Raw genomic sequence first — 71,129 nt, forward strand, 5'->3', positions numbered from 1 at the left:
ATTACATTATTCTGTCCATAAGTGCTTCGGATGCAAGAGTCTGAATCTTGGGGTTCATGGTTCGCGACAGGACTTTTTTGGGTGACTGTACATCTCCAGTGCAAGCATTTTATATAGATGTATTCAAGCTTCCTTGTGACCTAAATGCTGAAAATAAGAATCGAGTCACTGACAAAAACATCAAAAATAAAAAAAAAATAAATCACATTTTCCTTTGACATCGGTAAAGTAAGGTAAGCCTTTTGGAGCTACTATAGAGTGCGGTCTACAAGATGTTTAGGTTAAGTTAGGTTATGTTAGATTAGGTTAGACTAGATATATCGTTGTAGACTGCACACTATAGCAGCACCAGCTTGTTATAGTAGTATTAGTCCAGGGAAATTAGACAATTTTTATGCCAAATGTTGTAATAATTCATAATGAAATGATACTTGGTAGAAGTAGTCAGAATATGTTCCTAAGCAACGTACTAAACATCCTGGCTGATCCGAGGTGAGCTTTTGCCGCCATCTTGAAAAAATGGAAACGTTTGTGGTTTTCAAGTTTTACCCATTAACTGTTGATCTTAGGGAGATAACACTTAATAACAAAATAACAGCGTAAAATTCTGCACATTTTGGTATATTCAGCTTTTATGTACGATTAAGAGTTCCCGAGAAAATAAACATTTTGTTTCCACAATAGCTACGACCCACCTCTAATTGACACTGTTTAATGTTACAGTTGGAAAAAAACAAGAATATAATGTCTGTTTGGCTTTTCTATTTTTCAGGTACTAATGTGAAATGAACAACCTCACTTAAATGATATATAAAGGCAATTACAAAATGAAATATTACATATACAAAGTGAAACATATAGACAACTTGAAATATACAGTACTGAAAATGGTAGAACTGTCCTTATGTGATGAAAGCCTCTCCATAGGCTGCGTAGTCTCTGTCAAGAGAGGTCTTCCTACAATAACTAGAACCAGTGAAATGTTAGAAGATGGGAAATGGACTCTGGAAAGACAGGCAAACAGTAAGAGTACATGAAAACTGTAGGAAGGAATACACAAGGGAAGATACAATTAATGCAGTAGTACAGAAGCGATTGGAAGGCACTACAGAGTTTGACAGCTTCTCCACTTAAAGGAAAATTGAGATCTGCAATTATTGCATTTGATTTCAGGAGATGGTGTCTTTTTTGTTCAGAAGTATGTAACAGAAACTCAGAAAAGAAGAAACCTGTACATAGGCAACAGAAAATTTGGAGTGTTTGGACTTTAGGCTTCAAAGAAAAGGTTCTAAAGAAAGCGAATGAACGGGGTGATTCTTGGGGCAAAGAAGTAAGCAGTGGAATATGTGGTGTATCTTGCTTGGTAGCTGAAGAAGCTGTGTATCATGAAAACTATGTGTCATCCTTTATGTAAAGCGTGCCAGCAAATGAGAAGAGGTCGACCACCGATGAAAGACCTTGCATCAGCATTTGCCTGAGTGTGTTCTTTCATTGGGGACAGCAATGGCTGCCAATTTTCATTACGGGAATTAATGCAGTTAATGGACGAATATATGCCGGCAGAAGTGACATTAAAGAAGAAATTAATAGAGAACTATGGTGACAATAGAATTATTTCTGATGTTACATATGAACTTACTGCAGTCTGTTTTAGTGACACAGGTTTATCTGATTCCTGTTACGCTTCAAAGGAAAGAAATGAAAATGAAGGACGTCTGAGAGCAGCAGCCATTATGAAGGAAGATAAACAACGATAAGTGCCACCCCCAGCAGACCTTCTGAATGATGTAAGAAAAGTGATCCCTCTGTCCCTTCAAACATTTCTGAAAGATGTCATCATACAAGGGAAAGAGAGTAGGGATATAGAACAACTGATGGCATAAGATGTCTCAGATATATGCAGTTACTGTCAAGGAACAGCATGTACCAACAGTATGTCCTACAACATGACTTTCCAAGACGATGATCTTGATGAACATGACATAGATGATGATCTCTATTCTTGACACTGACAGTGACAATGATGAGACCCGTCACAGTTTGGTTGTGGAACATTCTGTGATACTCCTGAGAATGAAGGCACATTTGATACTGACCTTAATTATCACAACGGCACTGAATTTGCCTCACAAATGTCATGTGTAGCTATACCAGTACTGAACAAGTTGCAAAGAGAATGAAACTGCCATAAAACACTAATCCTGGGATAAACCAACAGGGGATACTTCACTAATAAAATGTGCCACATACTGTACCTCATGGGTGGAGTGAAAAACAGTACCAGACGAAGTAAATATAGCGAGGGGTGTGGCCAGTAGTGAACATTTGTATTTTCTTGGAGTCTTAATTGGAAACAATAGCTGAATATACCAAAAGGTGCAGAATTTTATGCTCTTTTATTTTGTTATAAAGTGTCATCTCTCAAAATGAACGGTCAATGAGTAAAACATTAAAAACTGCAACTGGCCGCCATTTTCTTCAGGATGGCAACAAATGCTCACCTCGGGATGTTTGGCATGTTGTTTATAAACGTATTCTCACTATTTCTACCAAGTATCATTTCATTATGAATTAGTTCAGCTTTTTTCCTAATTTCCCCGGACTGTATTATGACTGCTCGGTTAAGTAAGGTTTGTTGGTGTTTTAACCCCACATTTTCCCTCATCTTCAAACCCTGCCCAGTCAGTGTCCACTTTGGAAGAAATCACTGTTGTTGCTAGTGTACCATAGATGTTGGCAGACAACTAACACCAGAAGGAGTTGTTTGAGTTAGTTCATTGTTTCCACAGATGTTCTTTGGATGATAAGTATGATACAACAATGTATAGAACCTAACCTAACCAACCTTACCTAACTTCCTAGCTGGGGCAGAGAAAGAATTAACTTGACATCTGCTACCATGAAAGCAACTATCTTGAAGTGGCACATGAGAGTACGATTGGTTGTTGCAGTGAAACACAGTGTACAGTATTTCTTCTTCACTGTCTTGCCAACTTTTCCTACACAAGCAATAGATAACTTGTGATATGGTACTGAACACAACACGGTAAGGGCGGCATTGAAAAACAGGGGATTCTTAGGAATTTTATTTTTCCAATCAATAATTTAGACAAACCTAAGACGCTTCTCTTCTACGACGTTTCCCTCACAAACGTCTTATAAAATTATGACGTCTTAGGCTTGTCTAACTATTGACCGCAAAGATAAACTCCTAAGATCCCCTGTTGTCTGAAAGCAATAATTTACCAATTAAACTCTACCTTATAATGTGATGGACAACTGAAATAAATGAATCTCTACCTTATAATGTGATGGACAACTGAAATAAATGAAACTCTACCTTATAATGTGATGGACAACTGAAATAAATGAATCTCTACCTTATAATGTGATGGACAACTGAAATAAATGAAACTCTACCTTATAATGTGATGGACAACTGAAATAAATGAAACTCTACCTTATAATGTGATGGACAACTGAAATAAATGAAACTCTACCTTATAATGTGATGGACAACTGAAATAAATGAATCTCTACCTTATAATGTGATGGACAACTGAAATAAATGAAACTCTACCTTATAATGTGATGGACAACTGAAATAAATGAATCTACCTTACCTTATGAATGTGACTGCAGCTTATCATTAAGTTTTGATATAAAAGATACCTGTGCCTGGCGACCCAACACAATAGACTAAATTAACCATTAATTACACTTTAGCTCAGGTTAATAATATACCAACAACTACTCGGTATTATTAACGTTATTTATATGACAATAATAATATTAATAAATGTCTTACCGACGGCTCAGGAGGTTATTTCCTGGACTGTCAAGTCGTAGCAGCCACCTCACACGTCCGCCATTTTGGTTCCCTGTTCCAACCCTCGCAGCAACTCAAACATATTCTTCATCCACAACCTGGATCATTTACATGTACAGTATTTTATATCTATAAAGACAAAAATATAATCGTGAGAAAATACATTTTTTTATTTAATAGTATAGTTTTATACCTGCAATATTATTGTTATTGTTTGACAACGAAGTCATACCTGTCCGAACACCTTCACCCACGACCAACATTGCAATATTATTTTTTTTAAGTTACCGCTTTGACTACCAAGTAAAGATGCCTTATAAACACTGTCCACGCATCTCTACACGCGTCCAACCAGATGTATGAACGAGATTAATGACAGACACAGTACACTGTAACTGTGGTTATGTAGAAACACTGATGCCAGGGGTCCTTTGGAACCAATGGCCCTTAGGGGCACTTCCAGGGCTAGGGGCCCACATGGGTCCTACTAAGGCCAGGGGCCTCTTGGGACTAAGAGGGTGTCCCCAAGAAGCATATCAGGGTCAGCGGCCCCATGGGACTAACAGGTGGTCCCCCCAGAGCCAGGGGCTCATGGGACTCAGAGGTCCCACTGGGTCTTCTGGGGACCACCAGAGGCCAGCAGGGAATGTACCAGGGCCCCATGGCACTTCCAGTCCCAGGGGCTTCATAGGACTACCAGGGGACTCCAAGGGGTCATACCAGGGTGACCCAGGAAGCCTAACAATACCAGGGGTCTCATGGGACTACCAAGGGTTCCCAGGGGCCTACCAGAGCCATAGGCCCAATAAGACAACGAGGGACCCCATGAGACTACTAGAGGGCCCCAAGGGTCACATATACCTGCTAATGGGTCCCAGAGGCTGCACAAGATTACCATGGGCCCCAATGTCCTACAAGGGTCCTGTAGGAGTATCATATGGTCCCCAGGGACCCTAACAAGTCCAGTGGCCTCATGGGACTACCAGGGGCCCCATTGGTACACAAAAAGTATGCTTTCAGTATTTCCAGAATAAAAAAAAACCTAAATCACACCTTGGAAACCCATAGTTGATGAGTAATTAGCATTGAAAAATGTCATTAAAATCTTCCAAGTGTCATTACGGCCACTAATTACTCTGCAATCAAATCGTGGACCATATATTCAGAATCTGCACATACATGCCTAAGTCACACCTTGGACAGGAGTGTCTAGCAGTGTACACACACGGTGCTGAAGAATAACTACCTACATTACCAGAGTATACTGTAAACTTACTGCAAATTCACCCTAAACGTTTTGTGAGTTATTGTGATCAGAGGCAGGTGTTGGCTGTCACGTTATACCAAGATTATTTACAGCATTTCAAGTATTTAAGTAAAAAATCATTGGCAGGATAGTGTGCTAGCCAATAGATTCACCTGATGCACCTGTATATTAATGGTTCAAGACATTAATAATAATAACTGATATTCAGTCAGTTTAAGCAAGGACAGCTGACAAAGCCATGAATGGTTTGTTTCCAGTAGTGTCCTTAAGACAGCATTACTGTAGGTGGTCTCAGGGCTCACCCAGCAGCAGAGCGTGCAATACGGTACGGTACGGTTATGAAGGTGATAAAAGTTCAGTTTGATATTACAGTTTGATGTTTTTTCTCAAAGTTTGGTACGTTACGAACGTATGTTTATTTTTTTGTACTTTCATTGTACCATTTCGAACCAAGCCACTCTCTTGAAATGTTGGCTCGCCACATGGCCAAGACAATAGCTTGGGGCAGTGCAGTTGTGCTCCAGCCTTCAGGTCAGGTCAGATGAAGTCATAAGGTCAGGTCAGGTCAGATCTGGCCACACTCAATGAGCCAGTGAGACCCACAAAATTACATTGTCCCAGGGGGAGTTGCCCCTGCCAGCGCACGTATGCACACACAAATGCTTAAGTTAATACTACTGTATAATTATTCTTGTATTGCTACACCTTAAATTGGGCTACATTTTGTTTGGGGGATACAAAATCAGGTACGAAATTTTTCCTTTGGTACGAATTACGATAAATCAATTGTACCGAACCAAACTGCATACTCTGCCCAGGAGCCCCAATGTTGCCTAACTTCACTGACTGGACAAGAAGCGGTGTTTCCAACGTGGTACTACAGTAGTTGGTGCTTAATGATATGAGTGTTGCTTAATTTTTTTGCATTTATTTAATTAATGTTGGAGAGCCTTTACTGTGTTGGACAGGTCAGGAACGTATCCCACTGAAACCCAAGGTAAAAGGCTGCCGGTTTATGTTAATTTGATATACGTCGGTGGTATCCAGGAACACAACCCTATCATAAATAAAGGGCAACACCTGTAATGTAATCAGAACACAGTATAATAATAACAGCTTAAAATGGGCAGAGTCTTGTAATGCCATACAATCACAGTAATAACAATAGCAGAAAGACCAACTACCCACTACCATCAAACACTTGCATAAAGGTGAAACAGTTTTAATATACAGTATAAAAATAATCACCACACAACATTGTACTTTCTTCAATGTACAAAATCTTAACACATAATATACTAGAACCTAATAAATCAATGTATGTTAAACAAGGAAGTAAACAATCATATTAATTTATGCATTTAATAAAAGTGTTTTTGGCAAGTTTATGAATATTTATACAGGGTGCCTCATAAGTCATGGAACAAAATGATCACCCTCTGTACAGTATGGTGTTCGACAAATGCCACACCCTGCATAGTATGTTGAGAAACCACAGCCATAGCAACTAACTAACTAACTAACACTGATCAATAGAATGGCTGACTATCACAGAATGTTCGTATAAATATGACCTAAAACCCAAATTCTTATGACAATGAAGTACAAATTCCTGAGTTAGTCACTACAGAAGAGAAGTGATATACTGTACAACCAACACTATCAAGGAAGACCATTTTGCAATATTAACCTCTGCAGATCACCTCACCCCGACTTAAGTGATCATCCGACGCCTAGCATAACCAGATTGTAGTTTAACCACCCTTAAACAATCTAAGGGAATTGGGGGGGCTATTCTCCAGGTGGTTCATTAAGGTATATATTATAAATGGTCTCGTTCCTAGTGTATATTATGACATGGATAGGAAATGAAGATCGGAATGAGCCGGTAACCTGACACACTGGATTATTTACGGCAGATGGTGATAAATTTTTTTCAACTGTTCAATGATTGGTTGAGTTGCCTCGAAGAAGAGAAGAGTGAGAGAGAGAGAGATAGAGACATAAGAGAATAGATAGAGAGAAACAAGAAGAGGAGAGTGAGATAGAGTGATAAGAGAAGAGAGAGAAAGAGACTTGAAAAACACCACCACAAACTATACTGTACAACATACACATCAGTTCATACTCAGAGAGGTTAACCCAATAGTACATTATGTGAGAACAATTCTAATATTACACAGACATTATACTGAAAAACCCTTTATAAAAATAACCTCTCTTGGTGTTTCTGTAATTGTTAAGGAGTTATATTAATTAAATGATATCGTGGTTGTTTATAAAGTTGTGAATGGTTGTATACAGTAAACCCTTGTTATTCATGGAGGTTAGATTCCAAGGAATGGCACAAAATAGGCAAAACCGTGAATAGCAACTTATACAACCTTAGTGCACTACTGTATACCTATACCAAAGAACCAACCAGCCACGGCAGCACTCATCCCCTCCCTTAACTTGTCCAATAATTCAATTTTCTTTGTCAGGGTCATCACTGACTTCTGCCTTTAACGTTTCACTCCACAAGAATCACTAGCACTGACACTAGGCAGTCTTTTAGGGATCATTTCACATAGAAACACTAAAAGTTTTGAGAGAACAACACAAGATGGTGCGTCACAGGCAATGGTTGGGTGCGAACAGAGGGAGAGGGGACGCTGTGGGGTGACTCGTTGCGCTGTGGGAAAAGGCTTGCAATCTAGCCACCATAGTTACCATCTGCTTACCGCAAATCGTTGAAATCGTGAATCGCAAACCTGCAAATGGCAAGGGTCTACTGTTCGGTATACTAAGTGATGCTTGTTGTTGTTAGCTGAGCAAAACACATCTATGAATTTCGGTGAATGAAGTGAGAACGTGGTGTAGTGTGTGCGTGTCTACTTGTCTGACTCTGGCCATCTTACATTAGCCAGCAAAAGGCATTTATTATTAGAGAAAATAACCATTATTTTTCAACCATATCCATTTTTAAACTTGACAACTAACATTGGACTTTACATCAAGTTAAGATTAATTCTGCTTTATCTTTAACCCTGAACTGGTGGCGAAGGATCCCTTACTCTGCCTTATATGTGTAGAAATGTTATGCAAGAAATATGAAATTTTCAGTGACAATGGCCACCGTCCCTACAGCTAACTACCACTGATGATGGCTGTGATTTAAGAGTTAGTGAACAATAAGTCATCATAATCATTCTTGGTCAGTTCTCAATAAGCGACTCATTATAATAATACATAAAACAACATAACTCTATTATATAATGGCAGTACAGGAGATTATTTCCCTAAGTGATGATTTTTCCTGTCTAAGTACTGTTATAATTCCATACTACCATACAACTATACACTATCATAACTAATACATACTGTACTACCATAATTAATACATACTACCATTTACAACTACATACTCAGGGTCAATAAGGCACACACAGAAAAAAACAAATGAATCACACTGCTTCTAAGATGACCTCATTATAATCTAGGTAATAAAGGCAGGAGAGGTGATGAGCAGTAACAAGACTGTACTTCACTTAATAATCCCTCATCAATGCTGTTCCAAAAAGTAGTATACTATGTTAAAACTTCTTATATAAACCCTTCAAGATTCGGATCCGGTAAATCCGGATTTTGGATAATATGTAATGTATTTTTGGTGTTTTTTATATAATTATTTGCCGATTTTATACATTTAGTACAGTCACCGGAAGATTCGGACAATCTGCTTTTCCCAACAGGTGGTCTCCCCCCTTAAGTCTGGATCTTTGAGGGTTCACTGTAATTTTCTCACCATCACCGTCAGTAATGAAAGATTGCATATGAGATTATTGCATATTACAATAAGGGATTGATATACAGGTTGGCAGTCGAGCTTAAGTTAAGTTAGGTTAGGTTAGGTTGACCACAGGCACCACAGATGACCGAGGAAATAAACATTGGAATAAGGGTGTCGCTCGATTAACATAAATTCCATTCTAGACAACTATACGTAAATAAATCCCTCGTAAATCAGTCTTGTAAATGAATCTCTCGTAAATCAGTCTTGTAAATAAATCCCTCGTAAATCAGTCTTGTAAACAAATCCCTCGTAAATCAGTCTTGTAAATAAATCCCTCGTAAATCAGTCTTGTAAATAAATCCCTCATAAATCAGTCTTGTAAATAAATCCCTCGTAAATCAGTCTTGTAAATAAATCCCTCATAAATCAGTCTTGTAAATAAATCCCTCGTAAATTGAGCCTTCGTAAATTTATCCATAAATTAAGGGACTCTGTAAGTACAGTATACTACCCCATAACCTTAATCTTTGGACAACGCGGAGACTAACTATACTACGTATATTACTATCATTACCCACACGACAGGACACCTTCTCCGACTCGAAAATATTCTTTACATGGGAAAGACGCCGGCATCACGTGTCTACCCAAACAAACTCCCTCTACCGGTCCTCTACCCAAACAAACTCCCTCTATCGGTCCTCTACCCAAACAAACTCCCTCTATCGGTCCTCTACCCAAACAAACTCCCTCTATCGGTCCTCTACACAAACAAACTCCCTCTACCGGTCCTCTACACAACAAACACATACCGCTACAATACACACTACTGTAACTGTATTTATCACTTAGAACAGATAGGTAGTTACAGTGAGAGTAAATAGTAAATAAACACAATAAGAGTTATAACAGATGCTCGTTAGATGTTCACCAAGCAGCAGTACAGGAGGTGGTGAGTGTTGTGCAAGTGCTGTTACATATGGCCATTTTACAACACACAAAATATAGAGTTTTATATAACAAGAAAATTATTATGTTCTGAATTATTTAAAGGTTATCAATATATATATATTTTTTTTTAGGGAAAATTTCTATATATATAATGTGTGGCTTATATGTAATAATATAAACTATAAAACAAAGACCATGTGATAGCAATATATATAGCAATTCTTCACATGTGTACCGTAGTTCAAAAATATTATCTGGTATCTACTCTCACAAATTATGTCAATAACTCACAATAGACAGAAAACAAAACAAGATAATCAACCCAAATATCCTATGAAACAGTAATTTGTTATACTATACATAAACTGTCACTAAAACAATCACTTGTTTGTTTGCATCACATTATTCACTTGTGTAGAAAAAGTAGCACCAGTTTATTTCAGGTTACTTATTCCAGAGTTTCATGGAAGACCCATTCTTGACATGTATTCGGCGGTGAGTTGTTTGACGTGTTCGCCGATGTGGTCAGGGTCGTAACTGGGCCAGAAGTCGGAATAGTCCCGTGCGCTGTCCAGGCCAAAAGGAACTAAGAGATGGCGATTGTATGTATTCATTCTGGAAATATATGAATGGAATATAAATAACTGGGATGACTCAGGTGGGCAGTATGTGCTGTTTAATCATTCTTTGACAGACATGAAGCTTCTATTGTTGATGGCTGCCATCCCTACAGCTGACTCCCACTGTTGATGGCTGCCATCCCTACAGCTGACTTCCACTGTTGATGGCTGCCAACCCTACAGCTGACTACCACTGTTGATGGCTGCCATCCCTACAGCTGACTTCCACTGTTGATGGCTGCCATCCCTACAGCTGACTCCCACTGTTGATGGCTGCCATCCCTACAGCTGACTTCCACTGTTGATGGCTGCCAACCCTACAGCTGACTACCACTGTTGATGGCTGCCATCCCTACAGCTGACTCCCACTGTTGATGGCTGCCATCCCTACAGCTGACTCCACTGTTGATGGCTGCCATCCCTACAGCTGACTCCCACTGTGATGGCTGCCATCCCTACAGCTGACTCCCACTGTTGATGGCTGCCATCCCTACAGCTGACTCCCACTGTTGATGGCTGCCATCCCTACAGCTGACTACCACTGTTGATGGCTGCCATCCCTACAGCTGACTCCCACTGTTGATGGCTGCCATCCCTACAGCTGACTCCCACTGTTGATGGCTGCCATCCCTACAGCTGACTCCCACTGTTGATGGCTGCCATCCCTACAGCTGACTCCCACTGTTGATGGCCACCTCCTACACCAACCAGTTACAAAAGAATTCCAATAATAGACAACACCAATATGCCCGGGTGCTGTCAGCCAAACCAACAACAGGGAGAGTTATGGTGAAGTTACCTGCCCCAAGTGAGCCGCTTCAAGAACCTCCAATAGGACAGCTTCATGTAGTGCTTCTCCATCACCCCCAAGTGGAAGAGGAAGCCCACGGAGACAGCGTACAGGAGTTCTACCGAGCCCGGGATGCGAGGCAAGTATCCGTCATCGCAGCCTTTCTCGTACGCACTCTGGAAGGAGATTGTCACGTGTAATACAGAGCGATTGTGAATGTATAATGTACTGTTCTATATAATGAAAAGTCTTAATATAGTGTTAATATTTGTATAGCGAAACAAACCCCTATTTAACGAACTATATGCGAAAGTTTGGTCTGGGAATTTAAAGTTCGTTATATGGAGGTTTCACCGCATTCTTAAATAAAATGGCTTCTACAATGACGACCAAATTTTACCTCGACGACTTTCCACATAACGTAGAGTGCTAGAGACGGAGCAGAGTAGAAGTACATTGAGAGAGCCGAGAGGACACCAGCCACGGCTCCATGTGATGGCTCGTCTCTCCCGTGCCACCACCGCCCGGCACAACACGTTCCCTGGACCCACAAACACGCCGGTCTCAGAACACGTTATAGTTTATTAAGTTGATGAATCTCTTAAATAATAACTATCGCTTTATATATATTCATAATATTTGGTATTTTTTTTTTTTTTTTACAGTCAACAATATCAATACCTACCTTAAACACAGATGCTAACCAAGCGAGGAAGATTCCAGCTTTGATGTTGTTTCTATTCAGCAGTAAGTTGTAAAGCTTCCGGGGGGATCTGACTAACTGTGGCAGGGAAGGTAAGAGCTTGATGGCCAACTGGATGATGAACCCCTGACTGAAGCCTCGTACGCCCGTCTGACAGAAAGAGAAGAAAATCATTAATTCTAACAAATATTTGGGTTAACCTGAAGATTAATTAGTCATCTGAGCTTATATCATCCATTCACTAAAACACCCTTATGCTACCACCAATACCCTGCTGAAACACACACACACACAAACCTTATGATATACTAATATTAAAAAAACAAACAAAAAAACATGAGAACCGACAAAGTGTCTAACTGACCCAGAGAAAGTGAGGCACACAGCCACCTTTATGAGGGCACATGGAGTGACGACTTGTAAACACCGACAGGAGACGACGTACCTGACGGGAGGAAAAATAAATTGTACCTGCATATCCGTTAATGCAGATGAACTGTTATGATGCTAGATGTATAATAACTATATCAATCAAGGGTTGACTTTCAGGTGTGTCAAAGATTGTAAGTAACACAAAACTAAATGGAAATGAGTGTGAATTTATATGGATTGTTTTTTAACTAATTCTTCAGGAAATGTTCAACTAAATATTGTAGAGAGAGAGAGAGAGAGAGAAAATTTCCAGTGATCCATATAATCTCTTCAGTTTGTTTAATCCTTCAGTAACTTCCTAACACAGGTCTTCTATGTGTAACAGAGACTGACAAGGTAACCAACCCACGATTGTTGCTTTGGTGTGAGTTGTGTGGAAGCGTCGGGTTTAGTCGCTTGTCGTTGTGAGATCATTGCTCCAGATTCCTCAGGACCAATAATCTTCCTGTAAATATTAAGACAAAATTACTTTCTTGGTGTTGTTTGGCTATGGTGTGAGTGTGTCTGATAGGTCAGCCACCATCATGACACACTCATACAATATCTGATCTAACTGTACAAATATACAAGATCCAATCCTAATAGGGCCCAGAGTAAATTATTTGGTTAGGTTAAAGACCATTAAGAGAGAGGTTCAAATACCCTTTAAACCCGTCTATAGGATAAGTATTCCCCCATTCTCCCTCCTTTATATACATAAAAATAGAATGCAAAGGAAGACAAAGCCTCCACTCATGATGGCCGCTGTTTAATAGTTCCATAAATCCTACCCAACTGTGTCGAGAAATTGATATAATACTAAAACAACTTTGTATCACCACTTACTGAAGAATGGAATTGATTAATCTGCTGAAAGGCTTCGAAGAGGAGCGGTATTTGTACCCTAAAACTGCCATGGTTCCGGCGAATATTAGTATCTCACCTCGTGGGATGCGTCTCACATAGCCATGACCCACTGCCAGGTTCCACAAACACTCTGATGCCTGTAAACCAAAGAGCCTTAATAAATTACTCTTATATCTAATAAAAAAAATGCCTGAAATATACATTGTATTTTTGTGGGGAAGACTTGAACAACTTGTAAGATTCCTGAAAAGAACGTCGCATGGCACAGGTCGCTCTATCCAGGGTGCTTGATGGTCCAATGCTATAGTCCTTTAGTTCAGCATCACTTACTGTATAACAACTAATGAACCAGAATTATAGAAGCACAGATTCAATTCTGTCAAAGATACAGTCGCCTGAATTCACATCTGGTACAGAGGCTGGTGCGTTCAGTGAAATGTGGCAATTGTGTGTTTGGTGGCATTGTATTAAAACTCCCAGAATGACTAAGGATGATAGATAAGTATTCCACAGAGTTGCCACATCTCACATAATGCACTAGCCACTGTGTTGGGTATAAGTACATTAATTCCTATATATATGACTTAATGAACTGAAAGCTGAAAGATCTGAAGTATCATAGAATAACATTAATATCAATCAAATACTCTAATGAACAATAAAATAATAGAAAAATATGAATAATACTCAACCACATTTGTGACGTAGATGGCCAGTAGTTGTCTGCGTTCGGGTCGTTCAACGTTTATGGCCATTAGACTCGCAATGAACCCCGGCAGGAACGAAGCAGTCAGGAAGTTGATGTGTCGGAAAATGCGCCTGAGGAAAAGTGACATTTCTCGAGTTATATATCAAGTACGATTATATAAAGTATACATATAATGGCCTCTATATATAATCCATTAATTGGTGGTTTCACATCTAATAAACCCTTGATATAACAGACGTCCTCTCCATGTAGTCCATTAAGTAGAGATACCATATATAAAATTTGTTTACAGTGCAGTGATTAGTGGGTGTTTTTACAGTATAGTATTCCCCAATATGTAAATACTATGGAGGATTTATTGTATATATACCATACAAGATATACAACAACACAGATTTCTAAACACTGTGCACAATAATCTTCCACAACTGCCTGATACATTGGAAACATCTCATGAAGTTTAGGAACACTTCACTTATTTTATCTGAGGATGATACACACTAATGCTACCTTAACCAAACATAAACTAATCTAACCTAACCTAACACTTCCCCCTCCCTCTCCCTAGTCAGCATTATGGTGTATGATCATCAGGTGAAATAACCTGGGGTGCCTAAACTTCATGAGATCTGTATGAAAGATTAACAGGATAAAATATTAAAAGTGGCATCCCTGTAGTGAAGGTGATAGTGTAAATAGTCCATTAACTCCTTGTGTATGGGGTATCCTCTTGGCTCAATCATCTACTATTGGCCAAACAAAATATATAATGGTGGTGTACCCATAGTGAAGGAGTAAAGTACATCAAACCCTCTCAATAAGGGATTCTGTACTGCCAATAAGGGACATCTTTTTGTCCGGGATAATTAGTGGACTCATCCGGTAAGATCTGGTAATGGGAACACTGTCCACTATTAACTAGGTACTATATACTCTCTCATTAACGAAATCCTCTCAATAAGGGACTGAGTTTGTATGAATTAGTCTAGCAATAGGATGGGTGACTGTCTTAACTCCAAAATACCAACAACAGATATCAATTACCGTCACAGATGCTACGGGTATCTTAAACCAGGACCTGAACACCTGTATAAACCAGGACCTGAACACCTGTATAAACAAAGGACCTAAACACCTGTACACACTCAAGATTCTGCTAAATTTAAAGTACATAGACAATAATTTAACGTTAATCCCTTCACTTCAGGGACGCCACTTTTAACATCTTATTTGGCTAACAGCAGATGGTTTTATTCAGCAGAGAGAGGAGCCTATACAAGGAGTTTACAGTTCTAGGTCAGGTTAGGTTAGGTTTACTCACCTGAGCACGCAGAAGGACCCAATATACCCGAAGGCGTTGACTGTCAAGAAGCACACAGACGTCATGTAATCTTTTAACAGCTTCCGTCCGTACTCAAAACTCATTTTCCGAGACTTTATTAACCCGGTGAGCTTGAGGAGAAAACAAACACAGGGATAATATGTGTCTTAATGTTTTATAGAGGAGATGTTATCCGAAATAACAAGGGGAGGTACAGTAGAAGTAGAGGTGTGGTACAGGTGTGGTTCAGGTATGGTTCAGGTGTAGAGACATCAGCTAATGCACCAAATACTGATCAATCAACATGCAGAAAAACTTGAATGGATTTTCGATATTCTAACTGCATCTTAAACACAGATATAACTCAGAAGAAATAAAAGAAATCTGTGACTTGGTAAATGGTTGAACCAAAACTAACATAACATTGTGAACTAAACTAACATAACATTGTGAACTAAAACTAACATAACACTACCATTAACTAAATATTATCATAATTAATTTAGTGTTATTAGATGTAATTAACTAGTGGTACGTAAGGCACAAATCACCATAGTAACTGAGTACTAAGTGTATTGAGTACCTACATAATTACAAAGTACATAAAGAAGTTATGGAGGAAAATATTTCATTGAGTAAATTTCAAAGGTATTTTTATTATTATTTATAGTCCTAAAATATATAGTGATCTTTTAGGGTTCTCGAATATATAAAAACGACGGCATATAAGAACGAAATACAGAATAAAAATCAACTCACCAGATACACCAATCCGTATATCTTGCAGCTCTCGATAAACCCAATTATACATATCTGAAACGAGCAGTAGGAGCACGATTGTTCCCAGCAGTGTCCCACCTCATAGCACGTGTAAGGCAGTATCTTGCTGAGGTTCGCCATATTTGCCGCTCGGTCTCGTTAGCTCATTAGTATCAGTCGTAATCGCTGGTGCAAATTCTAACACCACCTGAAATGATGAAAATGGTTATAGTAAGAAGAATTAATGGTATACTGATCCCTAACGATGATTCAATTGTCAAAATCGTAACCCCAGCGTCTAAGTAAATATTAGAGGTAGATTCTATGGCTATTCCTCCAACATTTAACAGATATTCGAGGTATTACAAACAAATATTCCTCTACAGATATTTCTCCTATGTAGTTCCTTATCAAGAGTCAACCATCTAGAATATTACTTAACATTCTAAGGATATTTATAATTAGGTTCTCCTACATCTGAAATAATAGATATAAATTTAATTAATACATATTTACACTAAAATACATATACAAACACTTATCTCGGATGACATAACTAATATAAACATGTATATATAAATTAAGTATTCAACTCACCCCTAAAGAAACGCCACAGCCACCACACACCGCAGCCAGAGGCCCCACCTACCATAAGACCTTCTGATCTGTACCCTGGAGATAATAAACCCTTCAAAGATGTCAGGGGGATAAGATTAATATACCAACACAGGTAGATAGAACACCTGCTGATTCAATTACCACCTGTCATCACCTGAGTAATTATTTGTATATTTATTTATCACAATTATGGATCTTTTTAAGTACGTTCATTAAGTTATTTTGTATAATTATGTTCAGGTAATTAATCTATATTATGATGTATGATGTTGTAGTTGATATTTAAGTTTTAAATTGGGTTAAATTCACTAAAATATGGGTCAGCCTTTGAGGTAAACATTGTGATCACGGGACCAATGAGTTCTCAACGTCTTTATTTTATGTATATTTTGTTTTTATAAATAACTTCTAATTATTATAACAATTATATATTATTTAAAATATAACTAATTTATTAAACTATGAATTATATTATTATTATATTATTTATTGTTAAAAGTAAATAAAGTTCTTATGAAAGCAATGTGTTGGAATTAGTTCATCAGGGGTTAATGTTTGTAAATAACTAATAATTACTACAACAACTATGTATAATTTAGAGAATAATTACCAAATAAACAATAATTATTTAATGTTTATTGTTGTAAGTGTACAGAGAAGTTATGGGTCATATGATTCATAAGGATTCAGTAGTAAGGTTCATACAGTGGGGTTCAAGAGCAAGATTCAAACAATAGGGTTCAATAATAAAATTCATACAGGTTTATTAGTGATATTAATACACATTAACTTTCAGTAATGGGATTTATAGACATTAGGTTTAACAAAAGGATTAATATACAAAAGGGATTCGGGTATTAGAGTTCACACGGGTTCGAAACTTGGATTCAAACAATGCCAGAAGACTCGTATAATAACCGACCATAAACAAAGCACAGGATGAAGGTTAATATTCTTCTTATGGGGGAAAATAAATGTGATTTTTCTCCATTTAATATAAGAAAAAGAAGATATTAGAAGACATTGTGAAGGTAATTGAAGGTTGGATGTTATTTATTATTCATCTATTGATTATATTTGTGATTTAATAGTGGATTTTATGCTTTATTGTAAGTGTTTGTGGGTATAGATAATTATTGACTCGTTTGCTATTATAGAGGATATGTTTTGTTTTATTTATATCAATGAATATTATATTAGATTGAGGGGTATTTGGGCTATTAAATGGTTAATGTTGGGATAAGTGTAAGTGTGTAGGCTTTCATCTTCAACACAACTGATAAATACTGAACTACATTTGATTTTAGTAATATATGTAATAACCATTAATTATTATATTATTTGTATGTCATTCAGTATTTAGACTGATTTTAATGATGGCTTTTATGAATTTATTGAAGCGGTGAAGCCATTATCTACTTATTATTTCCTAAGTTAATTTTAAGTTTTCTTCTCTATTTTATTTTTAGTCTGTGCATCAAAATAAGTTACAGTAAAAGTCAATGAGAGATGCCTAAGTTAACCAACTACCCAACGAAGAATCACTAAAGCTGAAAACTTATTTTTTACTTTAAGAATACTCCAAATCAGGCGAAGGAATTTTACGTTTTGTATTTTATTCTGTAAATAACAACGCTTAAGTTCATCACCTGTTTTAATTAGCGGCAACGTTTTGGGGACATTCACACGAGGGATCTCTCCCTGTGCTGACTAAAATCATCTGGCATTACCGTTATCCAATAAAAAAAGACGACACTGATTTGCCAATTTCTTGTTTGGTGATAAACATGAACCATTCCCAGTGTCCTTTTCACACACACACATAAATACTTCCAAGTTATATTAGATTAGGTTTGGTTAGTTTAGTTTAGATTAGATTTATATTAGTTTATATTAAGTCAGTTTGATAGGAAATATATACTAGGAAATAGTTCAAAATAGGAAAAACGAAAAAAAAATATTTATCCGACACAAAATTATCATTACTTCTTCATTTCAGATTGGCTCTTCTAAAGCCTCGATGACCCTTACTCACGCCACATTAATTCTCCCGTTTCAACCAGAGTGCATCATTCCCTTGTGTATTTTTATGGTAAGTGATATACGTCGGCAGGTAGAGACTCGGGAAAACTGCCTCGCGTTCTATGAGGTTCGTGTCTTTGCTTGGAATTGGCTCTTGTGTGTTTGGTAGTTAGTGATAATGAAAACACTTGATTAAATACTATACCTTACTACATTTTGGTGGGGTTAGGTTAGTTTAAGTAAAGTTAGGTAAGAGTAGATGATTAGGTTGGAGTTAAATTAGATTACTGTAGGTTAGGTTAGTGTTAAGGTACATTATCATCAGGAGAAATAAGTAGGAATGCCTAAACTTCAGATGATCCCAATCATTCTCACTTTTCATGCTAATTTATTATATTTTGTTGTCATTAAGCATTGACTTGTTGAACTTATGTCAGTATTGAGCTGTATTTTGCATAACTTAATCCTTAATCAGTGGCTAAGGATTCCCTACTCTGGAACGCAAGGAGCGTGAAATGTACTGTACAGTGCTGATGATTAGTGTCATCACCTGTGGGAGTTTTATGTTCCTTGCATTTATATGGGGCAGAGTACTGAATCCTCATCTGGCAATTAAGGATTAAACATCTAACTAAAGATAATTAATTGAATGTTATGTTTCGAATGAGTTCATTTGACTTGATCTTTGGGAGTAATATTACCACATGTTCTCAGATTTGTTCTCTTATTGCAGGTACGATGATTGATACAGTGTTCCCTTCCTGCACTAAATGATGTTGAAGACCACCACTACAAGGATGGCTGATGGAAGGGAATTATATTAACAAGTGTCTCTCTAACTCGTATTTTTGTTAGGCTGGACAAGATATGAGATTATGGGACAAACTGAACCATATTGTGGACGCCTCACCACAAACAGCTGTCAGGACAATGTGACTAATATTAAGATAGCAGCGTAAACAGTGTAACCATAGTGGAAGATAAATTTGGTGAAGGACTCTTAATATTTACTGTTGTAGTGACAATATTTGCATCTGTATTTTATTCTGGAAACATGAACTGAAAATTTTCTTATAACAATTGCCATTTTTACAGGAATTTGATATACTGTAATTGGTTTACCATAGTAACATATTATATACAGTATATGGTCCCCTCTGTGGTGAATAAAATTGTCTGACATTAACCAAAAACAGAATATTCAAAGTGGCATCCTCGTAGTGAAGGGGTGAACTGGAGATATTATTGACTTGTATTTAATAACTACAGGAGTGAATTCAGAACACAAATACAGACGTCATATCACTTAATTTGAAGCAAAATATTAACAAAAATTACCAGTATGTTCAGTAGACTTTGCCTCAGTGAGACTGATGAGGAGACATGTGATTTACTTCCTAAGATGGAGGATAACTCTGAGTGTGGTAAGACTGATCCTGTAATTAAGGCAGAAAAAACACTGGACGTGGAGGGACAGCCTTCACTCAACTGTTCTGATGAGTTACAGGAACAGTCGGAGTCCGTGAATGTTATTGGTAATCCCGACTCGACCTCTGTGCCAATAGACGGTGGTTTTGTGGAACAAGTTATAGAGCCCAAACCAGGCAGCTTCGGGGAGCCCAATCCACGCAGCTTCAGGGAGCCCACGAGCAGGTCGTATAGGTGTGACGAATGCAATGTTAGTTTCAGTCGCTACACCCTCCTGGTCGCCCACAACAGGAAGCACAAGGAAGGTCCGCCGTACTTTTGTGACGACTGCAGCCAAAGTTTCGACATTGAAGACGATTGGTTGGACCACAGAGAAGTAGGTTGTGCGGTAAAAAATACCACGAGAATACACACCAACAAGAGGCATCGGTGCACGTATTATGGCACGAGGCAGAACAAGACATACGACGGGAAGTCTGAGGGGAAGCGGTACTGCTGTCACCATTGCAGGAAATTGTTCAAGACCATCGGGGCGAGGAATGACCACGTGAGGAACCTCCATAAAGGCTTAAGACCACACAGGTGTGACCAATGTGACAAACAATTCTACAGGAAGTTTAATCTTGCCGTACACAAGAGAAAACACAGCTCTGATCGTCCACACGAGTGCAAGATATGCCATAAAAGGTTTAAATCCTCCGTCAGTGTTAAGATACACATGGAAATACATTCAGACAAGAGACCGTTCATGTGTGAAAATTGTGGGAAGGTTTTTAAGACGCTGTCGGTGCTTGAGAGTCACCGCACCATACACACCGGGGAGACAAAGTTCAAGTGTAACATGTGTGGGAAGTCTTACCGGTACCGTGCGTCGCTGTTCGTCCACATGCGCACACACACGGGACAACGGCCCTATAGCTGCAACCACTGTACTGCCTCGTTCATGGTGAAGAGTCATCTCACCGAACACTTGAGAATCCACACGGGAGAACGACCCTTCGAGTGCGAGTTCTGTGAGGCGTGTTTTTCGAGGTCCATCAGCCTGAAGAAACACCTCAAGTCCCACATACGAGCAGGATTCGATTTAAATTTAGACTCGGCGATGTACCACGCAAAGCTACAGGCTCGCATCACGCCCAAAGACCCCCACATCTCACCCGACCACCAACACCAATTCATCCCGAAGGTCTGTCACTATATTAAGGACGAGATATTTGCGAGTGAAGAGGGGAGTAGTACAATACACGAAACTCGTAAAGAAAGTCTAACATTGTACACCAAACCGCCTATTGATGGAGAGCCTCTTGTGGTCGTGACAATAACGGGCGTCGGAGATGGGACCAACTGTGTCCACCAAATCAACAAAGTTCGCAGAGAAAACAGAGCATCAGCTAAAACTAGTACCGTTAAGATCGAGGCTGTGGAGGAAGCCAGCGGTATTTTACAAGGTCAGGAATTTGTATTTGTGGACAACCTTAAGGGGAATGGGACATTCCAGTTCACGGATCTAACTCCAGTCAGTAATAACCGAGAGAATGATGATAATTTACCCGTGATTTACATAACCGATTATGATACGTCTAACGAGAACGATGCACCTCAACCTATAGTTCTCGGTCAAATGTCAATAGATTCTGGCCTGTGTAGAGAGTGGACGATTCCCCAGAGTGTTATAACGGATACAGAACTCAAAGTTGGTCGCACTAGCGGTATCAAAGCGTCAAATACACAAGTAAATGATCCGCAGTCGTGTTGGCTTAAGTCAGAGAGACGAGAGAGTGTTGCTATTTCCTCCGACGTGAAGGGAGAATGTGTCGATACGGATTACCGCGACAAGATCGACGGCACGAGTTTTAATCAAACGTCCGTCAAGAACGAGGAAGATGTACTCACGGATAACAAAATTAAAAGTCTGTTGTTAAACCGGGATATATCCGCCGGCTGTGACCTAAACCCTGGTGAAGTGGATAAGCAGTCGGATACCAGTCTAATACTCGCTCAGCTGGAGGAATCTGAAACCGTTCCATCGACCAAGACAAAGATTAAATACTCCAAGAGACGTAGACTACCCCTCAGGAAATGTCGGTACTGCGACCTGTCGTACAGGTACGTGGCTCTTCTCGAGGCACACGAAGCCAGGCATGAAGTGAGAGAGGAGAAGCCGATGATGGAAACAAATGAGGACGAATCTGAGTTAATTAATAAATATATACCCATAACCCCGACCACTGGGGAAGATCTGCCATACAAGTGTGATCAGTGTAGTTGTTCTTTTTCATTTAGGAGTGAACTTAGAAATCATGTCAAATTACATTCAAATAAATATCACTATACATGTAAGAACTGTCATCAGGCTTTCCAACAGGAGATATTTTTAGCTAAGCATCAGTGTGGACGAGCTCATGGTAGTGGTGGCAGTGTTCCCGTTGTCGCCCAGAACAGCCACATGACACCAGCCGTTCCCGGAAGAACGAAGAACAAACCTGACTCTGGATTAAACCACAAGTGTGATAAATGTGGGGAAATATTCCACAAGGAGTTCATACTTAAAGTCCACTATAGAAAACACACTGGCAAGAGGCCATATAAATGCACAGATTGCAATAAAATATTCATCTCTGCCACACACCATAAAGTTCACAGAAGAATACATACCGGCGAGCGACCGTATGTGTGTGCAAAGTGTCAAAGAACATTCAGACGCAGAACAGTACACGACCATCACGTTGAGGCGTGTGAAGCAGCAGTGAGGTCGGGTAGGGACGATACCCAGACCGATGAAGCAAACAGTGCGACTGTGTGTGAAAATATCCCCGACTTGAGAACAGGCGAGACAGTCAACTTAGAAAACATGAATTCTTTTTTGGAAATCACCAAGGAGGAATCTAAAGAGGAGCTCATTGATCCTGAGCCTCAAGAAACGGAACAAAAATCCCATATTGAAACTGAAGATCGAACTAACACTGCAGAGGTTAAGGAAGATAGAGATGAAACACATTTAAGTGAAGTAATAGGAGACGATGGTGTTAAAGATATGTCGGATAAATTACAGACAGAGAAAGTGATCTCGGGGGAGTTTCAGATGTTCGAGTCATTGGAAGCCGCGACGGGAGGACACGTTAAAACGCCTCCTCGAGACTTTCAGAAACGCAGAAGAAAATTACAGGGACCACACGGGTGTACACACTGTCCCAAGTCGTTCAAGTATCTCAGCACTCTACACGCCCACGAGAGAAGCCACACGGGAGAGAAGCCATTTTCTTGTACAGAGTGTGGGAAGACGTTTTCCAAGAAGAGCAACATGGTGATCCACATGAGGATACACACGGGTGAACGTCCATTCCTGTGCGACTACTGCGGGAAATACTTCACTAATAAATACACCTTAATTGCCCACAAACGCCTCCACACCCAAGAACGGCCGTTTCCATGCAGCATCTGCGGGAAGACTTTCCGGTACGAGGCCAGCAGACACGTACACCTCAAGAGACATGCGGGCAACAGGGCACACAAGTGCGACCTCTGTCCAAAAGCTTTCGTGGCCAAGGGCGACTTGGACGACCACCGCAGGACACACACCGGCGAGAGACCCTACAAATGCGATCACTGCGACCGTAGATTCACCGCCCGACACCACCTGACGGAACACAGGAGACTACACACGGGCGAGAAGCCTTTCAAGTGTCGCTTTTGTCCGATGACTTTCGCTCGATCTGGTACTTGTAAAATGCACGTCCAGAGACATTTAAAGACGCCAAGACAACAAATTTTATGAAGCCATTTTTCCAGACCATGAAACTCTTGTACTAAATAACCATATCCTTTATATTAAGTTACAATGTTCTTTTTTTTAGTTAATAATAATAATAATATGTTTTTGTATAAAGGAAAAACTGTGTTGTATCAATAAAGAAAAGAAAGAATTATAGTATAGTATTATTAAAAAATTACTTATAAAAATGTTTAAAAAAGGTGTTGGTAAAAGGAGAATGAGACAGGTTAATCGAGATCATGTCTTATTGGAGGTAATGTTTGTCTGTCTGTCTGTGTCTATATGTTCAGTATTTGTATCTATCCATCCGTCTATCTATGTCTGGCTATCTGTCTATCTATGTCTAGGTATCTATCTATCTATGTCTAGGTATCTATCTATCTGTGTCTGGCTATCTCTGTGTACCTATCTATCTGTGTCTGCCTAACTATCTATCTGTCTGTGTCTGACTATCTATCTATCTGTGTCAGGCTATCTATCTATCTATCTGTATCTGGCTATCTATCCATCTTATACGAGAGAAAATCGTGAAAACGTCTGAGAAACCCAGCCTAAAATATCGTCCCAATGAAAAACACATAAGTTCCCCCCTGAACTAAAACAAACCTGAGAGAAAACGAGAATTAGATTACCATTACGGGAACTACCCTAAATCTCACATGGACCTAATGATCTTAAGTCAGTAAGGTCGAGTGTTGGTTGTGATGGTAAATGACTTTGGGTTTTATGGTTTTTAGTAATATATGGATGTTATTGGCTCGTGGGAGTGATTTTGAGGTTTGTTGAACTGGGATACTCGTTAAGATGAGGGCAGGGGTTGTCGAGTCAGTATTTGCCAACAGTGTGTAAACGAGATGTAATCGACCACCCAAGTGGCTAACGGGCCGATCAGTGGCGAGGAGGATAAAAGTAAAAATAGACGAAGATACACAACCACTGACACTCAATATGGCACCCACATAAAGGTCAACCTCTTGGGAGTCATGAGACATAGAGGCAAGCATGAACTTAGCATGCTTCCCTGTTGGGCGCTGTAAACGCTTCTGCGCTTCACCCTACACAAGAATGTAGGGGTGGGGGGGGGGAAGGGGTGCCCAAAAAATATCAAAAGTTATATCTTTTTTTTAAGTTCAAGGTTAATATTTACGCTCAACGTTTACATTCAGGTTCCTTGTTCAAGTTCAAAGTTTATCTCAAAGTTCCTTAAGTAAGCTCAAAGTTTGCCTTAAAATCTTACCATTATCACTTACATAAACTTTCAAAGTATAAACCACAAACTAGAGTGTGTGCGTGTGCGTGTGTGTGTGTGTGTGTGTGCGTGTGTGAGGGCAGTGGAGATGTCTGTGATGAACGACCAACAGCTGTTTGTGACACACTGTATTTGCTTCCTCCCAGACCCGTCCTCTCTCCTCCCTCCCAGACCCGTCCTTCTCTCCCTCCCTCCCTCCCTCCCAGACCCGTCCTCTCTCTCCCTCCCTCCCAGACCCGTCCTTCTCTCCCTCCTCCCAGACCCGTCCTCTCTCTCCCTCCCTCCCAGACCCGTCCTTCTCTCCCTCCCTCCCTCCCAGACCCGTCCTCTCTCTCCTCCCTCCTCCTTCTCTCTCCCAGACCCGTCCTCTCTCTCAGACCCGCCCTTCTCTCCCTCCAGACCCGTCCTCTCTCTCCTTCCCAGACCCATCCTTCCTTCCCTCCCTACCTCCCAGACCCGCCCTTCTCTCCTCCCAGACCCGTTCTCTCTCTCCTCCTTCCCTCTCTCCTTCTCAGACCCATCCTTCGTTCCCTCCCTCTCCCCAGACCCATCCTTCTCGCCCTCCCTCCTTCCAGACCCGTCCTCTCTCCTCCCACCACCCTTCCTTTCCTTCGTTCCTCCCAGATCCACCTCTCCTGCTTCCCTCCTTCTTCTCCTCCTCACACACACCATCTCTCCCCTTCCAGATAAATCCGTTTCTGACATTCTGCCCCCCCAGGTCGGTCTCCCCTGATGGTTCCCAGGGTAACAGGAGCCTCGAGAGGACATCACCAGCGGCTTAGTGCCTACATCAGGGTAGGTGATGACGGCCCCGTCCCTACTACACCACGTCTGACGGAGGGAGGGAGTGTTGTGTAGGTGATGGTGGAAGTGTGAGGCGTATTTGTATATAACGCAAATTACTGTTACATATTTATCTATAGTGTTGGGCGTGTACATTACACCCCCACCCGCTCGAGGTCTTAATACTGTCTTGTGTATATAGGGGACACTTTCTAAAAACGGCGTACACATTCCTTAACGGTCCGACTCTCGTAATGCCCCTAAAAAGTGAGGTGCTTCCCCGTTTGGAGGACTGTACTGTCACCCCGTCTGGTCCCCGAGATATGTCCAAAGGACCACCAGACTGATGCCTGCACTACAGCACCTGTTACCCAGAGAGATAAGAACGCCTGCAGTTGTCTAGTTTATACAATAGGCGGGCAAAGGGTAACTTATTAGAAGTCTAATAACACCTCGGAGGACATTACTTAGTCGAGTGTCCTCACCTGGAGCTGGCGGACGCTTGCCCCACAAGGGGTCACAGCTCAAGGTTGAAGAAGGCGCAAGTCCAGAAAACTGTGAGGGCAAACTTTTTCGGAGTGAGAGTTGTGAACTCTTGGAACAATCTACCAGAGAGTGTTGTGACGGCGCCGAGTGTGAGCTGTCTCAAGACCAGACTTGACCAACAGTGGAGCAGGTTTAGGTACATTCAGGAGCCAGTACATGCCCAGTACCTGCCCAACAGAGCGTAACGGAGACGTGACCGATCGCCCAAGCGGTGAACGAGCCGATCAGTGGCGAAGAGGATAAAAGTTAAGCATAAAGAAAATTGAAGACCAATGATATTTTTAAGACACGTAAACAACAACATTAACAAGTACACACTGTTTACGGACAATTACCATAAGGAGGACAGCTTTTAGGGAGTGTACCCAGACCACACACTCTGACCATCTGTCATCTCCCCCCCCTCCCCACACACACACAGTTAGAAAAACAGGAGTGGGGGGGGGGGGAAGAGGGAGTGTAGGGTTACACACACACATCTTACTGGGAGGGTGACACTGTACACCATGACAGGGCGACTCACTGCCAGTTCAGACAGCGTAGTAGAAGCTTGCGTTCGGGAGAGGTTAAACCCAAGTTATTAAATATTAATAAAACTTAAGATTAATCACTTTTTTTTGTATTTGGACAGAAGGAAATATTTCTATAGCAGATACTTCCTGATAGACACGTACTGTACTCTCAGTGTAGGTTCAAAATTGTGTTAACATTTTCAGTCGGTTGTGAAATTCTCAAAACTGGATTTATAAACAATCGTGGTAATTATTTCTCGTAAGTGATGACGAAATAATACACTTATTCATTATACGTCCTCTTAGTGCCAATTAAGGTGGTATGTAGGCTACTGTAATTTTGTCTCCTAACTGGTGTGTTAAGTGAAGGTATCTAGTTAAGGTAGAGTCTCAGTGTTAATTTTGTCTCCTAACTGGTGTGTTAAGTAAAGGCTCTAGTTAAGGTAGAGTCTCAGTGTTAATTTTGTCTCCTAACTGGTGTGTTAAGTAAAGGCTCTAGTTAAGGTAGAGTCTCAGTGTTAATTTTGTCTCCTAACTCATATGTAAAGTGAAGGTATCTAGTTGAAGTGGAGTCTCGGTGTTAATTTTGTCTCCTGAATGGAATTAACTGAACGTATATAGTTAAAATCTTCACTTACGATAAACAACTCTCATACGATTTTTTTTAAGAATCCTGAAGAGTCGACTCTGGTGGATCACTTCTGAAGATGACCATGAAGAACTCAGCTTTACTACTGCTGGTGTCCTGGCTCGTGGCTGGGTTCCTACCTGCCACAGCTAACGAAAACACAGACGATAAGAATCTCTGCGTCATGACCGATGTTCTAGTAGCCATGAAAGAACTACTGGTTATGTTAAGTAATGAAATACGCGAATTAAAGCAAGAGGTGACGAATACGTGTAAGCCTAGTGGTGACAGTGGTGGTGTTTGTGCTTGTGGTGATGGTGAAGATGGTGGTGAAGGTGGTGTTGGTGAAGATGGTGGTGAAGGTGGTGTTGGTGATGGTGTCGACAATTTGACTCAAAACGATACACAGCTCCCAGAGGATAAGACCGAAAATGAGATCAATGGTATTTATATTTTTTGTTTTATAACTTAATAGGATTCAATAGTGTTTATAGAATATTCAGTAGTATTTATTGGTAAATTTAATCAGAATTTTTTAATGTTTGTGTTTACAGAGTCCCTTGATGTTTGTGTTTACAGAGTCCCTTGATGTTTGTGTTTACAGAGTCCCTTGATGTTTGTGTTTACAGAGTCCCTTGATGTTTGTGTTTACAGAGTCCCTTGATGTTTGTGTTTACAGAGTCCTTGATGTTTGTGTTTACAGGTCCCTTGTGTGATGTTTGTGTTTACAGAGTCCCTTGATGTTTGTGTTTACAGAGTCCCTTGATGTTTGTGTTTACAGAGTCCCTTGATGTTTGTGTTTACAGAGTCCCTTGATGTTTGTGTTTACAGAGTCCCTTGATGTTTGTGTTTACAGAGTCCCTTGATGTTTGTGTTTACAGAGTCCCTTGATGTTTGTGTTTACAGAGTCCCTTGATGTTTGTGTTTACAGAGTCCCTTGATGTTTGTGTTTACAGAGTCCCTTGATGTTTGTGTTTACAGAGTCCCTTGATGTTTGTGTTTACAGAGTCCCTTGATGTTTGTGTTTACAGAGTCCCTTGATGTTTGTGTTTACAGAGTCCCTTGATGTTTGTGTTTACAGAGTCCCTTGATGTTTGTGTTTACAGAGTCCCTTGATGTTTGTGTTTACAGAGTCCCTTGATGTTTGTGTTTACAGAGTCCCTTGATGTTTGTGTTTACAGAGTCCCTTGATGTTTGTGTTTACAGAGTCCCTTGATGAGTCCCTTTGATGTTTGTGTTTACAGAGTCCCTTGATGTTTGTGTTTACAGAGTCCCTCCCTTGATGTTTGTGTTTACAGAGTCCCTTGATGTTTGTGTTTACAGAGTCCCTTGATGTTTGTGTCCCACAGAGTCCCTTGATGTTTGTGTTTACAGAGAGTCCCTTGATGTTTGTGTTTACAGAGTCCCTTGATGTTTGTGTTTACAGAGTCCCTTGATGTTTGTGTTTACAGAGTCCCTTAATGTTTGTGTTACAGAGTCCCTTGATGTTTGTGTTTACAGAGTCCCTTGATGTTGGTGTTTACAGAGTCCCTTGATGTTTGTGTTTACAGAGTCCCTTGATGTTTGTGTTTACAGAGTCCCTTGATGTTTGTGTTACAGAATATATCTTTTGAGGGATCGGGTATATAAAAAATGAGTGAGGATGGGAAGGGGGTAACAGGGTGCAAATATCCGTGACAACCGACTCTTCCACCAACAGCTGATGCCATTAAACTCGTAATAGTAGATAAAATAATCACAATATTTATCAACAATTAAAGATTATAACAAAATATACATCTCTTTCTCGTTAGGCGAATAAAAACATCAACTGTACAGGATGTCTCCAAAAAAAAAATCCTACTTTACCGACTTTCGTGTATTTATTAAACATTGTCCTTTTTTGCAAGAGACTTCATACATCTACAAGAAAGGACAATGTTGATGTTGTAATACGAACATACACACGATATACATGATAGTTTGTATAATGCAATGTAGTGTGTATACATTTTCCCCAAGACACCCTGTTCACGAGTATTGCATGACGTCAGTTCAGCTACGTCGCGTTACACCCACACATCTGGTAGTAGTTATGTGGGTGTGGGTGGGGGTAGTAGTGTGCATGTTATTATAATAAAAATCAGAATTAAAAATATGTGGTTCTGTGTTTGTAAAGGTCATCCTCATTTGCCTCTGTATGTTAGGGTCTTTCGTCTATCTAAACATTATCTATAAGCAACGTAACGTAACCCATCCTAACTATTCTAGCTATTAAACTCCCTTATCTATCAGTCAGTGCCGGATTTAGACCTGTGGAGGCCCATGGGCAGCATCTTTGTGGAGGCCCCCCTCATTATAACTACCCAAGAGGGTGGGGTGGCGAGTGAAGCAGCCTAAACATCTGGGAGTTCCGGGGGGCGCTGTAAGCCCCCCGGGAAAATTTTGAAATTTGAACACTTCATTGGAGAATTTTGAAGCCATATGCAGTTACTGTATATTGAGGAAATTAGAACATATTGTAATATGTGGAGGCCCCTGGGCAGCTGCCCACTTTGCCCACTCCTGAATCCGGCCCTGCTATCAGTCAACCTATCTATCTATCTTTGTCAACTTATCTCTCTATCTATCAATCAATCAATTAATCGTATACCCAGCATCACGTATGGAAACGGATTTTTTTTAATGTAAAGTTATTATTATGTTTAATTACTTAGAGATATACCGCTTGATTAAAAAAAAATAATTACGTTAGTTTGAAATACAGTATTATGTATGTATGTATTTACCTGTATGTATCAACTATCTATGTATCAATTTCAGAATTAATTTATCCATCTATGTACTGTATGTATGTATGTATGTAAGTATCAATTAGTTAAAAATACAAAAAACTATCTAATTTATATATCCATGTATACATCTATCTACTTATCGATTTAACTACAGTATCTACTTATCTATATACAGTATCTACTTGTTATGTATTTATGTATGTATGCACTTATCTATGTATCTATCTCTCTCTCTTGTCTATTACAGATATCCTAGAACCTATAACCAACCTCACTATCACCACCACTATCGACCCCTTCTTCGACTACAACGACACTGACTATGAGGAAGACACTGACTATGAGGAACCCCTGGATCTCCTCGCTAATTGGTGGAATTCTATATCACCTTTCTCTCCTAAGCCAACCGGAGGAACGGATAATTCTACAATAGGGCTTGGTGAGGATGGTGGTGATGATGATGATGATGGTGGTGGTGAAGGTGATGATGGTGGTGGTGAAGGTGATGATGGTGGTGGTGATGATGGTGAAGGTGATGATGGTGAAGGTGATGATAGTGAAGGTGATGATGGTGAAGGTGATGATGGTGATGATAATGATGATCTTACCACAAAACTAACTACTACTACTACTACTACTACAACTACGTCTACTACTGAAGTGCCTTATACTTTACCACCTGTTCGTAAGTATTGTTGTCCTCTTGTTGATAGATTAGTGTAGTTATACAAGCCTAACGATGCAATTAAAGACCCTATTAGTTGTTGTAGCGTAGTTATTATTATCATAAGTCAAGAAAACATGTAAAAAAAATAGGGTGTTAGTGATTTAGTATAAGAAACGATCTCCTTCCTTAACTAGAACCAAACAACAACAAACTGTCCTAATAATCCACCTAATATTAAACTTTGTGGCCATTAGCCACATCATGTCCAGTGCCATTCAGACTGGAAGCCGAGAGCTGCTACATAATCTTCAATAATAAAGCGGACTGGAGGTCTTGGGGAGGTGCTCACGCTATCTGCCAGAATTACGGTGGAGGATTGGCTGCCCCCTGGCGACTGTCGCAACTTCAGGAGTACATCACACGGGAATACTGTGAGTACTTCCTCTTGTGTAATGTCTCAGGAATGTATAATGCATTTCTTTACAGGATTTTGTAGCAATAGTGTGAAAGATTACATTGTAACAGCCATATGAATCATCAATTACTAACCTTTTCTACCAAGCTTAGAATACTTGACCCTTCATACAGTACTGTACTTACCTTTTCTACCAAGCTTAGAACACTCGAGCCTTCATACAGTACTGTACTTACCTTTTCTACCAAGCTTAGAACACTCGAGCCTTCATACAGTACTTAACCTTTTATACCAAACTTAGAATACTTGAGCCTTCATACAGTACTTAACCTTTTCTACCAAGCTTAGAATACTTGAGCCTTCATACAGTACTTAACCTTTACTACCAAGTTTAGAATACTTGAGCCTTCATACAGTACTTAACCTTTTATACCAAGCTTAGAATACTTGAGCCTTCATACAGTACTTAACCTTTACTACCAAGTTTAGAATACTTGATCCTCCATAATACTATACTAACAAACTTTTCAACTGAGCTTATAATACTTGATCCTTTATACACTAACCTTTTGATCCTCTATATAGTACTCTAACTCTCTGAGGTTGTTTTCACTGCCCTTACCTCTTTATACAAGTCGACCAGGAACAGCCGTCATCCTATCCTCTTCAACCTGGTGTAGCTTCTATCCTGTTAGTGGATGTAATGTTAAATAGATTTCTAAAACATTCACAATTTTCATCATTTTAATTTTAATAAGTAAAGATAATTAGAATGATTTATTGTTTATTTAAATCTCCCAGATGTTATGTGGGAGTTGGCTACTAAGGTACCCCTCTTCCTTCCTCCTTCCCTCCCCATTGACTGATGTTTATAAATTTTGTTATGGCTAATCCTTATTTTTTTTCTCCCATGGTTTAATATTTTTATTTATTCATTCATTCAAGACTCCACCTAAGTTATATTAAAGTCACTTCCTTTCACTTACAGCCGACACCTTTTGGGTAGGAGCGCGGGTCACCACAGGCAAGAGGTCATGGGATTGGCTCTCAGGCAGGGAAGTTGCCAAGAATGAATGGAAACCCGGCCAACCCAGCAAGAACCCCAGTCAAAAGTGCATGCACCTCGACAAATGGTCAGGTTACCGCGGCAAAAACTACTTCTGCGGTGCAAAGTTCCCATTTATTTGCGAGTTCCGAGAGTCGCCAGTAAACGAATAACTCTACTGGGGCCTAGGGATCGGAGCAAGACTATACTGTACACTGAATATTCTTGAGGGTCCTTTACAGTTATTTCCTTGTGATTAATATTTGTCATTATTCATCAATATGTAAAGAATTTGTCAAGTATATTAGTCAAAATGTAAAGCTTTTCTTAAAAATTAATTCTAATACACAAGGATATTAGATACATACTGTCACATTTAATGTTATCAGACCATAAAAAACAAACAAAAGATTACACGACTATTATTTTTTGGTTGGTTAAAATATTTCCCTTCCCCACGTACTAAAAAACTCTTATTTCATTGGGTAAAATTACCTTCCCACTAACTTAAAATTATCATTAGGAGTAAAAATAAGGTAATTTAACAATATACAAACAGTGCTATAGAGTGGAAGCATTAACATGGTGGTAATACAAAATAAGACGGATATTTTACGTGGACGTTAACTATAGTAGTACTGAAAGTTTTCCCCAAATTCACACAAAAATAGATATATTTTTAGGAAGCTATCACATGCACAAGTTAAACATATTAATAAATTTTCGATATATAATCATAAATATACTGTAACATATCTTAATGTACTATAATAAATATATCCTGTTCATGTAGACAGTAAATACCGGTATATCCTGTTCCTGTAGACAGTAAATACCGGTATATCGTGTCTATCATCTGCAACTGATAATATAATGCCAAGTCTTACACAAGAGTAAACAGAGTACCATCCTGTGTTCAAATACCATGATATATTGTTGTCAAAATGAGTGTCTATATATTTGTTTAATATTGTATGAGTATGTTGTCCTTTTATATATTTTCTGGTGGTATGTGGCACTGTACAGGGTGTGGCATAAGTCGTGTACCATGAATGATAGTTTGTATGGGGTGATATTTTTTTTTTAATTTACCCACAAGACACCCTGTTTAATCTAGCATTCAAGTTGTACAAAGTTATGACACACCCTGTACAACACACATCCATTATGGCGCACATTACTCCACACCTTGTACAACATACATCCTTTATGGCGCACGTTACTCCACACCTTGTACAACATACATCCTTTATGGCGCACGTTACTCCACACCCTGTACAACACATCCTTTATGGCGCACGTTACTGCACACTCTGTACCCCATAGTACATCAAAACACGACCTGTACTTCATATTAACATTAATCTCGGGGTTCCTGCTCACGAAACACATCCATAACCGAGAAAAATCCATAAAATTAACATTATTCTCAACAGGTTAAAACACACTAGTGATTTTTAACATGTGACTTTGATGTCAATAAAGTGTTTCCCCGTAGGTCATTACAGCAACACCTCAGATAACACCCACTATTTGACAACAAGACATTAATAACTTCTATAGTTAATAATATAATATATTTTTAAGGTATTTTAGTTTTCAGAATTATGTAATGCAGTACTATTTAGTAATGTGCAGATAAACTTATTTGGTTTGATATTTTTACTATGGTTTTATTTCCCAGGTGTTTAATTGTTTATATTTTGTACAGTACAGTATACAGTACCTCTATAGTGTACAGTATACAACAATATAGTGTACAGTATACCCCAATAACAGGTGAGAAGCCGACTGTTGCAGTTAAAACAGTCGAGGTATACATAATTTAAAGCTGATATATGGTAGATTTAAAGCTTAGATCATGTAAAGCTTAAGCACCATTAAACGAAGAGAAAAAGCTGATAAACGGTGAAAATTATAACATAAAATGAAAGTGAAAAAAAATGTGAAAAATTATAAAACATGAATAAATATACAGAGTATTTATGTAGAATATAATCAACTACAGACATAAATAACAATAAAAATACATCAAATTTCCACAAAACCCGGCAAAATACAATAATACAACCGTTCATTTCTATGAGGGTCGGTGACAACATTGCATCATAAAACAGAACACGTAGTAATTGCTTTTGAAATTATTAAAAAGCATAAGAGTTATTCATTCTAGTTCATAATGCTTCTGGGGTCGTTAACTTTTACAATGGGTCATAATACATATACTGTACTGTGTGTATTCAATGTATAGTACAGTATACATTTCTGGTCGTAATTCTCAGTATTTTTAGTAACAAAAGCCTTTACGTCTCTCATTCAACATCTGGTTAAAGTTTACAAATTTGACCGTTCACTCGAGTTATCCTTTTTCGAAGACTTGTTACCTCCTGTCACAACACATGGGAGTTACTGAGTGTATCAGGTGTGTGCATGTGTGTGTGTATCAGGTGTGTCTGTGAGGATGTTGTATATGTTTGTGTAGTAATATTTCTGGATAGAGCTTTGGAATCTCTATATAACTAAATGTACAGTATACATAAATGGTGAAATGATTGTAGCTCCTACTGACCTACAAAGGATATGAACGACTCACTTGTGGACTATTAACACATATATACAATTATCTGTTTTATACCATCCCACTTGGACGATTAGATTAAGTTAGGTGAGGTTAGATGAGGTCAAGTTAGGTCAGGCTAAGTTATGATAGGCTAAGTGAGGTTGGGTTAGGTTAAGTTAGATCTTAAATCATCTTGGTACTCACAATCATCTAAGTGGCATGTAATACAACAGCCAAAGTCATATTTCTTCATGAAGTTAGAAGCAACATTTAAATCCAGACAAGATAAAATTCTCCATATAATATTCCCTCAATATATAATCAGAGATCCCAAACAGCAGCAGAAAAACACAAGTCGACATTTGTGCGGCTTTGACGAGACCACGAGCCAGATGACCAACGTAAAATAAACCTCGAAGAAAACGCAGCCCTCACCCTAAAGCCGTTTTCCATTACCTAAATTATTCACACACACTACAGGATAATAAATGACAATAGAGATTTTATAATGATATATATTATAGCCATAAAAAACAAAATCATAATGAAACAGTAATAGTAGTCCATATGTTTAGTAATACTGTACTGAACTTTACACAATCACTTCACCTGGTAATATTGCAAGTACTGTAAATGACGATAAATAAGTTCTCAAGAGGCGCCTAACACACTCTTTATAGAAAAATAACAATACGATAAAAATCTCAATATATTTTATACAGGAACACTCTAGTCATCATACAGCATAAATCACTATAATGAAAAAATTTAAATTGAGGTTGATCGTACGACAAGAGGCTAACACATGTAAACAAGTCTGGGTCGACTGTTTGTAGGCCAAGTCATCGATTGTTTACACTCCCCACCCAACCCCACACACACAAAGCACCAAACTAAACCAAGGTAAACGTTGTCACAAAGTTTTCTCAAAGTTATCACTTCCTTGAGACACCCCAGCTTATTTCACCCAATGCTATACGGTGTAGCTAGGTTAGGTCGAGTCAGGTTAGGTTACGTTACGCCAGGTTAGGTTAGCATTAGTATTTCAATAATCAGGTGAAATAAACTGAGTCTCCTCATTTCCACACCACCCCCATCCCATATTTGTCGCAAATGACATATCCCAGACCAGAGCCGTAACCCGACAGTACATTACATAACAGTCACGAGCCCATACCCACCACCTACACACACAGACACTGACACAACACTACCCTATAATACACAGATGATGTACAATACCCTCACAGACCATCCCGGCACACGAGACAACAATGCAACAGTAATTTGTACCTTTAAGTATGATAGTTGACTAAATTTATACAACAGAGGGGCATATCTGATGGTAGTTCATTTATGGTTAAGCTCGGTGTCTGTTAGTATGTGCCGTATTGTTCTGGGTCATGTCTTGTTTGAGGTAATTTTCAGTTACGTTTATATAGAGAGACAATCTATGCATCTCTAGGTTTCCTATAACACGACAGATTTATAATTTCCCGATGAATAGAAACCTCGATATTTCCCGACTGAATCTAAAATTTCCCCGACATATTCCCGACTAATGAGAATACTGTATAATTTTCCCCAACAAGCAAAAAATCCACACAATTTCCTCTACAATTTTTATATTTCCCGAAGTCTGAAGAAATCTAGCGTTTTTCCCCGACAAGCAGAAACCTGCCCCGAAAAAACACATCCAGATCAACTGTACCATTTCTCGACCTTGCCTCGACTTCTAAGAAAAATAAAATCCTTCCCGACCATGAACACACAGAAACCTCAAACTACTAACTTCTGGAATACAGTCAATAGTTAGGTTACATTAACTACAGCACTAAATACAGCAGATGTCTTTACTGTACCACCTTACATGAATTTTTACCATGGAGAAGAGTAACAGGCTTCATACACTTATCAACTAGAATGTTTTAATGGAGTTCTATTTATATGATGAGGAGAAAACATGTATTTCAATGTACTGTACACAAGATTACATTTACTCTTTGTAGTTAAAAGATAAAAGTACCGTAGTATAGAATTGAATTATTACAGGGTGTCTCATAAAAATATATATGTATCTTTTTAATGATTTTTTGTGAAGATCGCGTCGATGACTGCGGCTACAACATCGTCCTCACACATCAATGAGCGATGACTAAAGTTGATGTTGTAATACCGGACAATCATTAACACGATCGTCACAAAAACCTGTAAGGGAGTACCATACACATTTTTCTGAGACACCCTGTATGATTTGTGGATTCTAAAATGTCATTTATATCACTATTTTATTGCTTAAAAGAAACACTCACCAAAACATGGACCACACGGGAAATATTTGGCCGCGTTCTTCCGTGGTATCTCGGGAAAAAGTATACAAACTACACCTTATGGATTTTTGTGTAAATCGAGTGAATGATTGTCCGTACGGTATTAAAAAAAAAACAGCATTGTCCTCCCTTGTTGATGTGTGAGGACAATGTTGTTATTCCGACCACAATCATTGATGCAACTTCTACAAAAATCCTGACCGTTAGTGTGGATACATTTTTCTTAGACACTGCTTATGTGGGCCCTTTGTATAAGAAAGGCTCAAACACATTATCATCAAATATACTTCCTTATCTATTCCAGATTTGGTTCAATAATAAATAATAAAACAATACAATAATCTGAGAGTTTATACAAATTTTTTTCCAGATAGTGAAAAATTATGGCAAATATTTCATCAAGTTATTTGGTAAAAAAAAAAACTATGCAAAAAAATCTCCAGTCACTTCAATTAAATAAACAGAGTAATATAAATAATTCCTATATATGATTTACACATTGATAATTATCCTATTATGATTATTATTATTATTATATTTAGTTATTTGGTGAAACTCACAAAATTCTGAAGGATTATTAATTATTGTCTGTATGTTAATAATAATAATTTAACCCCTTCACTACGAGGACGCTACTTTAAATATTTTATTTGGCTTATGACGGACGATTTTATTCAGCTCAGAGGGGTCCCCATACACAAATGTTTAAAGATACTAGACAGATGTACCTCAAAAACCATAGTTACTCCTATAAAATGAATAGATGTGAAGATTCCTCTTTTAATAAAATCATTTTACCCTTGAATAAACAAATAAACAAACTTCTAACGTAGCCGACTCGATATCTGGTACTGCACTGCCGACTCACAAACAATTTATTTACCATGCCTTCCGTGGGTGAGTCGATACCAGCACCCTTGACTCACAAACGTTTTATCATCAACAACAGCTCTCACTTAAACTAACCAAAATATAACCTAACCTAACCAAACTAAACCTAATATAACCCAACCAAACTGTATTTACCCCTTCAATACAGGGACGCTACTTTGGGTATGTTATTCGGTCAACGATACATGATTTTATTCAGCTCGGAGGCGACCCCAGATACAAGGGGTTAATATGAAATAAAATAATATCCATATCATCTTTGGCTATAGAGGCAACCCACTGACGCCATCATGTCAAAACCAACTGGGAGATAATTTGCATACTTATTACACGAAAGGAACTACACTTAACTCCATCCAACCTCGCTTAAGCTCCTCCCTTTACTACACATTCTTCTCACTCCTAGTCGCATTATGGATTTCAAAATGGCAGCGGGGACCTTATAGAAAATGTACTGACACTACAGGTAAGGTATTGGTAAACGCTAGTGTAGGTTAGGTTAGGATTGAATACGAAGTTGATTGTTATTCCTGATGATCGAAGAGTTAGGTTAGAATGACTCTTATTCTCTCTACAGTCTTAATGGGACAAGCGACCAATAGAAGTGAAGGGATTATATAATTTGAACAGCAATATCAAGGTCCTGTTAGCAATGATACGATAATCTGACTCTAAAATTGCTTCACTTCTGATTAAATGTTGTAAAAATGCTTCACTTCCTAAATAAATCTCACTTCAGTTAAATCTTTTCCCTACCTAAATACCTTTCACTTCTGTATATAAGATCCAAATGCTTCACTTCAGTATAAACAGTGACACTAATCCAAGCAGAAGACAACACTATGACAGTCCCGCCTCTGACACCTGTACTGTATCTATGGGAGGAATTTATGTATCTATGGGAGGAATTTTTGTATTTATGGGAGGAATTTATGCACCTATGGGGGGAATTTCTGTATGTATGGGAGGAAATTATGCATCTACGGGAGGAACACAGGAGGAGGAGAAAGTACAGTACTTATTTCCAAAGGTAATCATTTGTATTTGTAAGGTAATATTTCTGCAGGTGATAATTATTTCCAAAGGTAATCATCTATATAGTTAAATCAATCAGGTATTTATCTCTACAGGGGAGCCATATATTCTAAAGGTAATCCTGTATATCTATATCGGCTATACAAAAATAACAAAACGATGTAAACTTTCATCTATGTTCTAACAGTACAGTTAACTTCCTGGTAGCCATTGAGTGCAGCTAGTACAGTGAAACCCTTATTTACGAGACAATAATGAGAGAGAGAGAGAAGAGGAGTGAAAGAAAGAGAGAGAGAGCAAGGAAGGAGGGAGGGAGGGAGGGAGGGAGACTTGACAATATCAAAAACTAATCAGAATCCCCCCCCCCTCCCACCCCACTGCTAACACACAGTAAAAACAGATATATTACCAGAAAATGAACCACCCCAAACAACAGAACATTCTCCTCATCGGGTTTTCCACCAGGAATTGTGACCGTCGGCTAAAATCAACCAATTCCGCTGATCTATCGACTAGTTCAAATTGTCTCCGGAATGATTTTATTTATGGTAATCTACTTGAAGATCTAAACATTATTCCGATCGTTTAATCATCGTGTTTGTTTTAATTATACAGGGTGTGTCATAGGTAGAGTAAATATGTGCAACCTATGACACACCCTGTACAGCATGATGCGCGATCTGACACACTCTGTACACTACACTCCTCAGGTCACCTACCACGGCAATTAATGAAATCCTCAAAACCTATGATTCTTAAGTACTTCTGGCATATATGTACAGTATCTACACACATACGTACACATAAACAGGCACACACACACGAGGAAGGACCGACCATACACGACCAACACACAGACTGGGAACATCTTCACTTACACATACATACTGGTAACACATACACAGAGACTGGGTACACCTACTAACACGTACACAGACTGGGAATACCTACACTTACACATACATACTGGTAACACGTACACATACTGGTAACACATACACAGAGACTGGGTACACCTACTAACACATACACAGACTGGGAACACCTACACTTACACATACATACTGGTAACACGTACACATACTGGTAACATCTACACACAGACTGGGAACACCTACAAATGACACCATGAGTGTTACCGGATTGTAAAAAAAAAATAATGCCATCCACTTACAAGACTAATAAACTAACTAACGGTTTATGGTTAAAAAGAGTCTCACCCAATTGGTTAATTACTCTCAATTGCTCTGCAGTAGTTAACTCATAAGCTCAGACAATTAAGCTTCTCTGAATATAAGGTCTTTTAATTATCTAACTCATTTTATAACCTATTAACCTCAAAAGTTATTAAAAAAATACTTATGAGTTGTTCTTTAAGTATATAATAAAATTGGTCTTCTATCTATAATAATTTACAGGTTGATTTTTTATAATGGGTTAGATATAATTTATGGACACATTATAGAAATGGTCTTAAAATCTATAGCCAATAGTCTTATGAATTTTATAGCCAAACTTTTTGTAAATATAGCCAATCAGCTCATGTATAGCCAGTACGGTCTTAAGAATTTTGCAGCCAAAGAAGTCATAAAGATTCCTGGATAAATAGATCGACTCCCTCTGCTGTAGTCTAATAATGTATTCAACAAAACTAATTACATTTTCTTCAATATCTATCCACATTAAGGTAATTTAGCCTTAACCAGTCCTCACTTCTAAATATAATAATGATAATAATAATAATAACTATAATATTACTGTGATAAAAATAACATTAATAGACAAAAATAATAAAAAATAACAATAATAAATTAATAATAATAAAATATAAAACAATATCACTATTAAGGATAACATTCACTTTATATTCTGTGTTATTATCCGAACTGACCCCACCAATACACAGTACAGTATAATTTGTTCCACTGACTCGTAATATTCATCAAAATACTGTACCACAAGACCCAAAAGAACACACACACACATCAACATAGCATTAATGAAGGAACACAGGAGGAAGTGGTGATGGTAGTTGATTCTCACTAAACACGACAAATCAACAGACATCTAAACTTGCTTACGGAGGACAATAATACTGGAGGAAAGTAACACCGGTATTTGTTGACTTTCATTCATACGTGGAGGTAACACACACGTACACACTCCGTTGACACTCGCATAGATCAGACAGTCACTTAAAATGAACTGTACAGGGGCCCCCCAAATTTGAGGATTCTTATTTTGCGGATGACACTCTGGATGTACCCAAGAATGTCTGTGGGTAGGTTTTAAAGTTGCGGGCATTTTTGCGGCTGGGACAGGGAGCCATTCATTCTAGAGACCGTAATTTCCTTTACCTGTATTGTATATGTGTGTGTGTGTACACACACACACACATATACAATACAGGTAAAAGAAATAATTGTCCTAAGGGCAAACACATGAAGAGAATATACATTTCTTTGTACACAAGTAACAATGGACCCCCCCCCCCCAGTCAGCAAATGTTATTCGCGGATTTGCCGATTCGCGGCCATTTTGAGAACCTAACTCCCGCGAATTTGGGGGACCCCTGTACTGTAATGTACTGTACTCTCTGATCTGAACATCAATTAGATACAGTAGTAATTGGTTCCTTAAACTTTTTCTCCTACTTAGAAGTATAAAAAAATATTAACTTATAAATTATACAGTAGTCGATCAGAAGGAAGGTTTTTTTAAATATAAATATCACATATGTTGATTATCAAGAAACATAGTAGTATTACAAGTCATACACAGGGCATATCAGAAAAAAACAACTATACAACACCTCTACCATAATCCATAAGGCAGCGTGTAACAATCTTTCTGAGAAACCCTGTACTCTACTCTCATGGAAGAATCTAAGAAAAAAGTTCCAGACAGTCACAATAAGGCAACACAATCACACTATCTGAATGGAAGAATTGGCTCCATTCAACTGACTCTCGTTCGTTCTCAGTGGCAGCACTCTCAGCTGTTGTTCGATGTCCTTTAGGTTTCTGTCGGCGTTCTCGACCTTGTGAGCGACCAACTTGTAGTAGAAGTGGAAGGCAAACAGCACGAAGAACAGCATTACCGGCACCACGACCACCAGTGACGAGATGGCCGCATTGCGCGAGTAATCCAGGAACTTGACCCAGCTGAGGAGGGCGATCTCCACAAGGAACAGCAAGATGCCCAGCGTAGTCGAGATGATCCACGCTCCCTCAATGTATCTTGGGACACAATTGCCCTTTATTAGTCTCGGGACACAGTAGCCCTGAGTAGCCTATGGACTAAATACCTGTAGCCCTGAGTAGCGTATAGCCACAATAGCCTTTGTTATTCTATGGACGAAATCATTCTTATCATTCTTTGGACAAAATAGCCCTGAGTAGCCTATGGTCACAATAGACCTCATCATTCTGTGGACAAAATAGCCCTGAGTAGCCTATGGACACAATAGCCCTTATCATTCTCTGAGCTAAATAGCCCTGAGTAGCCCATGGACGCAATAGCCCTTATTAGTTACTGGACAAAATAGCCCGGCATAGCCTATGTACACAATAGCCCTTATCATTCTATGGACAAAATAGCCCTCAATATCAAATGGACAAAATAGTCATCACAAATTCGTTCTCGTATTTGTATACATACTTGTTCTATCTGTATACATACTTGTTCTATCTGTATACATACTTGTTCTATCTGTACACATACTTGTCCTTGTATTTGTAAGAAGAACAATTAAACACTTGGCAGTGAGTAAACCTTGTATGATAACTGTACAGTAGAGTCCATAGTGAAGGAATTGAATACCTCCTATATAAAGTGAATCTATATTACCCCAAAAGTATATTAATAATCACAAAATATATTCAGAAATATATCAGTTCCCCCAGATGGTGAGAGGAGAATAAAGTTGTTTGAAATTGAAGAAATGCTGAGGATTTTTGACCACGAGAACATAATCATCGGCAAACAGTATTGACAAGTACACTAAATTGCGAAGGTTTAACAGGTCGCTAAGCATGTAAAAAGAGAGAGAGAGAGAGACAGACTGAGAGAGAAGACAAAGAATAAACATGAGAGAAGAGAGAGAGAGAAAGAGAGCTGTCTATGCCACACACAAGAGACCTTCACACCAAACCACATCACCACTACATGTCACATCGCTCACCTGTGCATGGTGAGGTGAGGCGACTCGGCGATGTTCGTGGTGCCGTGCAGGCTGGTCATGGAGTCGACGTGCGCCATGCTAGCGAAGGCCTCCACGTGGGGCAGGACGCAGGTGGAGATCATGAGAGCCAGTAGGTGCACCGCCACAAGGAGAGTCGTGCAGATGCTGTAGGCTACCAACAGGCCTTCGGGAACCTTGCTGCAGTTGTGAGCCTCTGGGTTCTGTTCCGCATTGCAACTTTGCGTGAGCTGAAGCTCCACCATCGCTACCTAGAGGAGGAGAGGAAGAAATAAGAAAGGGGAATAAGGAGAATGAAGTGATGACAATAATAATAAGAGGAGGAGGAAGGAAAAGAAGAGGAAAATTAAATAATTATGAGACAAAGAAGACAAATGACAATTAAAAAACCAAAAAATTAAATTAAGAAGAAATAAGAAAGATTATTATACGTAACATACAGTCTGACTTGTTTGTGCGGTGATTCAGTATAAATATTCCAGCTTTCTTCACCTCTGATTGAACACCCGAATGCATAACCTAACCCTCCTCTTTTAGACCTAAGGTGTTTAATCAGCAGGTGAAATAAACTGGGGTGTCTAAATTTCATCATTAACCTAAATACATCAAGCTTAACTAACCCCCACATTTAGCATGTGGGTGTTTAAATCATCAGTTGAAATAAGCTGCGTCTAATCATCAACAGAGCTAAAATAACAATCACAATATAGCCTCACGTCTAGAATCTTTCCACTACGAATTGATTTTAAAATACAGTACCATCGCAAATCCGGAGAGGAGAGCGGATGTTCGACTCGAGGCCTTCAGCTTAGCCCGACTCAAGTGTAGCTGACGTAACGTATACATCCCCATTGGATTGGTTGTCGACGGCACCAAGCGCATGGAAATCTGGTGGAAACGAGCCATTACTTATACCATCATAACAAATACAGCATTATCACGACTCCAATTTATTCTTGAGATCAAATGTTACATGCACACACACTCCAATAAAGTATCTTTACGGAGGGGGGTCAGATGAATCTCAAAATGAACGCCGCGACTCCCACTTTCTCGGTAGGGTTGTCAAAATCATCCGTCCGTTGTGTCAATTTTGTCTAACACAAAATCGTAAAGATACTTTTTGTAGTGTGTGGACGTCTAGATAAAACAAAGAATATGTAAATCAAACGAGAAATAAAGCTCAACAAAGCGCTTGTGTCTAGTGTGTGTGTGTATGTGCAGCATCTGATGTACAGCGTCGGTGATTAAAAAACTAAAAAATGTAATTACAAACCTTCATGACTCATTAACTTTAAGTTCTGTAAAATTATACATTAATAAACACTATCTCAAGAACAGCAGCTAACTATAACATATTCCTACTTCAATTTAAAAAAACCCAATGACCATCACAGTCTATATTAGTCAAATATTTCTATGTCAAAATCAAAAACAACAAACCACAATCATCCTTACTTCTAATTCAATCTAACTCGTATATATTACCTCAAAGAAATACATCAAGAAGGAAAGTATATATTCATTAGTACTGAACTAACACTGTATCTATATCATGTCTGTAATTACTGTAATGTCACACTACTGTACTAAACTGTACTTGTTAAAACAGACTTAAATATCAAGAAGAGATTAAGTAACATTAAATCAATCAATAAATGTGAATATATTGTTCATTGAAATATAGCAACACCTGAAGAATATCCACCCCAGATGTATTTCACCTAAAAACTATCTTAACTTAACCTCACCCCACCAATAGCATCAGGGCAGTTAGCTAATCTAGAGGTGGAACAAGCTGGGGTGGAGATTCTTCAGGTTATCCAAAATACATACAGTACACAATAATATCTATAACACCATACACAAAATACTTAATAACAGTGGACAGTTCGGGATAATCACAGAGCCAATGGGAATACAGCAGTCGGCACCTTTCCATATGAATGGCCAGCATACATGCGAGTCAGTACATTAGGTTAGGTTAGGTTGCTTGCATGGTACAGTATTAGGTCTGTGTGCTTGCTATGGGCTCAAACCACATTCGTATGAGACAGGTTAGTGGTGTAGATAATTCACATATAAATCTGAACTACTGTAATTTTCCCTTATCATTTCTTAACTTACCTATAGTACAGTACTGTATTTATCACTCCTGTACTACAATCAAGTCTTCATACTACCAGTAACTACCTGTACCTGTACTTTCAATTAATATCATCTTTCATCACTAAGTTCTATTTCTAAACAGCATTAACCTATGGACAGAGTTTGTTATTAAGTCACTAGTGTACAGAAAACTATCAACCAGCTGTCTAGATTATATGGAACATTTATTTGCCCTGGGCAGATGACTGACAAAATTCACTTAACCAGATAAAATTTCTTTAACTTCCTTTGACAAATTCTTAAGAGTATTTTTCTTTGCACATTCTAAAACATTCAAACTAATACTTTTAAGAACTATAGTTATATTTTCTGCAATACCTTCAATGTTTCTTTAAAAAATGGCTATGATATTCTGTCCCACTGAATCTCTACTCATGTGAATCAAGCACGGAGAGGAAGTCCTGTTATCATGTTGTATCCTCTGCTGATTACTTCTAGCCTGTTGTACTATAATCCTGTGCAGTAATTATTGGGCTTCTACACCAAAACACTCCCAGATCAGATGTTATTACTGCCATCCAATTACCAGTTCACTACATGCTCAATAAATGTTCAGAATACATTATAGAACTCAACCACCACAGAGAAACATACACACACATTAACACAACCACCACAGAGAAACATACACACACATTAACACAACCACCACAGAGAAACATACACACACATTAACACAACCACCACAGAGAAACATACACACACATTAACACAACCACCACAGAGAAACATACACACACATTAACACAACCACCACAGAGAAACATTAACACAACCACCACAGAGAAACATACACACACATTAACACAACCACCACAGAGAAACATACACACACATTAACACAACCACCACAGAGAAACATACACACACATTAACACTAAAATAACAAAACAGTTAAATATATACCACAAATAATAACCAAGTAAATATATTTTAACCAAATTAAATAAAAACTTAATACCACAACTAAATGTATTTATAAAAAAGTTAAATACATTTCTACTGAACTACACAATGAAAATCAGATCATCATAAAATATATAAGATAAATACAATACAATACAGCACAATACAATACATGCCAGTGATGAAAACGTATTGTCAGTACAGGTAAAATCATTATATCGAGGCTTTACTTTATTGTCAATCATCCGTCCATTACTAAACTACTTACAACTAAACTTACAAAATACTGTACTTAAAACACACTAAAATAGTTAATGAATTAATAATTAACAAAGAGTAAGGAAGGGAATAAGGGAATTAAAACCATCACATTCACCAAACAATAAATTCCCATACACAACGTAACACCATCAAAAGCTTCACGTGAATCAAACATTTACACGGGGTCATTACTCGCTACACACCATAAATAAATAAAGGCATTCAATAATCAGAGTAGATACAGCCATCCCTGAGGGTTATAAGGCACTGGTTAAGGGCGAGGAACAGATCACCTCGCCTCAGTCCACAGTGATGCAGAGGATGAAACAAAAGAACGCAAGAGGACAGAAGCTATGAAGAAGCTCGTGTGGTGCAGCCGACAGTCTATGTGAGGAAGTTATGAGAGCGTCGCAATAGAGATCACAGTAAAGTACAGTAGGCTATGGGTAAATGTATACTGTACACTACTACAGGATAGTTATATGTACCATTTCCTACTAACCGCAGGCCCATGCACAGCAGTCAGTGTTCCTATATCTGGGTAGAGCTGAGACGCTACCGATTCGGGGTAGTAGTACCTTCCTCGACCTTGTCCCTGAGGAGGTGGGGAGGGAGGGACCAGCAGGGAGGATTGTCCAGCGTCTGGCCCAAACATAGGCCCAACAACAACAACAATGGAGGTCCGACGATGACACAAACAAACAACGCCCGCGAGAGGATCTTGTCCCCTTATCCTGTAAACGGGTTATTGGCAAAAACACACGTTAGTTCACATCTGTCACTAGCTGGTTAGCTCTCACATCAAACTTACCTCTGAAGGAGACTCACTCTCCACTAATGGTGAACAACTGAAAAATAATTTATCTGGCAAATAAAACATTATAATACAAGACTTGAATGAGACATATATAAATGAATATCAACTTTAAGAATCCTGGAATATACAGTAAAGTAAAAAGACATTCATAAATATAATGTAATCCTTCAAGCCTCAGTTCCACACAAGCACTAACTCTAATAAACCAGCTTAACACACACACAACTCTTTAATATTTTATACATGATCAAAAACACTTAAAATATTGACACACCAACACCAGTCATGCTTTTAATCAACTCTCCTGTACTATCCTTAAAACATACTCAAATTTCTTCACACAAACCTATCTTAAAAATAATTCAAAATGTAAAAATACAAATAATTATACAGCAGCACATAACGACTATGTAACCAAATAAATATCTGACCATCACATTATATTCCACTTTTTAATGATGCTTGACCTCTCCATCATGATTTAACTGCTCTAATCCATCAATAATCTCTAATCCTTATCCGTAGTGCCCGGTGATGATCCAATTGAAGGCTTGGCAGGAGAGGTCGATACTATCATGATGGAAAATAGAAGGATAGAATGTGTGGTTGTTTAGCCGTGATGATGATTGATTTTCCGAGGTTAAGGATTTGGGTTGGGTTCGGTTTGGTTAGGTTAAGTTAATGGCGACCTGTAGTGTAATGGTCAGCATGCTCGTCTCGCAAGCATGTGGACAAGGGTTCGATCCCCGGGCAGGGTGAAACTACCGGTATAGGCTAGTTTCTTTATGCCATTTGCCTCCATCTACCTAGCAGTAATTGGGGACCTGGATGTTTATCAATTTGTGGATCGTGTTCCGAGGTAATACTTAGCCAGTGCAGTTGACGAGTTGTCTGGTCTTCTCGGACTATTCCTTGGCACTGGGTCAGCCAGCTCGTTAACTCAGAGAGTGGTTATGTTGGTGACAGCTTCTACACCTTAAACAAATTTACGCCTAGGTGGCCCTTGGGCCGGCCATCGTCATTACACGAGGGGCAACCATTATTTTATTAGGTTAGGTTGTTTAGTCATCGGTTGAGGTTAAGTTTGGTTAGGTTAGGTTAAGGTGGTTAATCTTAAGGTGAAATAAGCTGGGGTGGAGATTCTTCAAGTGATTCCGTACGTGCATTAAAACCTTTGCACGAATAAATAATGTAAACCTCGTATCAACGTAATGAAAAAAATATTACAAACAAATAATATTTTACAAATTAACAAAAACTAACAAAATAAGGAAAATACTCCTGAAATTAATTATACATCGTTATATCCGCCACCCGTCAAATTAACACAGCAGTTGAACGAGGCGGCAAACCTGACCCTGGGCTTCGTTCTTGTTAAAAATCACCATAAATTACCGTAGTTAATTTTAAAAGTCAGAGAATACAAGTAATCAAGAGGAAAATAATCGATAATTCGTATTAAATAATCATCCTCGACAAAAGCCTATTCACTCAACGTCAAATTGAGTTTGAAGGGAAATATCTCGTAAATTCTGATAAACTTGGATTTTTTTATTTTTAATTGGGGGTTTTACGTTGGATTAATTTATTTAGACATTATGACATTGTTAAAAAGTTGTGTTAGTAATATACAATAATTATATGGGCGTGGGATAATGTATGTTGTAAATAATGAAGACCTAACACACTACATTATTATAACTCTAAGGCATTATTAATTAAGGCATTTTAAAAGCTGGGAGAAAATTATATACTCGTGAATATACAACAGAAATTAATACACGTAAAACAATGGCTGGTCTTCTATCATCTAATGGAGCTATGTGGCCTATAATCAATTACCTCTATAACGCCATTAAGCATCACTAACTCATTTCTAAAGCCTTAATGAGACTAAAACGCCATTATGAGCCTCTTACCTACCTTCCCAAGGCTTATATGACCTTAGAAGGTCTTAGTAATTTGGTGCTCGAGATCTAAACTTCTTCAGGAACCAAAACACTACAACATTTATGACGTCATGGATAGATTGACCAATGCTAGAGGAGGCTGGGGATGTAAGTTATGACGTAAGGGATATATAGACCAATAGCAAGATAGGAAGGGAAACATGGTCGGTCTGTGGTTGGTTGGTTGTGGGATATTTTGACCAATAGTATCTTAGGAAGTGGGTGTTTAGTTGTCTGTGATTGGTCAGTTTTATCCTGTGAGACTAATATTGTTGTTTGGTATAAATAATAAAGTTGTTGTTGTTTGTTTATTTACACCTATTAGAGTTTAAAATAATTTAATATATATTACAAGGAATTAATTTTTGTTCAAGATGTGGGTTTATTTTCTTACTTTGTCTATTTTAATCAATTTATTATATTTTTTGTTCAGATCGTTTAAACTGGTCTGTCATTCTTTAAGAAATAACCACAACAACTTTTTCAGCATAATTATAGACTACAAATATTTAATATATCATAAAACACATCAAAATAAACCACTCAAATAAATATTCACTAAAACATACATAATATCACGAAATATATTGTATGTTCATTAAATAACATAAATAGCTAAGTAAATTAAAGCCATTTTAGGATAGAAATCTTATTAGAAATTATTATCATGAGGAATAGAAATTTTTTAAGTTAAAGAAATTTAATATTAGTGTGTTTTAAAGTTAGTAATTAATGAAGACTGGTTGTTGTTGTCTCTCCTGGGATAAGAGGAGAGGGAGGCCGGCGGGGGATGGGAAGGAGAGAGGCTGAGCGGCTTGTCTTGTTTTGGAAGGTTCAGTCAACGTTGTCACACCTTTATTTTACCTGTTTTTCGCAATGGTAAGCTGATTAATGAGTCTTATGAGCTGTGGGAAATAATTATGTATGTGGAGGATGAGATAGAGAGTAGTTAGGTGGTGTTACATTGATTTTAAGAGGTTGTAAGTTGTTAAAATGGTAAAGCTGGTTTGTGGTTGATCCATCTCGTGAGGAATTTAATTTATCAATTTTCATTATGGTAAAGTGTTTAATGAGTCTTTATGAGCTGTAATAAATGATAAGGTGTGAGAGGGATGGGGTAGAGAGTGGTTGAGAGGAGATACAGTGAGCTTAAATATAGTAGATTGGTTAGTGTGTAGTGGGAACCTCTCGTTGGTTTATCTCGAGTAAGTTACTTTATCCTTTTTCACTCTATTGAAATATTTAACGGACAGTGATTGGTTATTGTGAGCTGATAACATATGGTAGCAGGTCGTTCCAGCATTTAACAACTACCTGGTGTAGTTAATTCTCTCTCCTATTGGTTAGGTTAGGTTAGGTATTACAATTGAAACACAAAGATTTAATTATTTCTTGAGTCATGACTTAAAATATACTCTCAATGAAATTTTCTTCCTTGTGAGAGAGGATTTTATTTGGTTTATTGGTATTTTATAAGCAATTTATTCCCATACTGTGTGAGTTAATATTACTTACTATATTGTAACTGAGGTTTAATTGATGGTATATTATTGTTGTGTGTTGCCGTGTGTCAGGAAATACGTAATATATCAAAATACAAATATACCAAACCTGATGAGATATTGTATTGCTGTATCTATATTAAACATTTATATATATAGTTATGGAATGTTTATGTTGAGTTACTTACCGGTACCTACTAAACACAGTAAATATTTACACTTGAATTTATATAAACATTATGAATTTTTACACAATCACACATATACAAAGATGTTATTTGATTTACACACAGTATGGAGATTTTTTTTTTTTTACACAAATTTACACTAATTCACAGGCTCATACGATCTTACTAGTGCAGCCTGGGCCCAAACCAGAGACCAGGACGTTTTCCGATTACGAAAGCGTGAACGAGTGTATGGAAGGTATGTTGATAATCCTGGGCTGTATAGTTACCCCTCCCCCCTGTGCCCTCCCTGTGACTGCCCTCTGTAACTCCCCCCCCTGTGCCCTCCCCTGTGACTGCCCTCTGCTCCCCCCCTGTGCCCTCCCTGTGACTGCCTCTGCTTAACTCCCCCCTGTGCCCTCCCTGTGACTGCCCTCTGTAACTCCCCCTGTGCCCTCCCTGTGACCGCCCTCTGTAGCTCCCCCCCCTGTGCCTCCTGTGACTGCCCTCTGTAGCTCCCCCCTGTGCCTCCTGTGACTGCCCTCATAACTCCCTGCCCTCACATGACTGCCCTGCTCCCCTGCGCCCTCCTGTGACTGCCCTCTGCTCCCCCCCGTGCCCTCCTGTGACTGCCCTCTGTAACTCCCCCTGTGCCCTCCCTGTGACTGCCCTCTGTAACTCCCCCCCCCTGTGCCCTCCCTGGCTCACCTCTGTAACTCCCCCCCCTGTGCCTCCCTGTGACTGCCCTCTGTACCCCCCTGTGCCCTCCCTGCTGACTGCCCTGTACCCCCTGTGCCCTCCTGTGACTGCCCTCTGCCCCCCCTGTGCCCTCCCTGTGACTGCCTCTGCCCCCTGTGCCCTCCCTGTGACTGCCCTCTGTAACTCCCATGCCCTCCTGTGACTCCACCTCTGTAACTCCCCCTGTGCCTCATGACTCCCCTGTAACTCCCCCCTACCCTGTGTTTTATTTATTCTTTTTTTTATTTTTGTCGTTCCATTATTTTATTAGCTAACTGGCCATAAGGGTCATTTTGCTGTTATTTGTTGTTTGGTTGTGGACTTTATTGGTGTGATGTCGCTTGTGGTGATTAGCCGTAGATTTGGTTGTTTATTTCACTTGATTTTTAAATGCCCTAATGCTATCCTAATCCAATCTAATCTAACGTAATTTAGCCTAACTTAACCTAATCTAACCTAATCTAGCTTAAATTAATCTGCACTTACTCTAACCTAACCAATTCTAGTAAAAGTTAACCTAATCTAATCTAACTTAATTTAACCACATCTAACTTAATCTGATTCAACCAACTCTATCCTAATCTAACCACTTATCCCCAAAATAGCATTAGGGTGGTTAATAGTGAGGTTAAACAAGCTTGGAGGGGGTGTAGTGTCCTCTGGTTAACTAATACAGTGATCTATTGAGTGTCCTGTGTAATCAGAGCTAAAGATAACAACTTCCTAGGCCTAAGATAACACACCACACCTCTTGTAGATTCGGTATGTTTATTACGCACTTTGTTACACTGTTTTTTCCTCCACTGTATCGCTCGATGTATACACACTGTGCGTTAGTTTAAATACCCCAGGCTGGGATTCCATTGAGGATGCCTGGTGATGTTGAGAAGTGTGATCGCATCGTTAACCTGTACCTTGAGATTAATAGGAGTAATTAACAGATTGGAGAGATATATACAGTCAAATATAGAGTTAACCATTGGTTCAGCATGTGTGTAGACAAGGCAGGTATACAGTTCAGCATGTATATACTGTAGACAATGCAGGTATACAGTTCAGCATGTGTGTAGACAAGGCAGGTATACAGTTCAGCATGTGTGTAGACAATGCAGGTATACAGTTCATCATGTATATATAAAGTGCATGTATACTTTATAGAGTTTCCTGGGGTGTCTAATCTAACAGTTCATTATGTTTTGGAGAATTAAATGTACCGTCATGTGGCCGATTAATTTTTGTACACATAGATCGGTAATTAGTTAGAGTAATTAAGCTTTAAGTGATTAGATATACTGTGTGATTAGTTTTTGATACTTTTAGCTAATTAATTAGAATTTTAGTAAGATTAAATGTAAGTAAATGACTGACTAATTACATATTATTCTTGGTAATTAAATTTTTAGACGATTCAACCAGACCAAACGACATAGATGATTCAATGAAACCAAACGACTTGGACAATTCAACCAGACCAAACGACCCGGTCAATTCAACCAGACCAAAACGACTTAAACGATGCAACGACACCAAACGACCCGACTGATTATTATTGTTATTATTATTTCTTCTCCGCCCATATTAATGATAAATTATGCCCCCCCAACCCCTAAGCAGGAGTGTGTAAGATCTACGAGGAGCATCTGAAGCGGATGAATCCCAACACCCCAAGCATCACCTACGACATATCACAACTCTTCGATTTTATTGACCAGTTGGCTGACCTCTCCTGCCTAGTGTGAGTGGGGTGGTGGTGGTGTTGTGAGTACGTGTGTGTGTTTGTTTGAGTATGTGTGGGTTTTTGAGTATCTGTGTGTGTGTGGTTTGAGTACATGTGTGTGTGTTTGTTTGTTTGAATATGTGTGTGTTTGTTTGAGTACATGTGTGTGTGTGGTTGTTTAGTACCTGTGTCTAATTGTTTGAGTACCTGAGTCTGGTTGTGATTAGCTTGATTACGATGACAATGGACTCGGGGAGGTTAAGTCATCATAGTCAAGGGATTAAGTCATCATAATCCAGAGGTTAAATCATCATCATAGTCACAGGATTAAGTCAACATAGTCACCTGAACATTAGTCATCCTACCTTATATCATGTGATGCTTAAAGTTATCTGAAGGGGTCGGTTAAGTTAAGGTTTTTTCATAATCAGGTGAAATAATCTCGGGTGTCTAGTTTTCATATGATTCCTTATTTTGATCATGGTATCAAGGATAGACTATAGACCCACTTTGTCACTTATGCTATAGTTTTAAGTTGTTTCTGTCTATTTAAGTTGTCGGAAATAATTTACTCATTCCCTCCCGTCTGCCTAAGTTGTCGAAAAAACATAGACATTTGGATAGATTTAGCCCATTAGCTACATATACTATATATTTATATGTGTACGTTTGTTTATGTTTATTTACGTTGGCCTCGTCTTTACAGGTACCAGAAGAGCACTAACACCTATGCACCCTATAACAAGGATTGGATAAAGGAGAAAATCTACATCCTGTTGAGACGCCAAGCTGCTAAGGCCAATTAAAATGACGACGTTGCAACTAACTCACTAACTCACTAACTGGAAATATTTGAATGTTTTTTATTATTTTTTTTCTGGGCAATTTAGAAAAAAAAACTGGATTATTTAAAATAAAAAACAAAAAAAATATAACATCTGCTGGATATCTTGGTGTTGTGTGTGTGTGGATTTGCAGGAGGATCTAAGATACAGTGTAAGTAAGGACAGTGTCAGAATAGTCAGGTTTAATATGGTTAGGTAAAAAAGGTGAAACAAATCAAAATTGGAAAGTAACGCCAAGAAACATCCCAGTAAACCACTTCCTCAGATTGTAAAAAAAAAATAAAAATGTAAATCATGAAGACTTTAGATTGTAAAAGAATGTAAATACTGTAAATCCATCCTGAAGGTGAGAGATAAAAGGGTGTGAACACCACACGTAAGAGGTTGTCCAAGTTTACACCTAAAAAGAAAAAAAGAAGAAATTTCATCCAAGTGAAAATGTCATCGTGAATATTTGATGCAATTGGACAGGAAAAACTTTTATACTCATCAACTCCGAAAGAATGTTCAAATTGTGTCCGAATTGGGTAGTAATGTACGATGTCAATATTTTTCATCAATCAAAATGAACGACGTGTATAAGATCATTATTATACATGGCAGTTGGTGAGAATATGTACAGGGTGTGTGGGAAGGATGGTGGTGATCGCGTGTAGACGTTTGCATTACAACAGCAAAATTGTCCTCCCTGGTTGATTTGCGAGGTCTCCGACAGGTGAGGAAAACATTGCTGTCCTACAAGCATTTCACGCGATCTCCGGGAAAAAAAAGTCTGTAAGGCAGCGCGTGCATGAGTGTATGTGCGCGTGTGTACGGTGCATATTTCCCAGACGCCCTGTAGAAGTAGTTCCCAAATATCCCCGGGAAAAACAGTACAAACCATAAGTGTGCGAGTGTGTGTGTGTTGATCCCGTCGTTCTGGATTTTAAGTTTCTGCGTCCATATACCGTCACGTAATTATTTCAGGAGAGATGATTTTGTTTTCTTTTAACGTGCGTGCGGAGCCGAGCGAGACCTGTGCCTCTGTGCGATTATTATTTTGGCCGCTGCCACCACCACAGTTATTGATATAATGTCACTTGGGTTCGGGGTCTGGGGGTTTCTTTTGGCATTGTATGAGGCATCGAATGGTTCTTAGTAGTTCTGATCTGTAGTAGTCTGTCTGTCTGTCTCATTGTGGATTATTATTATTTTTTTTTAATATTTGTGGATAAGTAACTGCACCTATCCTTACCGTGACAGTTATTTTTTGTGGGGATTAAAGTGTAATTAACAGTCAAATTTTGGGGGGAATAACTTTAATTAACAGTCACTGGGCAGTCATTAGTTATACACAGTTCAGGAAAATTGACTAAGTCAATCAACAAGAAGGAGTAAAGAAGACTGTCGATATAAATAATTTTGGCTTTGTGTACGTGTCGGGTTATTTAATTTAATCTATACAGGAATTTTGTGCCCCATTATTTCTTGCTTGTAATGCAATGTTTATTTTCTTCATGGGCTAGAGGCATTCCAGGACCTCCCCCAAAGCTGCATTTAAGAACACCCGTTAACTATTCCGACATTGTTTACGCCTCGCACAACAAACGCGTCGGTCCGTTCCTCATTTCGTCCGTTCATGGAAGCACATTAACGGACTTTTATTTTATTTGTTAATCCCAGAAAAATAATAATAAAGGCTTTGAGCTAAAACAGTGGTGGGTACAGTATTTTGTACGAGACTTATTTTCTCATCGTGGCACATATATATTTATATTGTGATGGAACAAACGTACTTTTTTTATTTATTTTTTTTTATGGTGACTCAAGATTTGTGAAGTCATTCGATGTCATGAGGATTTCCTCAAGTCACTTTCGATGTCACACTCATTTAGTATAATAATTTTAAGTGTTCATCTGTCTGATGACTATACACATAACTTAGGGTCTCCTGCATTAAAAGTAAAAAAGAGTATATAGAATAATTTACTCCCAATTATTTTTTTCATTTCTTACTCATTCTTCATGTGTTAATATGTATTTAGAATATTCATAATAAAAATCAATGAAAAGTAATTTGTGTGTTTCATTGTCGTATTTTTTATTCTATGATTAATAAACACACATGTACACATAGACTGACACCAGTATAAGCAAACACACACACTAATGAAAACAATGTACTGTACATAATATAAAAAAAGGGCAAAATACCAAATAAAGACAAAAATTATCTCAAACGAGTATTGTGGACGTAAGGAAACAAGTGGTCACGCCCCTGTACCTGCCAACCTACGAGAGACAACTGGGTAAACATTAGGTAGATCAAGATGTCTGTGTAGGAGAAGAACCGTGAGTATTATGGCCAGCAGAGCCACTCATCCACCTGATACAATCCTAATTACTATCATAACTGGATAAAAATATGCATAACACTTATCTAATTCCTCCAATCCAGATAATATATAAAGTAGGTAAGATATATTGAACTATAGAACCTTGAATTTATTTTTTTTGGTCATGGTGATTGTGGTAGTGATGGTGGTAGTTGTGAAATTGATGCCAACAGTGTATAACAGAGAGCCAGTCCATGCCCACAGTGCCAACAGTACCTAACAGAGACGTGACCAACCTCCTAAGTGGCTAACAAGCCGATAAATGGCGAAGATGTTTAAATAAAATAAGTACACTAAAGATGCAGAAGACCCGACAGCAGCACCCTTATCCACTGTAGTGGATACCTCCCCTACAAACGCTGTTTGTCGCTGAGTAGCCGACCCCGCGAATTCCCCAGTGTATGCCTCGTGGTCTAGGTCAACCAGCGCCGCCATACATCACGGAGGTCAACTATTAAGCCACGCCTACCTCCGCTATATAAGACCTGACCTCGTGGTGACCTACCTCTCTCTTTCTACCTACACCAACCAGCCAGCAACACCTCCTCCTCCACCTCCTGCCTGGTGGTCCTCGCTCCCGCCGGCGAGCATGGCGAGCCACAAGCTGGTCCTCCTCTGAGCACCCTCACCAACCAGCTCTCTCTACATCACGCTTGTAACCACGCTGCCACTTCCCAGCACCAAGCTGCACTATACATCCAATACAACATGCATACAGAGAGCACATTGTGAGTTTCCTTTCTCCATCCCATCCTGAGTGTGAACCAACATCTCGAACCCCACAAATGGTGACCGCCGGAGATTCGCACTCACACAGGATGACGACGGGAGCGAGGACCGCCAGGCAGGAGGAGGTGTTGCTTGCTATATCCTCAAGACTCAGCAGTCACCTCCCCCTCATCTTCATCATAACCCACCATACTAGCCGGATGTTCTAATGGGGTCTGGTAGCGTAAAAATATACAAGTTTTCCTTTTAAATATTACCTGAAGACTCGTTTTTTATGATTTTTTTATCTATTTTTGAATTCTTTGAGTTTCTTGCTCCTGTCAGTGGAATGTTTTTTTTTTTAAATGTCATGGTCTAGTCATTAAGGTTTTTGTGTCTTTTGGTGAAATTCGCGAGATTCTTTGTGGTTATTCGGCGGTGAACTGAGACCATGAACGCTAGGATATGGATCACCGCGCCTAGTCGGGTAAGTGTGAATTACTAATACCTAATCCCCGAAGTGTTTCTAGATAATAAAACATAATTTATGATAACATATAATATTTGCATTGGTGTTTTAAATCCTATAATAGTTAAATTAGGTTAGATTAGTTACTGTAAATTCATTAATGTTCCGCTTTCAATTTCTAAACTGAGAGCGGAGCATTAGTGAATTTAAGATACGTAGCGTAACCGAATTTATTTATTTTACTTTATCATTTAACATTATATTTACTTTCATCGTATTCGCCATTGATCGGTTCGTTAGTCGCTTGGGCGGTCGGTGAAGACTCTATGACGCACTGTTGATAAGTGTGGGCATGTACTGGGTCTTGAAGGTCACACTCATATATGATAAGTTTCAGCCACTGGGGATCTTTCGTTCATCCCAGCATCTGCCGAGTAATGTTTTAAAGGTTACGAGAGCGCATTTCATCAACTGTCAAAGGAATTTACCATTCAGGTCAATGGTTAAGGAAAATTTTCATTCTATTTCACGTAACAGTATATGAAAAACAGCGAGTAATTCCCGTAGACTTGTAGAAAATGACGTTAGAGAAAACGATCCTCGAGTAAATGTTTGTATGGGTAACTATCCTAATATACTCTACTTCCTATATTACACGTTTACACACATATACTGTTAATAGTGGAGTAATAGTTGGAGGAGGACTTATCCTAATATACTGTACTTCCTATATTACACTAGTCTGATGTCTTTCCTCATAAACAAAGGCATATTTTGTCTCATACAGTAACTTCAAGGCTTTTACCGATATCATAGTGTCATCGGTTCCAGCAGTTAGTTGGAATGAATGAAAGTGAACGAGGGAAATAATTGCCAACATGTCATTAGAGGAAGATGAAAAAATTACTTGCAGGAAATATCAGTCGTTGTAAGAATCCTCGTAAAAAAAAAAGAAAAAACTCCCTCACGCGGAAAAAAACACCACCAATCAAGTCATTTAATCGGGGAAATTGAAGCTACAAGATGAATCATAAATATTCCAAATCCCTTCGTTGAGTTTGGATTGTTTACATGTGTTTTCAAGAGACCACAAATCCGCCATCATGGAATAAAAAATACGTCGTTTATACACCGAATTCCAATATAAATGAGAACATTATTTTCATTATTTTAGCTTTGAAATGTCGTATATATGCTTGGTGGTTGTGACCATGGCTTCTCTAATCGTCAGGGAGGTAAATTTCACGCGGACGAGTCTTTCACGGTTAGTTCACATCATCTCAACGGGAACTAAGGGAAAAGGAAGAGAGAGAGAGAGAGAGAGAGAGAGAGAGAGAGAGAGAGAGAGAGAGAGATACACACACACACACACAGACATCAAACCAAAACAAAGGGAGATACTATTGCGCAGTGACATTGTATTCAAATCACCGTAGAGACAGGAAGGGCTTTATCCTGTTGAGAAAAATAATAATAAAAAAAACACAATAAAAAATAACCACCAAGACACAAGTACAAAGGCACAAATAAAACATAAGCACTGAGGATCCATATTCATGTGAAATCTGAGTCACCATCGGGGTACTCAGTTCTTGGGAATTTTCACCACGACCGAGAGCCTCACCCTCTTTGTAAACATTGGGAAATAAATGTTTTTAATGTTTTTTTATGTTTTTTAATGTTTTTTTAAATGTTTTTTAATGTTTTTTTATATTAGCGTGTAAAGGTTGTTTTAAAGTTGTTTTATTATTTGTTTTAGAGTAATTTAACTTCCCAGAGTTATTGAGAATCGTTCACAAGATCTTAAGTTTTTCAAGTTCTCACGGCCAGAGGTCATCCCAAGTACTTCCCGAGTGCCTCATCACACACGCACTTAAGTACATCCGGTGCCAGTTTAAGCAAGAGCTCATGGAGGTGTGGAGTTCCCAGAGAGAGAGAGAGAGAGAGAGAGAGAGAGAGAGAGAGAGGACCTACTTATGTGTTATAATGAAATGGTAATTGTGTATAACACTGTCTTGATGTTTCCTGCTGAAGGGGTTATTGAAGTGAGATATACCTCTCTCTCTCTCTCTCTCTCCCTCTCCCTCTCTCTCTCTTTCTGTGTTTGTCTATCTCTATATCTACCTATCCATCTTTCAATCTCTCTCTCTCTTTAACTCTCTCTCTCTCTCACTCTTTATTTAAAGCTCTCTCTCTCTCTCTCTCTCTCTCTCTCTCTCTCTCTCTCTCTCTCTCTCTCTCTAACTCGCCCTCTTACTTCTTTACAACCCTCTAACTTTTTTCCTGCCATTCTCGCCCTTAAACCTACCTACCTATATATCCCGATGAACAGGAAGTGACGTCATCAATACCTTAGCTAAACAGGAAGTAACGTCATCAATACCTTAGCTAAACAGGAAGTGACGTCACGGGGCCCCAGAGAATGGCTGTGCCTAAGTAAAATGGTCTAGTTACAGATATTGAACCATATCAGAAGGAAGTGTGGATATACAGTCATATGTGTACGTTGTGGTGACCTTGTACACACGCATACATGGATATACAGATACATACATGTTCATATATATATATACATACATAGACATACATGGTTATATATATGTACATTATACACGTGAAAAAACGGACCCAGGTTGTCAAACAGGGATCCAGGTAATTAACTACGCACTTGTACAGGTAGAAACAAGGCGTATCCCTGGTTTAAATAGGCGTATCAAACCACGCCCAGACCCGTTGATGACTGTAGGAGAGTAGAAGTCGTAGTTGAGTAGCGTGAAGGATTTTGTAGGGGAGGTGGTATGTATTCTACCTTGTGTGGATTTGACTAATATCCATCTGAATGTGTGTCTGTGCGTCTGTCTATCGATCTGTCTGTCTGCCTGTCTGTCTGTCTGTCTGTCTGTCTGTTTGTCTATCTCGATTCACTTGAGTACAACAGATTAAGTGGTCGATAGGAGCGGCAACCAGATCAATCTACCTCCAGGATGTAACGAAAATTATATCTTTGTTTTCTTTGTCCGTATGTTTGTTTGTAGTGTTTATTTCTAGTGTTTATAGTGATTTATATTGGTATACATTACTACATAGAGAAATATGTATGTTTATTGTATTAATTTATTGTGTTGTCAATGTTTTTTGGAAGTCGATTGGATATGTGCCTAAAGTGTTTTATTTTTTTAGATTATTTTTTAACCTTTCATTATTTATATATTTCTGAATTAAAAGCTAAATTCTCACATTATTTCGTTCAACTATTCGCTAAGATAAACTTCCATGAACAATTGACATATGACTGAACACAATAACACAAGTATAATTTTTTTTGCCTAAACTTTATCCAAATCGTAAAAAAATATGGATAAAACAATAATTTATTTGGGAATATATTTGTGGGGAGTTGTTTGGGACGTGGGTCAATGTTTATAGGTGGAATTGTGGTTGGAGGAGGTAGGTGTGGTGGCAATTGTAGTAGTAGTCGTGGTTGTAATTGTAATTTTGATAGTAGTTTTGTTTGTTTGTAGTTGAAATTGTGGTAGTTTTACAGTAGTTGTTAGTAGTTAGCCAAGGTTGAGGAGGAGGAGGTAGGTGTGGTGAGGTGGGTTAAGAAGCCTTCACACGTGAGTAGTGTTCCATATAGCACTCGAGGTAACAACTCTCTCTGTCTCTCTCTCTCTCTCTCTCTCTCTCTCTCTCTCTCTCAACTACTGCAAGGAGGAAGAGGAGGAAGAGTAGAAGGAGGGAGAGGGTAGGGGAAGGGGGGAGGTAGGGAGGAGAAGAAGGTGGGGGTAGGTGGAGGTGTTGGAGGAGAAGGAAGAAGGGGAGGAGGAAGACGGAAGAGGAGGAGGAAGACGGAAGAGGAGGAGTGGTGGGAAGACAAACACACATACAGAGACATACGCACACACACTCACAAACCTGGACAATATATACATAAAGTGTGTGTGTGTGTGTGTGTGTGTGTGTGTGTGTGTGTGTGTGTGTGTGTGTGTGTGTGTGTGTGTGTGTGTGTGTGTGTGTGTGTGTGTGTGTGTGTGTGTGTGTGTGTGTGTGTGTGTGTGTGTGTGTGTGTGTGTGTGTGTGTGTGTGTGTCTGTGTGTGTGTGTGTGTGTGTGTGTGTGTGTGTGTGTGTGTGTGTGTGTGTGTGTGTGTGTGTGTGTGTGTGTGTGTGTGTGTGTGTGTGTGTGTGTGTGTGTGTGTGTGTGTGTGTGTGTGTGTGTGTGTGTGTGTGTGTGTGTGTGTGTGTGTGTGTGTGTGTGTGTGTGTGTGTGTGTGTGTGTGTGTGTGTGTGTGTGTGTGTGTGTGTGTGTGTGTGTGTGTGTGTGTATTCAGCCTCACGTCCGGGTGTCGCCATCTTGTCGTCCGTGAGGAAACAAAACTGATTTGATTTAATTTTTGTTATCATCTTTATTTCATTTCAATTTTAGGTAAGGTTAGGTTAGGTTAGGTTAGGGTTAGGTTAGGTTAGGTTAGGTTAGGTTAGGTTAGGTTAGGTTAGGTTAGGTTAGGTCATTGTTCTGAAAGTGTTAGAGCGTGATCATGAGTGCATGTGTGTGTGTGTACGTGATGGTTCAATGTATACGCCCATCTCTGTGCGTGTGAGCGTGTGTAGGCGTCACGGTGTAGTGAGAAAAACAGTCAACCATCCGCCAATCCATGACCTTACCCCCCCCCTCCCTCCCTCCCTCCTTCACAATATCCTGCTGGAGGGAGACTACAACAGGCTCCTCTCGCTCGGGTAGGCAGTTCTCTCTGACCCTCTCACCGGGTAGGTAGTGCTCCCTCCTCATTCTCCACTGACGTCATACACATCGGGGATATTATCGTATATTCGTAAACAAAAGACGAACGATATTTTCTCATTCGCAAATAGAAACGTAACTAAAGACGCTGTTTTTTCTGAATCGCACAAACGTAAACCAAAAAAGAAGGGATATTTTCTGAATCTTATCTATGAAACTAAACATAGGAACTATACATTTTGAATCGTAATTTACGCATCTTGACGTTAAGTTAGACGTTACTGAAGGTAAGGTTGATAGAATAACAATATTTCCATCTATTTTTGTATGTATGTATGTATGTATGTATGTATGTATGTATGTATGTATGTATGTATGTATGTATGTATATATGTATGTATGTATATTTTTGCTATTCTCAGTTGGAGCGAAAAATTAATCGCACGAAACTGGTAGTATTGCAAGGTCACGATTTTTAGTTAGGGCTGAACTCTCTGATGTAGGACTCTCTAAGAATCCTTAACTATGGTGTAGGACTCTTTGATAATCTTTATTTACTACGTAGGAATCTTTGAGAATCTTTAACTAGGAGACGTAGGAATCTTCGAGAATCCTTAACTAAGAGACGTAGGACTCATTGAGAATCTTTGACTCACTCGTAGGAATCATTGATAACTAAGAATCAAATCACTATTATCAAAGGTAAATTTAACGTAAGAATCATGAGAATCTTTAAGTAATTGACGTAAGAATCACAAAGAATCACGGTATAAGGAGAGTCAGATGTGGCACTTGTTTTTTTTTAAATCTCTTTAGTGCCATTGTGAGTGTAAGTGGCACTCTGATGCTTAAGTGCCAACGAGTGTCATGTGTTTATGGCTCGTCCTCCTACTTGAGTGAGTGTTTGAGTACAAAGAGCAATCGTGTTTTGGTCGAGAGAGAGAGAGAGAAAGAGAGAGAAAGAAAGAGAGAAAGAGAGAGAGAGAGAGAGGTGAATAACCCTCACTAATATACTGTCACAGGGGTATACAATTTCACCCTTATTATGGATCACGAATACATATACATTACCCCATATGTATCATGTATATATATATATATATATATATATATATATATATATTTACCATAGTTATGTTTTTTTAGTGATTTTTTTAGATTGCTCCCGAGGGGGCTAGTTTATTGGGCACCCAGTTACATCCTGTGCAAGGTGAAGCGCAGAAGCGTTTACAGCGCCCATCTGGGAAGCATGCGGAGTTCATGCTTGCCTTTATGACTCATGCATTAAGGGCGTAAAAGCCTGAAGGGTCATTGTTTTGTCAGCAAGTTACATAAAGTGACAGAATGATGAGTGTGTGTGTGGGGGGAAATTCCCGGTACAATTTATCTGTTTATGGCAAAGTGTGGCAGGTCCCTAATAATGTCAAGTGCCAGGCCATAGGCATTGACAATATTGAGGGACATAGCTTTTAGTGTGATTGTGATGGTGTATATGTCAGTAGTGATTAACAATAACAATAACATTAATTAAAGGATCTCATATGACCCCATCCAGGTGACGGGGATATGAAAATGGCTGACCCAGCACCCTATTTGCTGACGTTCCTGCTACAGGCGCTGACAGCTCCACCCGCGGACTCCCAGCTGCTGATTCTAGGGCAACCAACAAGTGAGAGAGAGAGAGAGGGAGAGAGAGAGAGGGAGAGAGGAGAGAGGGGCTACAGGAGTGAATGACACCTAATATGTTACGCAATGGTACCGTAGAATATAGGCCATGGGAGGCAAACAACACGGTGGTAATATAGCTTAGTTAAAATTTGCTTAGGTTAGGTTAGCTTAGGATACGTTAGCTTAGGTTACGTTAGCTTAGGATAAGTTAGGTTAGTTTTTATAAGAGAAACACTACTACTGCTACTACTACTACTACTACTACGCTCTACTACACTTAATACTATTACTACTGCTATTACTCCAGCAATAACAGCTACTACTAATAATAACAATAGGTACCCACAAGGAACATTCCCCTCTTCTTAACGTCACAGCTCAAGGTTGAAGAAGCCACAAGTCCAGAAAATTGTCTGGACAAACTTTTTTCGGAGTGAGAGTTGTGAACGCTTGGAACAATCTGCCAGAGAGTGTTGTGACGGCACCGAGTGTGAGCTGCCTCAAGACCTGACAGATGCATTCAGGAGCCAGTGCATGCCCAGTACTTGACAACAGTGTGTAACAGAAAGCCAGTACATGCCAAGTACTTGCCAACAGTGTGTAACAGAGAGCCAGTACATGCCCAGTACTTGCCAACAGTGTCTAACAGAAAGCCAGTACATGCCCATTACTTGCCAACAGTGTGTAACAGAGACGTGACCGACCGCCCAATCGACTAACGAGCCGATCATTGGGGAAGAGGATAAAATAAAAAAGTAACAGTAAAAAAGTTGAGTCGCATTTAACCACAATCACACCCCAACCATTGTTTAACCCAACAAAGGAGGTCCAGGCCGGATGCTGTTGGAGGTGACCTGCTGTGTCACGGTGGCCGGATGTTTGACTGGGTGTATGAGTGAGTTACTGTAGGGGTGGGTGAGTGAACTCGTGACTGATTTCCTGAATGAATTACTGAACGAGGAAGTGAATTTTTGACCTAATGAATAAAAAGCGTTTAATAAAATCCTATAAGGAAGGTATCTAGTTAAGGTAGAGTCTCGGTGTTAATTTTGTCTCCTAACTGGTGTGTTAAGTGAAGGTATCTAGTTAAGGTAGAGTCTCGGTGTTAATTTTGTCTCCTAACTGGTGTGTTAAGTGAAGGTATCTAGTTAAGGTAGAGTCTCGGTGTTAATTTTGTCTCCGAACTGGTGTGTTAAGTGAAGGTATCTGGTTAACGTAGAGTCTCGGTGTTAATTTTGTCTCCTAACTGGTGTGTTAAGTGAAGGTATCTGGTTAAGGTAGAGTCTCGGTGTTAATTTTGTCTCCTAACTGGTGTGTTAAGTGAAGGTATCTAGTTAAGGTAGAGTCTCGGTGTTAATTTTGTCTCCTAACTGGTGTGTTAAGTGAAGGTATCTAGTTAAGGTAGAGTCTCAGTGTTAATTTTGTCTCCTAACTGGTGTGTTAAGTGAAGGTATCTAGTTAAGGTAGAGTCTCGGTGTTAATTTTGTCTCCTAACTGGTGTGTTAAGTGAAGGTATCTAGTTAAGGTAGAGTCTCAGTGTTAATTTTGTCTCCTAACTGGTGTGTTAAGTGAAGGTATCTAGTTAAGGTAGAGTCTCAGTGTTAATTTTGTCTCCTAACTGGTGTGTTAAGTGAAGGTATCTAGTTAAGGTAGAGTCTCAGTGTTAATTTTGTCTCCTAACTGGTGTGTTAAGTGAAGGTATCTAGTTAAGGTAGAGTCTCAGTGTTAATTTTGTCTCCTAACTCAGTGTTAAGTGTCTCTAGTTAAGGTAGAGTCTCAGTGTTAATTTTGTCTCCTAACTGGTGTGTTAAGTGAAGGTATCTAGTTAAGGTAGAGTCTCAGTGTTAATTTTGTCTCCTAACTGGTGTGTTAAGTGAAGGTATCTAGTTAAGGTAGAGTCTCAGTGTTAATTTTGTCTCCTAACTGGTGTGTTAAGTGAAGGTATCTAGTTAAGGTAGAGTCTCAGTGTTAATTTTGTCTCCTAACTGGTGTGTTAAGTGAAGGTATCTAGTTAAGGTAGAGTCTCAGTGTTAATTTTGTCTCCTAACTGGTGTGTTAAGTGAAGGTATCTAGTTAAGGTAGAGTCTCAGTGTTAATTTTGTCTCCTAACTGGTGTGTTAAGTGAAGGTATCTAGTTAAGGTAGAGTCTCAGTGTTAATTTTGTCTCCTAACTGGTGTGTTAAGTGAAGGTATCTAGTTAAGGTAGAGTCTCAGTGTTAATTTGTCTCCTAACTGGTGTGTTAAGTGAAGGTATCTAGTTAAGGTAGAGTCTCAGTGTTAATTTTGTCTCCTAACTGGTGTGTTAAGTGAAGGTATCTAGTTAAGGTAGAGTCTCAGTGTTAATTTTGTCTCCTAACTGGTGTGTTAAGTGAAGGTATCTAGTTAAGGTAGAGTCTCAGTGTTAATTTTGTCTCCTAACTGGTGTGTGAAGGTATCTAGTTAAGGTAGAGTCTCAGTGTTAATTTTGTCTCCTAACTGGTGTTAAGTGAAGGTATCTAGTTAAGGTAGAGTCTCAGTGTTAATTTTGTCTCCTAACTGTGTTAAGTGAAGGTATCTAGTTAAGGTAGAGTCTCAGTGTTAATTTTGTCTCCTAACTGGTGTGTTAAGTGAAGGTATCTAGTTAAGGTAGAGTCTCAGTGTAAATTTCGTCTCTAACTGGTGTGTTAAGTGAAGGTATCTAGTTAAGGTAGAGTCTCAGTGTTAATTTTGTCTCTAACTGGTGTGTTAAGTGAAGGTATCTAGTTAAGGTAGAGTCTCAGTGTTAATTTCGTCTCCTAACTGGTGTGTTAAGTGAAGGTATCTAGTTAAGGTAGAGTCTCAGTGTAAATTTCGTCTCCTAACTGGTGTGTTAAGTGAAGGTATCTAGTTAAGGTAGAGTCTCAGTGTTAATTTTGTCTCCTAACTGGTGTGTTAAGTGAAGGTATCTAGTTAAGGTAGAGTCTCAGTGTTAATTTTCTCTCCTAACTGGTGTGTTAAGTGAAGGTATCTAGTTAAGGTAGAGTCTCAGTGTTAATTTTGTCTCCTAACTGGTGTTAAGTGAAGGTATCTAGTTAAGGTAGAGTCTCAGTGTTAATTTTGTCTCCTAACTGGTGTGTTAAGTGAAGGTATCTAGTTAAGGTAGAGTCTCAGTGTTAATTTTGTCTCCTAACTGGTGTGTTAAGTGAAGGTATCTAGTTAAGGTAGAGTCTCAGTGTTAATTTTGTCTCCTAACTGGTGTGTTAAGTGAAGGTATCTAGTTAAGGTAGAGTCTCAGTGTTAATTTTGTCTCCTAACTGGTGTGTTAAGTAAAGGTATCTAGTTAAGGTAGAGTCTCAGTGTTAAATTTTCAGAAAGTACATTGACTTCCTGCTCTATATCACACACACATAATTAAACACACATAGATTTAACTAAACAAAGAACTTTCTCTCTACCACAGCTTGTCAACAGGAATGTGATTACGTGTACAACCCCGTATGTGGCACAGACAGTCTGACGTATCCAAACTTCTGCTTCCTATTGAGAGCCTCCTGCAACAGTCCACGTCTCAGACCCCAGAGATATGGGTCTTGTAGTGAGTATATGTCTTATGTGTTTCTGTGTCACGATAAGGTGTGGGGTTTAAGTACGTATTATAAGTAGGTTAGTACACTTGACAAGTAAGACCTTTAAGTACGTGTTCTAAGTAGATGTACAATTGCCATACGTAATTCCTTCATTAATTACTGAATATATCAAAGTTAAACTAACCTATTTCAGTGACATTATTATCTCTAAAGTGATTTGTTAGGATTCCAAATCATGTGAAACTATAATTCTTTCTCCTATTAGTTCACATGTCGAGTATCTAGTTCCCGTGAGAGTATTTCACACGCCCCTGAGATTTTATTGTTTACATCTTGGGGTCCTGGTTCCCGTGAGAATATTATTTTACCTGTTGTTTTTACTTCTGAGGTCCCCGGTTCCTGTGAGAGGTTGATTGTTTCTTTATTATGAGAAGTGACATTATTATCATTATTATTTTTCTATGATTCATTCGTTCATCCTGTCCAATATTCTGTATACTACTATTACTACTACTATTACTACTACTACTACTACTACTACTATTACTACTACTACTACTACTACTACTACTGTTACTACTACTACTACTACTTGCCCTTAATCAATAAAATAGCTTCCACTAGCTTGTGATTCGCGACCATCTTCATCAGGGGTGTGGTATATGGGTCCCTGTGAGAGTATTAACCAAACATCTTTCATCTGTACCTGTCCACAGCCACACCAGACTCTTGTAACTACGTGTGTGACCGCTCGTACAAGCCCGTGTGTGGGTCTGACGGCACCACCTACAGCAACCCGTGTGTCCTGATGTACTACACCTGCTTCTACCCCAGCAGAGGACTCTTCAGGAGACACGTGGGTAGATGTGGTAAGTGGGGGCGTTTGAGTTGTGTTTCTATATGCATTCGTAGTCCCCCCTTCCGTTTTCTTTCTCTCTTCTGTTTTTGTCTCTCTCTCTCTGTCATTTACGTTCCCCCTCTCTCTATCTCTCTCTCACTTTCCTCCTACCTCTCTCTCTATCTCTCGCTTCCTTCCCTGAGTTCAACTGTTCTACAATCAAATGAGAACCATAACACATTTTTCCCAGGAATTTAAGGCCACATTTGTTGACATTTGACCGTCACTCATTCACACTCTCCCTGACAGTCGTGGAGAAGGAATGCCCCGCCACTTGTCCTAGGCAGAGAACCCCCGTGTGTGGCAGTGACGACAGGACATACACCAATGAGTGTTTCTTGATGCGCGAGGCTTGTGCTGGCAGACGGGTCACTAAGGCCAGGAACGGGGCCTGTCGTATGTATACTATCCTTGTTTTAAAGTCTTCTTAAGTGTACGTGTACGTGTTATAACTACCTGAGTGTACGTATTATACCTGTGTGTACGTATATATACATGTGTGCAACTATATATCCCTGTGTGTACGTGTTTATCCCTGTCTGTACGTATTATATCCACGTTTCCACACGAGAACTCACTACCTATCACCCACAGCGCTAAAATGCCCAAGGATATGTACAAGAGAGTACCTACCTGTGTGTGGTGATGACAATGTTACCTACCCTAACACCTGTACGATGGAGAGCACAGTGTGTGAAGGCAAGACGGTCACCAAAGCCTACGATGGACCCTGTGGTAAGTATCTCTGTTTTCATTCACATCCAGTAAAAAAATAATGATAGAATTTGATGCTTATTTATTTTTACGATTAGGTATTTGTAAATTATTTTTGTACTTCATCTTTACTATTTAATGATTGAATTCTCGACGTTTCCATCTTCTAGACTTGCCAAACGGACCTCCACGGCAGAACCCATCTTGTAATTCAGCCTGTCCCTTTATCTACGCCCCTGTGTGTGGGAGTGATGGCAAAACGTATGGAAATAACTGCGCCCTCAACGCTGCCTCGTGTAAGAATCCCGCCATCACCAAGGTCAGCGATGGAGAGTGTGGTAAGACTGATTCATTGAGAGTTGAATAGATAGATAGATAGATAGATAGATAGATAGATAGAGAGATAGATAGATAGATAGATAGATAGATAGATAGATACCCATGAAAAATAAATTATACCACCACTATTTACTACCCATCCAACACAGTTACCAGTCAGAGGTCGTGCCCACAAACTTGTCCCGATATCGTGTCCCGTGTGTGTGGCAGTGACGGGATTACCTACGAGAATGAGTGTATCTTGAGGTCAATAAGCTGTAATGACCCAACACTGACGGTCAAGAGCCAAGGGACGTGTGGTGAGTCCATCCGAGAGAGAGAGAGAGAGAGAGAGAGAGAGAGAGAGAGAGAGAGAGAGAGAGAGATTTTAGTTAGTTGAAATAGTTCTTTGACTGAGGTCTTGTTTTTGTGATGTCAGTAGCTTCATATATGACTAAATGACTAATTATTGATGAAATTACCTTGTTTAACGTATTTTATTCATTATAAAGTTGATAAATGGGGATAATTATCTGCAAATACGAAGCTATTATTATTTCTTAACTTAGTATAGTTAGTCTTCAAATTTAAGTAATAGAAAATGAGTATGAAACAAAATTAACATTACAGAAAACGAAGCAGCATCATCGTCTGGAGGGGGGTCTCGTTCATCTTGCCCGAGTGTTTCCGTTTGTCCAACCAATTACTCCCCTGTGTGTGGTAGTGACGGTACAACTTATCCCAACCAATGTAACCTTGATGTGGCTACCTGCTTGGATTCCTCTGTTACCTGGCGTAGCGATGGTCTTTGTCGTGAGTAAATAGGAGTATATCTAGTGCTTATGAGAGAGAGGGGAGAGGTGAGGGTATGGTTGTGCTCTGGAAATATATATATGAGAGAGAGAGAGAGAGAGAGAGAGAGAGAGAGAGAGAGAGAGGCGAAGAATTTACTACAGAAAGGAAGTTGAACGCAAGAAATTCTCACCCCATATTGATGTCACTCTCACAGACTAAAAAAATAAATGACATCATTCTCACCGTTTCAGCTATAGCGACATCAGCCCCGGGCATTGCTCCGGCAGGTACTGAGTCGCCACCCTGCGCCAACACCTGTAGTAGGGTGTTCGCTCCTGTGTGTGGTAGCGA

The 71,129-nt window shown here is 39.0% G+C and overlaps 6 protein-coding genes and 1 long non-coding RNA gene across 16 annotated transcripts in view; 4 read left to right on the plus strand and 3 right to left on the minus strand.

Annotated features, from left to right (window-relative positions):
- Positions 1-3,071: 3,071 nt before the first annotated feature.
- Positions 3,072-3,607, minus strand: LOC121869547. The gene is made up of 2 exons (XR_006089554.1): positions 3,341-3,607; positions 3,072-3,260 (listed from the first exon to the last, which is right to left on the minus strand). It is a non-coding gene; the product is annotated as an uncharacterized LOC121869547 (long non-coding RNA).
- A 2,837-nt stretch (positions 3,608-6,444) lies between these two features.
- Positions 6,445-16,981, minus strand: LOC121869546 (transmembrane protein 135-like). The gene is made up of 11 exons (XM_042370930.1): positions 16,600-16,981; positions 16,003-16,210; positions 15,244-15,374; positions 13,906-14,032; positions 13,193-13,350; positions 12,713-12,812; positions 12,300-12,380; positions 11,918-12,085; positions 11,633-11,773; positions 11,242-11,408; positions 6,445-10,437 (listed from the first exon to the last, which is right to left on the minus strand). Exons 2-11 carry the CDS (start codon positions 16,141-16,143, stop codon positions 10,284-10,286), a joined length of 1,368 nt encoding a protein of 455 aa, XP_042226864.1. The 5' UTR covers positions 16,144-16,210; positions 16,600-16,981; the 3' UTR covers positions 6,445-10,283.
- A 550-nt stretch (positions 16,982-17,531) lies between these two features.
- LOC121869548 (zinc finger protein 721-like) lies at positions 17,532-23,996 on the plus strand. Its single transcript, XM_042370931.1, has 3 exons — positions 17,532-17,651; positions 18,620-18,712; positions 19,376-23,996. The coding sequence occupies exon 3, from the start codon at positions 19,985-19,987 to the stop codon at positions 23,843-23,845; it is 3,861 nt and encodes a 1,286-aa protein (XP_042226865.1). The 5' UTR covers positions 17,532-17,651; positions 18,620-18,712; positions 19,376-19,984; the 3' UTR covers positions 23,846-23,996.
- Positions 23,997-25,906: 1,910 nt separating this feature from the next.
- On the plus strand, positions 25,907-34,124 carry LOC121869549. Of its 4 annotated transcripts, none has more exons than XM_042370935.1 (6): positions 25,907-25,945; positions 27,602-28,003; positions 30,582-30,830; positions 30,867-31,019; positions 31,256-31,432; positions 32,405-34,124. In XM_042370935.1, exons 2-6 carry the CDS (start codon positions 27,640-27,642, stop codon positions 32,632-32,634), a joined length of 1,173 nt encoding a protein of 390 aa, XP_042226869.1. In that variant the 5' UTR covers positions 25,907-25,945; positions 27,602-27,639; the 3' UTR covers positions 32,635-34,124. The 4 variants fall into 4 exon arrangements, with proteins under 4 accessions (XP_042226869.1, XP_042226866.1, XP_042226867.1 ...); XM_042370932.1 differs by lacking the exon at positions 25,907-25,945 and adding an exon at positions 26,918-26,985; XM_042370933.1 differs by lacking the exon at positions 25,907-25,945 and adding an exon at positions 26,955-26,996.
- Positions 34,125-41,770: 7,646 nt separating this feature from the next.
- Positions 41,771-49,646, minus strand: LOC121869550 (calcium release-activated calcium channel protein 1-like). Of its 6 annotated transcripts, none has more exons than XM_042370937.1 (5): positions 49,551-49,646; positions 47,317-47,548; positions 44,238-44,366; positions 43,461-43,729; positions 41,771-42,516 (listed from the first exon to the last, which is right to left on the minus strand). In XM_042370937.1, the coding sequence occupies exons 2-5, from the start codon at positions 47,467-47,469 to the stop codon at positions 42,204-42,206; spliced, it is 864 nt and encodes a 287-aa protein (XP_042226871.1). In that variant the 5' UTR covers positions 47,470-47,548; positions 49,551-49,646; the 3' UTR covers positions 41,771-42,203. The 6 variants fall into 6 exon arrangements, with proteins under 6 accessions (XP_042226871.1, XP_042226870.1, XP_042226876.1 ...); XM_042370936.1 differs by having other exon boundaries at positions 49,555-49,645; XM_042370942.1 differs by lacking the exon at positions 47,317-47,548 and adding an exon at positions 47,626-47,662 and having other exon boundaries at positions 49,555-49,609.
- Positions 49,647-50,361: 715 nt separating this feature from the next.
- On the plus strand, positions 50,362-56,604 carry LOC121869552 (enhancer of rudimentary homolog). 2 transcript variants are annotated; one of them, XM_042370943.1, is made up of 4 exons: positions 50,362-50,459; positions 51,421-51,508; positions 53,599-53,722; positions 54,411-56,604. In XM_042370943.1, the coding sequence occupies exons 1-4, from the start codon at positions 50,457-50,459 to the stop codon at positions 54,508-54,510; spliced, it is 315 nt and encodes a 104-aa protein (XP_042226877.1). In that variant the 5' UTR covers positions 50,362-50,456; the 3' UTR covers positions 54,511-56,604. The 2 variants fall into 2 exon arrangements, with proteins under 2 accessions (XP_042226877.1, XP_042226878.1); XM_042370944.1 differs by having other exon boundaries at positions 53,602-53,722.
- A 6,204-nt stretch (positions 56,605-62,808) lies between these two features.
- LOC121869553 (serine protease inhibitor dipetalogastin-like) overlaps positions 62,809-71,129 on the plus strand; it is a 10,291-nt gene continuing 1,970 nt past the window's right edge. Inside the window, exons 1-10 of the mRNA XM_042370945.1 lie at positions 62,809-62,866; positions 64,396-64,509; positions 67,927-68,061; positions 68,770-68,922; positions 69,201-69,347; positions 69,546-69,686; positions 69,836-70,003; positions 70,154-70,303; positions 70,614-70,796; positions 71,030-71,129. The exon at positions 71,030-71,129 is cut by the window's right edge and continues 89 nt beyond it. Coding sequence (XP_042226879.1) covers positions 64,407-64,509; positions 67,927-68,061; positions 68,770-68,922; positions 69,201-69,347; positions 69,546-69,686; positions 69,836-70,003; positions 70,154-70,303; positions 70,614-70,796; positions 71,030-71,129 — 1,280 coding nt within the window. The 5' untranslated portion in view covers positions 62,809-62,866; positions 64,396-64,406. The remainder of the gene's footprint in view (positions 62,867-64,395; positions 64,510-67,926; positions 68,062-68,769; positions 68,923-69,200; positions 69,348-69,545; positions 69,687-69,835; positions 70,004-70,153; positions 70,304-70,613; positions 70,797-71,029) is intronic.

This window comes from Homarus americanus, unplaced genomic scaffold, assembly GCF_018991925.1.
Source record: "Homarus americanus isolate GMGI-L3 unplaced genomic scaffold, GMGI_Hamer_2.0 scaffold23578, whole genome shotgun sequence".
Taxonomy (NCBI): Eukaryota; Metazoa; Arthropoda; class Malacostraca; order Decapoda; family Nephropidae; genus Homarus; species Homarus americanus.

Bases quoted from the DNA above. Each gene is read 5' to 3' on its own strand.
- LOC121869548 (XM_042370931.1), top strand. From the start codon at position 19,985: ATGTTCAGTAGACTTTGCCTCAGTGAGACTGATGAGGAGACATGTGAT.
- LOC121869546 (XM_042370930.1), bottom strand. From the start codon at position 16,143: ATGGCGAACCTCAGCAAGATACTGCCTTACACGTGCTATGAGGTGGGA. The intron at 14,033-15,243 runs GTGAGTAAACCT...ACTTTTCCTCAG, and splicing joins GGGTCCTTCTGCGTGCTCAG to GCGCATTTTCCGACACATCA. The intron at 12,381-12,712 runs GTTGGTTACCTT...TCCTCCCGTCAG, and splicing joins CACCAAAGCAACAATCGTGG to GTACGTCGTCTCCTGTCGGT.
- LOC121869552 (XM_042370943.1), top strand. The intron at 51,509-53,598 runs GTATGTTGATAA...CCAACCCCTAAG, and splicing joins CGTGAACGAGTGTATGGAAG to CAGGAGTGTGTAAGATCTAC. The intron at 53,723-54,410 runs GTGAGTGGGGTG...TCGTCTTTACAG, and splicing joins GCTGACCTCTCCTGCCTAGT to GTACCAGAAGAGCACTAACA.
- LOC121869550 (XM_042370937.1), bottom strand. From the start codon at position 47,469: ATGTTTGGGCCAGACGCTGGACAATCCTCCCTGCTGGTCCCTCCCTCC. The intron at 44,367-47,316 runs GTTAGTAGGAAA...CGTTTCCACCAG, and splicing joins CTGCTGTGCATGGGCCTGCG to ATTTCCATGCGCTTGGTGCC. The intron at 42,517-43,460 runs GTGAGCGATGTG...TTGTGTCCCAAG, and splicing joins CCTCACCTCACCATGCACAG to ATACATTGAGGGAGCGTGGA.
- LOC121869549 (XM_042370935.1), top strand. From the start codon at position 27,640: ATGACCATGAAGAACTCAGCTTTACTACTGCTGGTGTCCTGGCTCGTG. The intron at 30,831-30,866 runs GTGAAGGTGATG...ATGATGGTGAAG, and splicing joins TGAAGGTGATGATGGTGGTG to GTGATGATGGTGAAGGTGAT. The intron at 31,433-32,404 runs GTGAGTACTTCC...TTTCACTTACAG, and splicing joins GTACATCACACGGGAATACT to CCGACACCTTTTGGGTAGGA.